This window comes from Daktulosphaira vitifoliae, unplaced genomic scaffold, assembly GCF_025091365.1.
Source record: "Daktulosphaira vitifoliae isolate Bord-2020 unplaced genomic scaffold, ASM2509136v1 Scaffold_2, whole genome shotgun sequence".
Taxonomy (NCBI): Eukaryota; Metazoa; Arthropoda; class Insecta; order Hemiptera; family Phylloxeridae; genus Daktulosphaira; species Daktulosphaira vitifoliae.
The window spans coordinates 43,030,053-43,093,709 of record NW_026099573.1 but is presented as its reverse complement, the minus strand read 5'-3'; the positions used below and the strand labels follow the sequence as shown (position 1 = coordinate 43,093,709).

At 25.5% G+C, this 63,657-nt stretch overlaps 2 protein-coding genes across 3 annotated transcripts in view; both read right to left on the bottom strand.

The window, feature by feature from the left end:
- The window catches only part of LOC126897316 (putative fatty acyl-CoA reductase CG5065), a 9,793-nt gene extending 464 nt beyond the window's left edge, over positions 1-9,329 (bottom strand). Inside the window, exons 1-8 of one of the 2 annotated variants that reach the window (XM_050670831.1) lie at positions 9,008-9,329; positions 7,642-7,893; positions 6,333-6,478; positions 6,160-6,272; positions 5,887-6,079; positions 5,228-5,470; positions 4,903-5,160; positions 4,807-4,821 (exon numbers count right to left, since the gene is read on the bottom strand). In XM_050670831.1, coding sequence (XP_050526788.1) covers positions 4,807-4,821; positions 4,903-5,160; positions 5,228-5,470; positions 5,887-6,079; positions 6,160-6,272; positions 6,333-6,478; positions 7,642-7,893; positions 9,008-9,265 — 1,478 coding nt within the window. In that variant the 5' untranslated portion in view covers positions 9,266-9,329. Of the gene's footprint in view, positions 1-4,806; positions 4,822-4,902; positions 5,161-5,227; positions 5,471-5,886; positions 6,080-6,159; positions 6,273-6,332; positions 6,479-7,124; positions 7,377-7,641; positions 7,894-9,007 lie in introns of both variants that reach the window. The other variant, XM_050670832.1, reaches the window with a different exon arrangement.
- Positions 9,330-30,018: 20,689 nt separating this feature from the next.
- LOC126898298 (uncharacterized) lies at positions 30,019-61,947 on the bottom strand. The gene is made up of 17 exons (XM_050672238.1): positions 61,830-61,947; positions 50,114-50,382; positions 46,172-46,423; positions 45,957-46,102; positions 45,771-45,883; positions 45,505-45,697; positions 41,769-42,008; positions 41,431-41,688; positions 41,187-41,376; positions 38,000-38,341; positions 35,156-35,407; positions 34,947-35,092; positions 34,775-34,887; positions 34,525-34,717; positions 34,217-34,459; positions 33,890-34,147; positions 30,019-30,211 (listed from the first exon to the last, which is right to left on the bottom strand). The coding sequence occupies exons 2-17, from the start codon at positions 50,369-50,371 to the stop codon at positions 30,034-30,036; spliced, it is 3,375 nt and encodes a 1,124-aa protein (XP_050528195.1). The 5' UTR covers positions 50,372-50,382; positions 61,830-61,947; the 3' UTR covers positions 30,019-30,033.
- Between the last annotated feature and the right edge of the window lie 1,710 nt (positions 61,948-63,657).

The window sequence follows — 63,657 nt, the reverse complement described above, 5'->3', positions numbered from 1 at the left end:
TTTTTTGTAAAAAAGTTACCATTTTGAAACCCCATCCTGTGGGCTGTTAAAGGATCAAATGTTCACAAAAATATATAAAATAATAGGTAAATACCTAAGGTATCTATACAAAAAAAAATATAATCATTTGGTTATTTTTAAAATAGGTTATGGCAATTTTAAGTAAAAAAAATTGAATAAATGTCGAAAATAAGCAATTTTTAAATTTGAAATTTTTTGGGTCATTTCTCCCGTTTACAGGGAACGAGGGAATTTTTTTCAAATTTTGAGGGTAATGTCTTTGATTAGATACGATTTATGATCTTTTGACGTATCATTGAAAGAANTAGATACGATTTATGATCTTTTGACGTATCATTGAAAGAAATCGGTTTGGTGATAGCTGAGAAAAAGTAGTAATAGACACACAAAAAAAAAAACACATCATAGTAAAATTAATACCTTCTCTGTTTCGCATCGAAGCTAAAATTATAAGCGATTTTGTCCGTATAATTTTTTTTCCCGATTAACCGTTCGTCCTTTACAGCTTGTCAAAGTTAAGTGATTTTAGGCCAAATTTCTATTGTTATGTTACTGTATTAAATACAGAAGTCATTATTTTTATTTGATATTGCATAAATCAAATTATATTGATCAAGTTATGACAGGTAAATTAGATATAAAAATTTACTATGCACTAAATTAGTGATAACAATAATAGATTCAAATCGGGATTCGGTGTATTATTAATAGCAAAGTCTATTGGTTTGTAAGACTAAAAGATCCAACAAAAATACCGGTTGCACTGCCACCGATATTATGAAACGCAATAAATGACAATATTTTCTCTCACAGTCAAAATCTTTAAACAATTATAATACGTAATCGGTTGTTTGGATATAAATAATTATAAGAACAAAATTGTTTGTAATTTTTTTTCTATCATATTATCCAATCAAAAATAGTGTTTCTCATTTAAAAAAATTATAAATAAACATTTTTATCCCCGAAGGCATAAAAAAAAAATTATTTAACTTCATATTATTGTACAGTTTCATAAATTTTATAATTTTTCTTTTTACAAAAATTTAAAATTCTCAATAATTTCTGAGAAAATGCGTGTCTTACTAGATTTCGATCATTCTGTATATCGAAATATATTATATTTCATTAATTATGTATAAAATATCGCCTAATCAACAAAAATATAAATAAGTTATATTACTAATAAATTTCATTTTTTCCCCAATTTTGGATCATTATGAATATAAAACATTTAAGTTCAAACTAGAAAAATTTTATTAGTCTAGGTATAATAGTTTTCGCAGGGAAGTCTATCCAATTTGTCATTAAATATCATTGTAAATAGATAGAATTAATAAATAGATTTGTCAATTATATTTTGGCTCTTGTAAAATTTGGTCTTATATTTTGCCGGTATCGCTTATCGGCAAAATGTGATAGAATTATGGGTATGAATTTTAACTCTAAATGTTGAGTTGCTAATTTAAAAAAAAACATTTATATTTTAATCTTGATTTTAGCTTCGATGTGAAGCTGAGAAGGTATTAATTTTACTATGATGTATTAGCTTCGATGCGAAGCTGAGAAGGTATTGGTTTTACTATGATATGTTTTTTTTTTTTTTTTTTTGTCTGTTACCACTTTCTCAGTTCTCACCGAACCGATTTCTTTCAATGATACGTCAAAAGNTCTGTTACCACTTTTTCTCAGCTCTCACCGAACCGATTTCTTTCAATGATACGTCAAAAGATCACAAATCGTATCTAATCGAAGACATTACCCTCAAAAATTGAAAAAAATTCCCTCGTTCCCCGTAATGGGGGAAACATCCGAAAAAATTACAAATTTAAAAATGGCTAATTTTCGAAATTTTTTCAATTTTTTTTACTAAAAACTGTCGTAACTTTTTTAAAAATAAACATATCAATATAATTCTTTTTTTTATAGATGCATGGTGTCATTAACTATCATTTGGTAATTTTTTTTTTTATATCTGACCCTTTACCTGCCCATAGGGGGGGATTTAAAATGACAACTTTTTAAAAAAAAATTAATTTTTTCAACTTAACTTTTGAAAGTGTTCCGGAAAGTCTGATACTTATATATATATATTAAATTAAAGCTAATGTAATCTTCTTTATTATGTAAAAAAAAAAATTTCGGACTTTATTTCGTCTTCACGGTGAAAACGGCTACCAAATGCTATTTTTGTGTGAACATTTTCGATTTTACATTTTTAACTTTATTATGCTATAACTTTTTGAAAAGTGTATGGATCAACATAATTTTTCTATGAGAAGTACTATTTTTAATAATCCCTTTTTCATTCGACATACTTTATCTTAATCGAGATATTCATAAGGAAACAGCAGATCAAGTAGCTTTTGGAATAATCCACCAATTTTTTAAAATTAAACACTATCTAAAGATTTGCATCGAAGCGTTTTTTTTTTGATAGTGATTTTAATCACTGTCAGATATCATTATACTTGATCCAACTATGCCACGTCACCACTGTGTCACGACCCCCCTGTGCTGGGTTTTTTTTTTTATAATTAACTTTATAATGCTATAACTTATTGAAAAGTTTATGGATNGCTGGGTTTTTTTTTTTTTATTGTGTCTGTATACGCTCAATCTCAGGTCTCCCTGGACCGATTTTGATGAAAACTTTGTCAAAAGATCACAAATCGTATCTAGTCGAAAATATTACCCTCAAAATTTGAAAATAATTCCCTCGTTCCCCGTAACGGGGGAAATCCCCCAAAAAATTTCAAATTTAAAAATCGCTAATTTTCGACATTTTTAAAATTTTTTTTTACTTTAAATTGCCATAACTTTTTTTTTATTAAATCAGAAAACTATAGAGTCTGAACTAGTTTTTAGAAAAATAACAAAAATACTAAGCATAATCTAAAATTAGATCCCTGAACCAATGCTTTTAAATTACGTTTATAATAAAATTTAAATTAGGTGCAAATATATTTGTGATTACAAAAAAGTTCTCTCAATTTTGATTATTTAAGAAAGGTTAATTCCTTTGATTACATGTTAGATACGCTTCTAAATTAAACATGTTGAGAAATAAACCAACTAGGGTTTAGTTACAATATATTTCTCAATGTGTGTATAACGATGATAAATACATATGAATTGTCATGTAAAATAAGTAATTATCCAAATCGACGTAACCATATGTAAGGATGGATAAGGAGGGAGGATGGGAGGCCAAAATTCTTGGGGGCGAATGTCATTTCATAGTGATAGGAAAAAAATTACTTAATTTTACTTATTTTAGTTATAATATTAAGAAGATTTTTAAATCTTACTAAACCCATCTCTATACTTCATTCAAAACTACACCACATATTAATTAAGGTATTCTTTTAATGTACAAAGGTAATGTGGTTAAATAACATCTACGAAGGAAAAGTGTTTTTAGCTTCAATGCGAAGCTGAGAAAGTATTAAATTTACAATGAAGATTTTTTTTTTTTTTTGGCGTCTGTTAACATATTTCTCGGTTTTTACAGTACCGATTTCTTTTAAAAATACGTCAAAAGATTAAGAATCGTAACTAGTAGAAAAAATGACCCTCAAAAATTGAAAAAATTACGATAACAATGCAAAAAAATTAATGTAATGTAATGAATCACAAAGTCTATTAAGATAAAAGAGAAAAACTATCCCAAAGCTTAATGCTTATTATAAGCAGTTAACTATTGCCAATTAATAAAAATATAATTTTTTTAAAAATTGTTTTGAAATACGTATTAAAGTGATTAAACAGTAGGTTTTAATATCTGTCAGATATAAATACTAATCTAAAAAATGTCTGAAATTCTATTTGACCGGTTTTTATTATTATTATTTTACCTCTATATAATATTATAAAAGCAAATCTTGAAATTTATAAAAATAATTGTTTAACGGAATTATTTTCTTATGTAATATTTTATAATTTATATGATTTATAATCTTTTAGTCTTAACAAATAAAAAACAGATAAAATTAAATTTTAGATCGTAATATTTATAATTGGATTTTCACATTAACAAACATATTGTAGTATAAATTCTGTTATATTTTAAAAATTGTCGAAAAATTAAAATAATTAATTTGGTTAGTGAAGTGATTATATATGATATCATTAAACTTGATTTTTACAATATGTTTTTTGATATTATTTTCAACATGTGTGAATATAAAAGCAACGGAATCTAGACCAAAGACAATAGAAAAATTACTGACATATCCTATCTGGGGACGTTTAAACATAAATAATCGTGTATTTGGCATTTTTGATCTCCTAGATTGTGATAAAAAATATATATCAAGTGGAAAAATAATCAATATGATACCGGAATCTGAAGACTTAGGTTTAGATAAAGAAGAAATTTACGATACTGATATGCGTCGATTTTATTTAATGACAACATGCTTGAATATTCATTTTTTAAAAAATCATATTGCTATAATAAAATTTCTGGTAGACCATTGTTTAATGCAAAAAGAGGAAACAATTCAATCCGAATGTTTAACATTTTTGTTAGAACAGAGTTCAATAATTAATGAGAATACAACAAAACTAAAGGATGCACAATTATTATGCTTAGAAAAACCAACATATAAAGAATCATTCCCACAACACTTATTTAAAATATTATCTATATTAAAAAAAATCCTACAGCAAGGATTGTATCTGACCAATCAAGCNAAAAATAATCCTACAGCAAGGATTGTATCTGACCAATCAAGCATTTTCCAGAAAAGTAAAAATACGAATAAAATTTTGACCACAATGTCAATGAATCTCATTCTACAATAAACCAAAAAATACAAATAATCAATTTCTTTTAATTACAAGTTTTAATTTATCATAATTTAATTATAATCTTACGTTTTAATGTGCCTCCGTGCATTAGCTAAAGTATCTGGCATTTCTTTCAATATGTATATACGGGCACCCATGATACAATTCTTAAAATATGCCCTTAAGTCTAACCCGGTGGAATCAACCTTATATTCAAATTTTTCTCTATCATTCATTTTATTTCTTACTTGATAAGATCTATCCATAATAAATTCCCACTGGTTATTCGTGTAGAATTCGAAAACATCAAATCCTTTGCAAATTCTTTCTTGGATGCGTACTAAACTGTAAGTTAAAATTGTATAATTAATCAAAGTACAGGTAAAACAGTTATTGGTGGTTTCTGCCTTACCAAGGTTTGTTTCCCGATAAAAATATGAACGCATCCAAAATATAGGCCGGTATAATTTGCAAAAAAAATATGCAAATATTATGAAGGATTCTACTACTTTTTAAACTTCCCCCGGGATACCATACACAACCGTTTAATGGTATTTCAGTAGTAACTATATCTTTACCAAGATCTATAATTTCTTTCCATGTTACTTTTACTTCTTGTGTAGACATTAAATGGCCAATTGTAAGACTTTTTTCGCTATAAATATTAAATGAAATAACAAAAAAGACAAATTAAAAAATAATATCAATATATATGTGCAATTAAGTTCAAATTATGAACTATTATATGTTTAAAATGATATATTAATTAAATATGTTTATAAATTGATTTATAAATTAACACATAGTCAGTGGCTAAACCAGGGGATGGTAAAGGCATTGTCACTAACTCACTGGAAATGATCAGCAATGTTTGAATATTATAATGAAAGTAACCTTTATTTTTTTGTATATTTAAGTTTTTTTAAATAACGAACGGTATAATGAATTTGGTGAGCAAAAAAAAAAAAAGGTAAAACCTCTTCCCCAGAAATAATATTTTTAGTTAAACCAATGCACATAGTTGTTAAAAAAAATTTTTGTTCATTGGGTATTAGTTTTTTCTTAGCTCACTTATTTTTTATATAATTCCAAGCAAATAAAAGTATTCCATTAACCGCTATATCAACGGGTAAGAAATCAGCAACGCCATTATTATTGCAATACATGGTTCGGATAACACCTTTTCCAGCTCCTATAAGCAAACCCACGGGTCCATTAATATTATCTGTCCAACCTGGCAAAGGTTCTTTCCAAATAGGAATGACTGAAAATAAAGACAGCACTATTATAATAGGTGATAAAATAATTGCGGCAATCTAAAAAAATAAAATTTACTATTCTTACCAATTGACGGACGAACAATTATACATGGTAAACCAGATTTTATTTGTTCAACAACCAAATGCTCGGCAAGACATTTTGTGTAAGCGTAGCCATTTGGGAAATTGCCCAACATGCTATAAAATTATAACAATTTCTTATTGTTACGTATAAGTATATACTTATAATTTACTTACTGTTTAGATAATTTATTCACAATTGTTTCATCTAATGTTTCAACGAGTTCAATAGCTTTATGAGGATCTATTGGAGGTACATATGCTTTTTCATGCAATACCTTTTCCTGTGGATGACTATAGGCCGTTGAAACATACATAAACATCTGAAATTTTAGAATAAGATGATATGTTGATATTTTATTAATTAAGATCTAATAATTTGTTATTTTTTTTATATTTCTTACCCATGTTTAAATTATTTATTGCGAAAATATCAATCAAATCAAATCTATCATTATTACTTATTAGAATTTTTTATTTTTTTAAATATTAAGTGAAATGATGATTAATATTTTTATATAAATGAGTGATAAATAACTAGTTCATAATAATGGTTAGAGTTTCAAAAAAAAAATTAATTTCCATAAAGAAACTAAATATTAATTAATAAGTGTATGATATTATAAATTTAATGTATTATGTTTATTAATTGGAAAAATGTAAATAAAACACGAAAGTAATACATTTTTTAATAAGTTATTGGTTTTTCATCTGGTTTATGAGTCGTTCATTGTAGTTATGTAAAGATATACGTACTTAAAGATAAGTAAGTTTTTACTATAAACAAAAGGTTACACTGTATTTATCATAAAACATTATGCACATTGTAAACAATTGCTCACATAGATAGTTCATTAAAAAATTATTAGAACACAGTTTAAATAGTTTTTTTTTTTTATTTGTGTAGTTAATCATAAAATATTATACAAATTATTTTTTACAAATTCAATTCAATATAAAATTAATTACCTCTAAATTTTTCATATCTTTAGCAAGTTCTAAAGTAAATTTGGTGCCCCTGGTGTTTAGAAGTAATGTTTTTTTGAGAGGTTCATCAAAACGTACAGTAGCGGCTACATGAAAGACAATATTCACTTCTTCAGTAAGTGTTATGCGATCTTTTTCACTGATGTCTAAATTTATTTCTCCAGCATCTCCGGCAATAGGAACAATTTTTTCCAAAAAGGTAGTGCCTTTTAAGGCTTTTAAATGATCGAATAACTAAAAATATGAATTTATGACTTANATTGTAGTTATGTAAAGATATACGTACTTAAAGATAAGTAAGTTTTTACTATAAACAAAAGGTTACACTGTATTTATCATAAAACATTATGCACATTGTAAACAATTGCTCACATAGATAGTTCATTAAAAAATTATTAGAACACAGTTTAAATAGTTTTTTTTTTTTATTTGTGTAGTTAATCATAAAATATTATACAAATTATTTTTTACAAATTCAATTCAATATAAAATTAATTACCTCTAAATTTTTCATATCTTTAGCAAGTTCTAAAGTAAATTTGGTGCCCCTGGTGTTTAGAAGTAATGTTTTTTTGAGAGGTTCATCAAAACGTACAGTAGCGGCTACATGAAAGACAATATTCACTTCTTCAGTAAGTGTTATGCGATCTTTTTCACTGATGTCTAAATTTATTTCTCCAGCATCTCCGGCAATAGGAACAATTTTTTCCAAAAAGGTAGTGCCTTTTAAGGCTTTTAAATGATCGAATAACTAAAAATATGAATTTATGACTTAATATTAAAAAAAAATTAAGTTAAACTGAAAAAAAAAATTTTAAAGGTTAGATTAGTTAAACTTGAAAACATTTTAATTTATCATAATGATATAATTAAAGACAGTGCGGGTAATAAGATCTAACTTACTTATGGTTCATACATTTTGTTTATAAAATTAGGTTTATTTAAGATTATAAACGTATAAACATAATTAAAAATATATATATATATGTTCTTTCTACATTGGAAACTATTATTTTTAAATAATTTAGAATATTTATAAGCTTAAGTAAATTATCTTGATTATAAAAAAATATTACAAGAGCAAAAATTACTCCTTTCTTTAAATATTTCCATGCATTAAAATAATAATAATAATAATTTTATTCAATTATCTTACAAATAATTTATATGTTCTGAATATTTGGGTGTAGTAAGCGCTTATTCTATTACATTATTCAATGTTTAACGTATTTTTTAACTATGTTTAAGTTCTCTAATTCATTTGAAATTAAAACAATTTAGTGTTACATAAAACTTGGTAATGAAATTCAAACTATTTAATGTAATTGAAATTAAATACAAGATATCTTATGAATAAACATTACCCTAGGAAAATCGGGCATAATTACGTTAGTAAACTTCTGTTAGTACTACTAGGCAATATTTAGCTGAGAAAACGCGGCATGACTTCAATATATGGAAATGTTTATGGTTATTTAGAAACTTACAAGAATATCAGAAAAGTATTTGGGATAAATAGATGCGAATTCTGGAATAGATATGTATGTTAAAGAAAATTTTACTGATAGTCATAATTATATAGAACACTTGTTGTTTTTCAAAGCTGCATAAGACATCATGTTAAAATATAAGCAAATAATTATTTTCTTAAGGTAAAGACAAATTAAGTGTGACAATCGCTATAATTTAATGTTAAAAGAAATCACTTTTCATTCCTAATCGCATAAGTATAAAATATGTATTTTTATATAATATTTAATACTTTAATTGTTATCAAAATTTAAAATAATTTGAACAAATTACTACGAAGAAAAAATGTCCACACAAATAAATAAAATTTTAATTCATTAACAAATGAATCTTACCGGTGAATTGAATAAAACTTCTACTCGTTCTTTAGGTTGTACTCCTTTTTTTGGGCGTAACAACAAGTAAATTTTCTTAATATCCGATGTCTTTCTTAGCAATTTTTCAAGTAAAACTTTTCCGAGAAAACCGGTTCCGCCAGTTATAAACAACGTTTTATCGGAAAACGTTTGGGAAATACGATCTGGTAGATGATTTAATTTATTCGGTAGTATCGGCAATTTGTAGTTTGAAAATTCTTCTACGAAAGAATCCATCTTTGATCACTAAAAAACTGTCTGCTTTGAAGTGCAAAATGAAAGTGACGCAGAACTATTTTAACTCGTTACGAACTTATTTATGCAATTATTAAGGTTACAGATGAAATGTTTATTTTATAAATAGAAAGAGGGGAATTTCTTTACGAGTACTGTCACAGTTAACAGTGAAAAAAAAACTGAATGAAACTAAAAAAAAATATATATCAAAAAGTTATTGGAAAATTTAATTAAATATTAAAATTTGCTTAATAAAAAATAACTAAAATTTAAAATAAACTATGAAACCATCCAAATAAAAACAAAATAAAAATTATTTCAGAAATAGTGCTGAATTTAGAATTTTTTTAAAGTGCCATAAGTAATGGTGCAACTAAACAAAATTCTTTTTGTCATATTTTTATAAAATTAATACATTAGAACAAAGAAAAAAATTTGATGAGAAAAAAAAATAATTGTTTTTAACTCAATGTTAAACGAAATATAACGACAATTTTCAAAAATAGCTACAATATCATTATGGCCATAAGACATTCCCTAAAGTATACTTAGATTCAACAATGTTCTGATATATATTTTTTATATTTAATAATTGAGAAATATACTTGCTTAAATTAACCCCAAGAAAAATCCACAATGTTATTTTAGTTTAGTAAGTTTCAGAATCCACAAAAAATAGGTTTTTGGTTAATCGGTGGTTTACTTTTAAATATTGTATTATTCTCTTATGGTGAAGCTAAAGATGAAATATTATGTACAATATAATGTAAATATATGAAATGTATGAATAATGAATTATACTGTTCATTAATTCATCTTAAATTTTATCATTTAGATTTTATATAATTTTGTGAATCTTTTAAAAAACTACAACTTAAATTAAATGAATTTGGTAAATAAATAATTAATCTCCTAAATACTTTTTTATATTAATCTATCCATCAGAAAAATATCTATAGGATCATTACTATGATTAATAACTTATACACCAATGGCAAGCAGTTAGTGTGCAAGTTATTGGATACTTACCAAAAGACACAAAACTATGCTATAATAAAATCCTATTAATGTTTGTAGAACTAATTAAAAAATTTTTTAAAATCCTATAAAATAATAAAATTAGTTTTTGAATTAGTAAACTTTGAATGAAGTTTACACACTTTGACAAGTAAAGGTGAACTTATTAACGTTTGTATATTAGTTTTTGAAAATTTTTAATAAACTAACAAATACTTCTAATAGGAAAACAAAGTCATAAATGTATCTTATACACATTTGTAATTAAATATTATTTTTTGTTTCAATTAAAAACCGTATATGATGTTAAAACATAAATTTGCTGTAAAAAATTTTTTTATTTTTTTATTTAAATATTATTAATGAAATTAAAAAAATTATATAACTTTACATTTAAAACAAAGAACTAATAATACTTATTTTTTTATTATAACTAAAGGCTTCAGTGACTTTAATATGTGGTTTTAAAATAGAATGATAGTTGAAACACTGTTTCAAAAATAATTTTATAAATCATAGCTGCGTGTCTAGTTTCATAACATATCTTACACAATAAGTACAGAATTTTGACTATACTTATTCTCTGTCTAAGGTAACGTACAAATAGTTAATATAAATGTTAGGCTTAAATTCGGAAACAATCTAAACAAAAATTATATTATATTTACATTATTATTATTTTTTATTTAAGACTAAATATCAGAAATAAATCAAAATACTAGAAATTCGTTAATTTTAATATTAATATATTGCTGACCCCCAGTGTTATTATCAAATAATTTATGCTTCTTGTATTCTAAGCGCGACAGTTTATTAGTATCATCTTGAAGACATCAATTTGTAATCAAAATTTTGATTAATACAAAGTTACGTAAATTTCACTAAAAAATTAGCTACAAAAATTAAATTATTTAGAAAATATGAATTTTAGTTTTACTAGATTTATAAACGTAAACAAAACGTTTTTAAACATTTTTACTGCGCAAAGAATAATGTGTTTGATTGGGCCATTTATAATTTTATTGTCATATAAAACGATAAACATAAAATTGCTTGTTATTTATGAATTTGAAGTTGATTACTTTACGTTATCATGACCAAATTACTTAACAATGGTAAGTAACCCAGAACTGATAATTTTTGCAACATTCTCACAGCAAGGGCATTTGCTTTTCTCCTCAGATCTAACGCTACTGATTGAAAATTATATATAAATTCAAATATACTAAATGAATATGAACGAACAAGTTGAGGCAAAACTTATATTAAATTTGTTTGCTTGTGATAAATACAAACAACTTTTTAATTAATATTTTTATTTATATAATGGATTATTATTAAACAGTAAAAATATTGCTACAAATTTTTTACAAAATATATGCTATCTTTAAATGATTTGATCTAGCGGATCGTTATTGCCTCCATCGAATAACAACAAGCATATATATGTATAATTCACCGTTTTTATTTGAAAAAGAAAAAGCGCATATAGTTATTACATATAATGTATAATCAAGGCTAAACAAGATGAACGGTGAGTGCAATCGTTTCAAACAATTTCATCACAATATTTAATAACATCGAAATACTTTTAATTTGTTAAATCTATGAAAATATTACAAGTTAACAACAAAAATAAAACTCAATGAGAATTATCAAAATTAAAATCAGAAAAACATTCTTATAAAATATAGTAAAAAGTTATAACTAAAAACTACACAATTTGAATTTTTAAATTGATACTGCTTTGACTTCAACCGATTACATATGTACTATTTATTATTAAATATTAAGTCTAGTATAGTTTTGTTGGAATTATGTTTTAGGTAAAGAAGTTAGGTTTATATGAATGGTTAGATTCAACTTAGTTTTTATTTGATACAATCTAGCTGAGTAAATAAATGTATAAAAGTTCCATAAAAATTAATAGTTAAGTAAATTAATCAAAATTTAATAAAAGTTTTTTTTGTTACCTACAAGTAATAATTTTTAATGATATTTTTATAAACTATTTATAGAAATAAAATATCACTTAATCATTTTTTATACATACATATACAATGTTTATTTATGGATAAAATAGTAATACAAAGTGATTAATATAAATACATCTAATCAGTTTTTTATTAAATAAAAATTTTTTGATAAAAATATACACATTAAAATTTAAATTATTCTTATTAACCATAATAATATCAAGTTTATTGCGAGAAAAGATTATTTCTAAATATAGACTCTTGGGTAACTTTCGAATGTTGAATAAGATTCTATTATTATTTTTTTTACTATTAAATGATATAGGTCGATAATCAAATAATACAATATACTCGATATTTACTAAAACTCATAAAAATAGAACTAATTTTAATCTGTTCATTTTTATGAAAAAAGGGAAGCTGGTTTGCTTAATAAATCACATTGCAGATTATGACTGTTAAATAAAATATAAGTAATTTTTTTTGAAGTACTATTCAGCACGTGTTATAATTACTAGACTTTTTTTCATAAACGAAGATTATTAATCAAGTAGCATCTAGTAGAATTAACTATATTAATTAAAAATTAATAAATCTCAGCCTTTGTGTTCATTTTAGTTATTTTGAAACTAAAAAAAGTTTTTTTACACAATCATTGAGCGTATAGAAGGATAAATATAATTATAGCATTTTACCAATTAATCCAAAATTAGTTTGATAATTTCCTTAGTCATAGAAATCTAATTGTTGATTAAATCTTAAAAAAATTTTTTTGTTAATAGATTTCTATTAAAAGCTAAACAATAAAATTATTTTTTGTAAGGATTACATAGAGAATCGTTCATAAATATATTTATAATTTTGCCAAATTTCAAAATTACCCATTATTCAATTATACCTTATGATTTGACTGGAATTTAATTGTTTTGAAGTTAGATAACATTCTACTATGCGTACAAAATATTATATTCATGTGCTATCTTCTTTTATAAAATAATATACTTTTACTGTACAGTCAAGGTTGAGAAAGTGTTTGCACCAGTAATGTAAGTAGTACATCTAATTACATTGAGTTATCTTCACATCTCTGTTTCATACGGTGCTAAATATTGAATAAGTTATTTTAATATAATACAGTTATATAGGCTCTGTTCGCATTATAGTATTACACTGTGATATAGCAGAAAAGAATGAGGGACTGCGAAGATGAAAGTCGTCCATATGATCTATATCACCTTTTAGAAAAATAGTTGGGTTTCATCATCATACGTATAAGTATGACCTTAACATAATAAGATTATTTGCTATAGTTTATACACGATTATTTAAACATTAACCACTTGATATTTCTTAAAATAATAATTATATTAAGAAAATTATTTTTGAAATTTAGTTTCATAGTTTTTTTGATTTATTAACTATTAATGATTTTCTAATTTATTAACTTTATAAGGGCATTATTTTTATAACGGCTACATAAATATTTAACTAGCTTCTAAAATAAAAAAAAAAATAACGGGTCAATAACAACATTTAAACTAGTACTTCGGAAGTTATTATCATTTTTAAATATACAGTGAAGGATTGATAAAAATAACGTAACAAATTTAATATTGGTTTTGAACTAGTCCATTAAATGTTTTAAAATCGGCAAAGATTTAATTTTTGTTAAAGTTTTATATTAAAAACAGTATATTTTAATATACTTATATTCTATACTTTTTGTTACTCTTCACAGCGTTCTAAAATAGTAAGGCATTTAAAGTTTACCTTAAACTTTAAGTTGGATTGTGAAAAGTGGAATTTTTCTCTAAGATACATTTATTTTTTAATTTATGAAAATTGGAGAATGTAAAAGAAACAGTATACAAACTCTAATTTATAGGTAAAGTTTAGGTACCAGTATAATGAAATATATATGTTTATAATTATATTTAAGTTATAGTTAAATTATACATAATTCTACTTTATTGTAAATTCTCTACTAACCACAACCTTATAATTACCAATATAACTTTTACATACATCATGTATCTTATTTCAAAGCTAGTTTTTGATATCTTTTAAGTAATGATAGTAAATGATTTTTTATAATAATATAATTTTTTTTTAAATAAATTTATTATTTATAAAACAAAGTATTTGTAAATATTTGAAATAATTTAATATTATAATATAATAATATTTAAATAATTTGTAAGTATTGAGTAGTTAACTATTGACGGTATTACAATATTCTATTGCTTACATATTCAACATATTTATACATGTTTTTATCAAGATCAGTAATAGTAAGAAATTAACTATTGCTTTAAAAATAATATTCAATGTTATGCTTAATGGAATAAATTAATTATCGTTAATTGGAATAAAGGATTAATAACAGTCATGATCAGTTATTATTTTAAATTTATATTATAATATAAATTTTAATAAATTAGTAATAATGGCATTTGTAATATTAATCAATATATCAATGCTTTCTTTCCAAGGACTAAAGGTCAGGAGTAGATACTGCTTTCTTATAACCCGACTTGGGTATAAAAATGTTAATAACTTTTGAAGTACAGATAGATCGAATTAAATGATAGAACAAAATTAATTTTATTCTTTAGATTTCTAAAAGAAAAAACTGTTTCTATTTTCTTTTGTTTTTGCATTGAACGTGTACCTTGAATTGATAACACGTAATTTTAACAAAAACATAAATTTAGTTTTATAGTTTTCTTGAAAAAAAGTCAATTTAAAAACCAAGTAATGCGAAGCTTATACTTTCCTATTTATGATTTTGTAAATGATGACCAGAAACGTCGTTAAAAAATGATTTCTTAAATTTTTAGTACAACAAACCAACGATGATAAATGGATATCTTTTGATATGATCATTATGAACTTATGATTTTTTTTTTATTTTAATAAATATATTGGCCGAATAACCTATAATAAAGTTTAAAGAAAAGAATTATTGATTTTTTTAATCTAACAATAAGTACTGAAATATAAAAATTGTAGATACATGTTACACTATAGTATACGATAATTTTTACAATTATTACATAATTTGGTAGATCGATTGAAGAAAGTATAATTTTATAACAAAAAGTATTTTTTAGTTTATTTTCTGACTACAATCGAATTTTGAAAAATCTAAGACATTAACAGAAGATAAAAATTAAAACTATATTATCAAAAAAAAAAGACTGTACCAAAAATATGTATTCATTATGCTAAGCTATAGTTTTATTCAGGTAATACAACGAATTTAAATCTGTGGTGTAAGTAATAATTGAAGAGTTCAGTACAATTTATAACTAGCTATACTAGTTTTTTTAAATCGTTTAGTAGAGACATATAATCTAAATAATTAGTATTAAGCCTTATATATTAGGCATTTTTATTTTTATGATATGTTTTCTAAAAAAAGAATATATCCAGTGACCACACCAAACGTTTAAAAAATTGTTGACTATCAGGAAAGATAAAATGTGAATTTCGAAAATGAAATGAATATAACCGGTTATTGCTGCACTAGACCTTTTAATTATTACTTACATAATAAATTAAAATCTTTTTTCAAATTCTTTTAAGAAACAGGTTTCAATGTAGGATCTTATAGCAAGGTCATACTTGAGTTCTACTTTACTAGAAATTAACAAAAGTAACAACTGTGCAATCTAAGTTACAAAATATTGCTATTTTGTTAGATTTTTATTAACAACAAATATTACTAGTTAATGTGACATGAAATTTAACCTGTGTTTAAAAATAATAATTTTGGAACTTATGAAGAAATTATGAAAAAATATAGAATATATGAAAATATAGTCAATAATTTATAAGATATAAAGATATAAGATATTAACAATAGTATAATATACTTTTCATATAGTGTGTGATTAAAAATTTTACCTGAATTATACAATATTTGTTTTAAATTTGTGGTCATTACAGAATAGTGATTTTTGAAAATCGAAAATTTTTATGTGACATCTTTTTTTTTCAAATTTAAATGGTATAAGCTATTTTTAAAAAGAGTACACTTAAAAAAAATTTGTTTATGAGAGTTTATGACAGTGGACTTAACATTCGTAAGTTTCTTTATTATATACGGAAAAATAATTTTAGTTTAATTTCTAATTTATTTAAGTAATTTATGACATACATATTTGTTGATAGATAATATATTGTGTAATATATTTTATTTTCATAGTATTTTTATAATTATTAAGCTAGTTAGTTAAAATAAACACTTTTTTTTAACTTTTTATTTTATAAGGTGTTTAATGCAATATGACATGAAAATATTGTAGTTTACCATACAAATTAATTCTAATTTGATAATGTTATTAACTAGAATGATCAGTTCTCATAAGTGTTTTGAAATTATTATATTCTTCTTAAATACATTTAATGTTAATTATTTTAATTTTTCTTTTAATTATAAATGAATATGTTGTACATTTAATGAATACCTGATTATTTTTATAAATACCCAGCTTCACGGGTTAATATTTCTAAAATTTCTTTGAATTGTTAATATTATATTCTAAAATTTATACATTTTCTACTTAATTATCCAGCTTACATTTTCATACTTCCTATTATTTTAGTTTCATATTATCTATCTATATATGCTTTCTAATTTTATCAATGAGTGATAGATGTAGGATATTTAATAGAGAGAACTAACTTAAATTGTTTATTTTGAATTATACTTAATAGTACATACAATATTTAAAAAAAATATAGTTAGTATTTTTAATATTAATTTATTGATAAAGCATTTGAATTATGAAAAATTTATGGACGCTCTAAGTTTATAGGCAAAAATACGTTTTTATTGATGTATGTAGTACTAATATTCTATTTAATGTATTTTTTGTTTATGACACTCGTAATTGCGTAGAGATAAATCATTTTTTTATCATCTAACATATTTTTAACAAATTTATTTTTATAAGAACTTATTACAATAATGTATATCTATAAGCATATTATATTAAAACATTGAATGCAATATTACTGTGATTATACTATCCCTGATTTTAAAAATTATTGTAGTTTCTCTAGTTTTAAATAAAATTTAATTTTTAGTTTTATGTACCTTATATAGATATCAGAACTCAGAATCTAAATAACTATATAAAAACAAATAACTTTTGCATTGAAAATATATAAATGATATTCTTTGTTTTTTATTTCCTGTAGTATTACAACTAAATGAACAATATTGACCTCTTTATTATTTTACACCTTGTTTTAGTTCAACATCTAATGACCTATACAATTTATGATTTCCGGTGTTCATACATATTTCTATTTCTTAAGCTAACTTTATAGAGTATATATTAATTTTTAAGTGGAAATGTTTACTTTTAAGTAACACAAAAATTTATTATGTAATGTATCCAATTAAATGATTATTCATTTATGTTGATCATAGTCAAACATGTATCTAGAGTGGTTCATTGGGTCAACATCAACGCTCCGAATATTTTTAAAATAACATCCTAGTGGGTAATAGGCTGATCGCTACTCCTTAATTTGTTTTATTATTAAACACTATGGTAACAGAATATTTAGCAAGCTATAAATAACTTTATTAGCATAAAAATTCGCAAAATATTTAAAAATATATATTTCAAATGTGTACATAATTTTAAAATATTGAGTAAATCTATATGTTCGCTTTCAGTTTAAGTCTTAAGGCTACTACAATTATTGTTTATGATCATAATAAGATTTTTGGTTTTAAAAAAAATAAAAAAATAATTTTTTTACGATTGTTGCAATATTTTATTTTTCGGTGTATCAGGAAAATTATAATTGTGTTTAATTATGACTTAAGGGTATTTAAAACATCCTAATTTCCCATTTAATGTTCTTATGGATTGGTAATGGACTCTCCAACTCTATTACTTTATGATTTTTCATTTATCATTTTGGCACTTCTTTCAAAGTCTTTTATGCCACTGCATAAGTCAATTATTCTTTATGAAAGCCTTAATCGATGATGATTTCTAAATTCGATAATAAAAAAACTTATCAATAAGAGCAATTATAATTAAACTAATTTCATTTACGCAATAAACGTTATCAATTGTAAAATTAAATAAAATCCTAATATTTTGTATAGTAAATAATTATATTAATATTTGTATAAAACTTTGTTTAAGATAATATAAATTAATGTTATAGTGATAATAAGTAGGTTTTTTTTTTAATATTTTACAATCACATTTAAAAAGAAAAAACATAACTTTTTTAACTAGTTTTAGCGAAGATTTTCTAAAATGTGCGTTAATTATTAAGAGAGTAAAATTATATAATGAAGTTTTATAATCAAAATTATAAACCATGAAATATCACACTTGACTTGCTAAGAAGTATGAGTTTCAACTATCAGTCTGACAATACAAGGGACTGCTGCACTTGAATAATATGTGACGATTTAAAACAAACATTTCCTTGACAAATTCATGTCCTATTAAATAAAATTGATTCTCTAGGTTAATGAAACCTAACTTGTTCTTTTACATTAAATTTATAACTATATACAAAAATAGAAAACGCTAGTAGAATTTAATCTGATATTATATGATATTTGTGCTTAGAAAAAAATTGATTAATTTTTGCTTATCATCGACATTTACTATATAAAATAATATAACATTACCACGTTTACTATTGTTACTTTAATGAAGATCGATGATGTTCTAATTTTCTCATAAAATACTTATCAGACGTTACTTTCATCTGAAAAATCATAATTCTAATTCCAATGAAAATATAAAATAAACAAATTATTTAAAAATTCCCTCTTTTATTCACACTTTTATACTAGATTGATTAATTAAAATGAATTTATTAAAAAATAAAAATATACATAACATTATTCGAAATTTGAATTACAAATCATTATGATTTACAGCACAAGTCTAAGTAAACTATTCTTAGTCTAGCTTGAAAAAGGAAGAACAAAAGATATTAATATATAATATCGATTTATTTTAGATTTTAGTCACTTATTAGTAGTATTTTACTTGTGAAAAATAAAAAAATATGAAATATTTACAAATGTTTAACAAACCTGATTGCTTACTACTAATGAGAAATAAAGCGACCGAAACGTCATTTTGAGCAGGACAAATGAGTTGAAATTTTATTATTGATAATGGAGAATTTAATCACAGAACTGTAATTTTATCATTTATATAAGAAACATATTAAAGATATCAAATTATTATTTTTCATATTTTATTATTATATATGACATATAAAGTGTAGAGTTTACACCATTTTATATTATCTTTTTCATAATAATATTTTGAACAATTTCAAATTAATAAAATGTATTTTAGACATTTTTTCTTGTATTAAGATTTAATTTAATACGATTTTAAGTCATTACAATACAATTGATAATAGTTATTACCTATTTCACCATCTAATATTATATGAGTCAAACCAAAAATTTAATTATAAATTAAATTATTAATGGTAATTAAAGCTAACAACATTTCATGAAGTATTGCTGAAAAACAAAAAAATAATTACTATAAATTTATCACTTTTACGGGAAATTTCTAAGTTTTCAAGGTAAATTTAAAAAAAAAATGCTCTAATCTACATCTTTAATGAAAATTTAATATACTTATTATAAAACTGAATCATTTTTTTATAAATAAAATTTAAAAGAATTAAGAGAAAAGCTAAAAAAACTATCAATATTCAAATTTAAAAAAAAAAAAAAAAAATTCTTAATTGAAAATAGTGGATCCAAGTGCATTAATTACACATTAAAGACCTAATATTTTTATAATAGTTAAGAAATATTATTATACTACATTGTAAACAATTTTTACCTATTAATTAGAAACTACTTTCACGTTTATTGTACGGCTTAATTCTAATGTTACAATACCATTATACTTGTAATCGTATTTATATAAATGACGCTATAAAATCTTTGAAATATGTAGATTTAATTTTAATACCTTTAAATGTGACTATTACTCAAAAATATTCCGCAATATAAATTTAAAACTAATTTTAAAAAAAATGTTTTTGTATAAAATAAAAATATTTAACTTACGAATATTTAATTTTCAAAATAATTTACTAGTTTTTCACAAAGGTTTTATACTGTTATAACTGAAAACTTTTTTTTGCGCTGCCATTCCATTATTACTTTTAATCGCATAATTAATGTATTTTGATAGTAACAAAAAAAAACATGTAATGGGGATGTCCTTTAATTCAAATCACAACGATTCATCCCATAATAATACCCATCTAACATTAAAGAAACTATCAATATAACCAATTTTTATTCAAACAAATTAAACATATATTATAATATAAAAAAATTGTAAATTTTCAATTTAATAGTCTTGTAGCTGTATTTAACACACAAAAAAACACATGAATTTTGCGTGAAGTTTACTTTATTTAACAAATTATTATGTTTACGGAGTATTGATAAAATAATTATTCTAATTGAGGTTAAAATGTAAGCTCTAATTTTTTAGACTAAGAGAAAAAAGTAGAAACATAACTCAAAACTGCACTATAGAAATGGATCAGAGGTATACAAAGACAAAGGTGATTTTTAGAGGTAAATAATTTTTTTCTTTGTTTTTAGTTCATCGCACCAGTTTTGAAAATTGATGAATGAAAAGGAATGTATAAATAAACTAAAATTGGATTACTAAAAAAAAGAAACATTCATAGGTAGACAATTTTTAAATATGTTTCTGAATACAATAAATTTGTTTTTGGAATAATGACGATCCTATAATGTATAAACCCAACCTATAGACAAGCTAAATAACATTTAAAGAAACCATTATTATATTGAATAAAAATTTAATAGTTTTATTGGTTAGGATTGCGCTTAATAAATTTTAATAAAATATAATGGATTGGATATAATTAATTTAATTATTTTAATTAATTATTTTACCACGCAGGCAAATAATAAAAAATTGTTAAAATAATTTTCTAAAATTCTAACTAACGTAAAGTCATATTATAGCTCCTACTTTATTTTTAATTTTAAGTGACTTTTTCAGACATCATAAGTATTGAATTTAACCAATTATGGATACAGCTAAAAAAAAATACACAAATCACAATAATAAAATCAGACTATTGATCAAGTACCACATAAAGCAACCAAAAAATGCTATTTTTATTACTATAACCAGACTGTTCGTACTGAAAACAAAAATGCACAAAGCGAATACAGTATAATGTTGTCTATTTATTTTAGTTACATTGGTCTTGATTTTCATTATATCTAAACTCATTTCAATTAAAAGATTGAATACATAGGGCAACAAGGGGCATCTTTGTCTAACCCTTCTCTTTATTCTTGTTTCTTTTACTGATCTATTTACATTAATTTCTGTTGTTTGGTCTTTATATAAGTTGAAGATGAACCGTCTATCTTTCCAATTAATTCCTTTTTCTATTCAAATCTTAAATGAGATTCTCCAATCAACTTTATCGAAAACCGTCTTTAGATATATGTATGTTACTATAGTAGCTAATATTACTTTACAGTTATTACAAGCATTAATTTTTTATTTAGCTCTATAAAATAAATTTATTTTAACATATTATCTACAATTTTCTATTGTTAAACCATTAATCACATTTAAAATTAACCGTATGCCAAATTATATCCCTTGGAGTTGTTATGGTTATGTCTAAAACGAATATGCATAAAAAAGTTTTTAGCATCTCCTCTAAATTATATCTTCACTATACATTTATTTTCATCGTTGATGTTATTTCCCCACAATCCCATCGTGAGACGCCATGTTTTGTCCATAGCGAATAAAATTAAATTACAAATAAACAATATTTTACCTATTTAAAACAACATTATCGAATTTTATACCAATATAACTATAACCTTACACCAACACAGAAGACTTGAATAACCCAATGTTAAATAGATCGGTGTCTAAAAATTCGATTACACTAACAAATTATCTGAAATTCGTCGATTATATATTATATAAATATTATATTTGTCGATTTGAAGCCTTCTTTAATATTTAAAAATTGATCTTTAGTATTCAAAAGATCTTCTTTCATATTCATAAAGTGATCTTTAACAATAAAACGTTGTCTTTAATATTTAAAAAATTGTTTTGAATATTTTAAAAGTAATTTTTAAAATTTTAAAAGTCTTTTTTCATAATCAAAAAATGATTTTTAATATTTGAAGTCTACTTTGATATTTTAAAAGCACTCTTTTAAATTTAAAAAGTGATTTTAAGTGAATTTATAGAACAGTTACCTCATAATTCTTTCAAATAGTTAAATAACTAATAAAACGATATTAAGCTATAATAATTTGTAATTTATAAAATTAAATAAATTATTAAGTTTAGGAATATACATTTAAAATTGTTGAATATTAGTCAACTTGAGCTAACTAGTTAAATGTTTAATCACCTCAAGAAATTAGTTTTAATTAATATATGAAAACTAAATAAGTACTTAAATACTAAATCTTCTATACTTTCTTTTATATTTTTTTTTGGTGGACGTAATAAAAATATTTTTTTATATCAGGATATTTTTGTAATAATTTTTAATCGACGTTTTCCTTAAAAATCCAGATACTCCATTTATACATTGTGTCAGAAAAGTCTTAGAAGTATTGATTGGTAAATGAATAAGTTATTCTGATAGAGACCTGTAGAATTTTTTTTCGTATATCATCAGTATTCAAGTTGGAAATTATAAGTTTAAAATATTTATAATGATTGATTACAAACGTACATTGGAATAGCGTCACACAATTGTTAAATACTATAAATAATAGTACTGGGGAATTAATAATAATGATGACTGAACAACTTTTAATTTTTGTAATTTTTTTAAGTAATGATTAAATTATTCAGTATTTTTAATTAATAAACTAAGAGAGGGAAAGAACGTGATCAATGACAACATACGAGGTGCTTGTCCGGTTAATAACATAATAATAACTGATGTGTGTAATATGCACAACACTACGACATAAAGTCTTAGTTCATACATATATATATATATTACGCACATAAAAATAAAATATATTTATATACACATTAATATCTTTAACCATTTCAAATAAAATTTTAATAGGCCAATTTTATTTTATTTTCGTTAATGTGTTTACCAACACATTATACAATGCATTAATTTATAATTGTTCCAGTAATATTAAACATACATTTCAAAAATAAATAATATTTTAAGATCATCTGAAGGAAAACGAATTATTAAATTCTCATTTTGGCTTTCTTTTCCAACTTATTAACTTTCATAACTTATTATCAACTACCGGTACCAATACATTAGATGAGTTCTTGAAATTTCCACTTGACAAATTTGTTTAGTGTAAAATTTAAATACATTTTTTAAATCTGAATTGGACAAGAAATTTCCGTTTAAGATTTGATAAATGTAAGTCTAATATTCTACAAAATGAAATAAAAACTAATTTCCGATTTAAATTTCTAGAATAATCGCTTATTATCGAGCATTCTAATTTGTGATTCCGTTAGTAGCAAATTTTAATCATTAAATTAGGGCAGAGTTTCATGTATTTTTAGCTTCGATGCATAGCTGATAAACTATTGCTTTTACCCTGCCATGTTTTTTGTATCCATATACAGGATTATTCCTGCTCCTATTAGACCGATTTCACTAAATAATCACAAAACGTATCTAGTTAAAACTATCAGCACCATAATTTAAAAATTCTGCCTCAGTTCCCTTAAAAAAATATCCTAAAAAGTTACTATAGTCATAAAATAGTTTTTAATCATTTTATTTTGAGATACCTTTTTGAAAACTAGACAAATATTTTTATTGAAAATACTTCAATCATTTGCCTTGTACACAACGACATGTATTTTTTTTTCTTGAAAATTAAATTTTTAACTAATATACTGTGAGGAATTGCAAATCATATCAAAATACTGTTAAACCTACATTAATTTAATATAATTTTTAAATATAAAAAAAGAAAAACTATCCAAAAATACGATTTCTAGGAATTATTAAAAAATCATATAATTTTTGATAAGACAGGATGATTTTTAAGGATTTTTTATAGTAACAAAACTTCAACATCATTCGAAGCTAAATAAAATTTAAGGTTTTTTTATGCATTATACGATTAAGAAAAAATAGATGTTCTGACGACTTGTCTTCTATAAGTAATCGGTCTTTCGAAGTTGAAAATCATAATTTTTAAATGGTTTTTAATTCAGTAATGATTCTAAAACTGTTTTTTTAATTTGTTACACGCATCGAATCGTTTCACGGATATGACTTTAAACACTATCAGATATTAATCTATATTTCTTCTTTCTCGCCTTAATCCCAATTACTTGGGGTCGGTCACCCAAGAAGTCGGCCTTAGATATCAATCTATACTAATCTAACAAAATGCTTCATATCAATTATATTGAGAGACATCTGAGAGACGGGTCCTTTGACTCGTCCTTGACGCCAACCGGCCATTCCCAGTGGGGAGATACACTGGAGGTTGCGTATACCATAATGCCAAGTGGCTTGGATAGTGGCCCTACCAGGGTGCCCGAGGTTGATGCAAACCAGAAGCGAACGGTACGGTTAACCTAGTTGTCCGCTTGAAGACACGGTGACCGTGGACCGACTTGTCGCTCCTCGCTCACTAATACTCCGTGCCTGGCAAATAGCACCTAATGCTAACACTGATCACGGTTGTAGGTGAATCTCTTCGGAGTGAAATCCACATAGACAATCGACATTGTCCCATTATTCTAGATAAATATTAATATTTAGTAATAGTGTTTAAAATTTTAAATTAATTATAATATAACATGTGTCATATATTATGTGAACATGTTATATTAATAAATATACAATTTCGGGATTTTCAATGCTCCCAAATGAACGTATACAACTATCCCAGTATGATATTTATAATTGTAACCTAGGTAAAAAACCTAATAAAAACAATTTATCTATTATTTATCCATAAATCGTGTTTCTGTAGTACTTATATTTAACTTTATAAAAAAATAATTTCATAAATTTTTCATTTTGAAAAAAATGAAATCAAAACTATCCATGTTTACATGTAAACATGAATACACCCTTAAGCACTTCAAGCAACAGGACAATCCAATAAAACTGTAACACATTCGAAAACTATCCCAGTCAACAAAGTTATCAGACCATTTTTTAATATCTGATTTTTCATTTCATAAATTTTTTGTATTCATCTTAAAACTAATGTATATTGGTAATATAGATGAATTAATTTATATAATATTATAAATCTTAAACTACTATATGTTTATTTGGTAAACAAAGAACAAATTTCTATACCTCACGTTTCTTTAGAAAATTTCTTTAACTTTAGTTTGTTTTACATTGACAGTGGATTCAATTTAAAAATTGTTAAGTTTACAAGCAAATTGTCAGTATAATTGATAGTATCACAAATACGCCGACATCGAAATAAAGTGAATTATTATAACATAATATTATAAAATCTTCTAACATTATAACGCAATAAAATTTACTTAATATGAAGTTTCTAACTTAAATAATTGGTATTTTATTTCTCTTCTTTGTTAAAATTGATTATTCATTTAAATGTGGATCAATAATTATTTCACATTTAAAATCTGTCGTAAACCAAAATGTAGTGCGGGGAAGGTGTAGTAATGAGATACTGTATAATGAAAGGAGTATTGAATATAAAAAAGTATCCTTGGTGTATTACTCAGGGTGTGTTGTTCGAGGGTCTACATTTGTTAATATTAATTTGCAGGCTAAGTCTGAATGTTCTTACCAGAGCTTTTGATTATTCTTTACGCGTGTAGATAAGGTTTGTAGAATAATGATAAAAACGCAAATCCAGACAATTATAGATAATAAAACAATATAATTAATGTCACTTCACATATGATTATATAAAATAATTGTAATATTTAGAGAGTAATTACAGCACGTGACAATCATGCACAGATATTGCTCTTAATTAATAAACACAAGCTCAAATGCTGATAAATATATTTATAATTATTTTACAGTGTTTATTTGAAATAGCTCGGGAGAACCAGACGATGATAACGACGTGTCCGTTTTAGGGTCCAATCGAAACAGGTCGAGCGCGTCAATTCCTCGATCTCTCCTGGTGTCCTTCTTGTAACCCCTTCCAGAGATGTACATATTCATCGTCCGGCTTTCATTTTGCATCACATTTTTTTAGGCATTTCAGATTTTGTTTATACAGTGAAACGGTTCTTTAACTGAGAATAATAATTAGTAACATTTGATTGTTGAAGGGTACACGTGTGGCNTTTTAGGGTCCAATCGAAACAGGTCGAGCGCGTCAATTCCTCGATCTCTCCTGGTGTCCTTCTTGTAACCCCTTCCAGAGATGCACATATTCATCGTCCGGCTTTCATTTTGCATCACATTTTTTTAGGCATTTCAGATTTTGTTTATACAGTAAAGAGCGGATGCGTATGGCGTGATCGTGTCAACTATGCGCTTGGCTGTGATTAAGAACAGAAAATATTGATTGTGTATTGTATTTGTTGTGAGAAATATTGTGTAATAAGATAGAATATTCGTATGTGTTGAGAGATAAAAGGGAAGTGAAAAAAATAGTGTTTTTATGTATAGGGCCTATTGCAACAAATCTTATATGTATAATATTAGCCACATATGATCAATTCTTATTATATTATTACATAGCAGCTATTTTAAATTCGAGTAAATTGCATCAGTAGATTAAATTTTTTAATTAAAAAAATCTATTAACTTCTATTTAAACAACAGTAGAATTTGTTATTCATAAATTTTATATTTATTTTAATTATAATTAAATATAATTAATTATTATTAAATATAAACATTTTTTTTAAATGTTGCAAGTTTTCTCCTTGTTTTTTTGTTTGAAAGAAAATGTAATAACTATTGTTTTAAATAACTAACAAAATTGATGAACCTATAATAGTTCAATTAAACCCTTTCATAAGAATGACGTGAATTGTCATGTCGTAAAAATTCTGTAACAGAGTAAAGACAACGCACTAACATGAAATGAATTAGTCGCGATGCTTTATCAGATCTCATCCTGTTTTATTATAATTTATTATAGAAGGAACAATTTAAAAGTAACGTCGCCATCTATTATACATGTAGTTTTCCAACTCAATTTTTGTAATTTTGTATTCTTAAAATATTTCGTCGCTAGAGCTCACTGCTTGTCGAATATCCAAACCCAACCCAACCGTATCGTGTCCAGTCTATTTTATCTTAATTCGTGGTAAAGAAACAAATTGACTATTTCCTAATTGTTATCAACTAATAGTGCATAGACAATAAGAATAATCATAGAGAAACTTAATATTCCCGCGTTTAGATACATCTTATCACAGATATAAATGATAAACTAAATTTGTATCTGTTCTATACTGTTGCTTTTAATAAGCGAAACATCATAGCAGCAATTTTTTAAGGCTAAACATCAGTACTTATATTCAGGCCTCGGACACTTCTTAATGTAAACAATATTTGGTTTAAATTTTTCCATGTGTAATGTCATCATTTTTACTGTAGGAATAACAAAAAAAAAATTATTTATTTTATAAAAATGTGAAATTATTCAAAAAATATATTATTTTAATATGCTTAGTACTTCGATGTACCTGTTAAATATTAATTAAGTTTTTAAAATAGTGAAAAAATAATTTGTTTTAATTATTATTAAATTTTCGAAAAGGTTAACATGGTTAACATTTAACGATTTGTATACACTAACCAAAATGGCAAACTGGTTTATTCATCCTCCTACATTGACTATGTAAATTTTTATCAGTATCTATTTTGTATATTTTGTGCTATACTTCGCATAAATTTTTTTATTCAGATCAAAAAAGTTATATAATTATTGCCTCCAAGTCACTTGTTGGTGAGTTATGTGTTGGCATCTAGTTGATTATCTATATTTGTGCATATATCTCAATATTGTTTGATATTGAAATTTTGGACAAAAATAATATAAATTTCTACTATCTAAATATTGAATTTGCCATGGAAAAAATAACGCACTTCTTAAAATCCAATCACCAAAAAAACATTCTGTCAAAAGGTTAAAAATGTTTAAACTTTGGTGACTACTTTAAAATTGAAAAAAAATTTACCAAAATATTAAGCAGTTAATGTCTCCTAATGAGGAAATAAGAAAGTTTGTTTGATTTTTTGAAAAAAACTTTTTGGCTTTAAACATAGCTCCGACATTTTTAAAAATATTATAGTCACATTTATAAATTTAGTTATACGATAGGTATAAAACGTAAATTATATATTTTTTAGTAGAATAAATACTTTTATTGTAAAGCAAAAATGCTAGAAATTTAAAAGATGACGCATATAATAAAACAAATTTTACCAGATTTAAAATAATTTTTCATACTAGTTATAAATTTTACCGCAAAAATATATAATTTTACCAAAGCTAGGAATCGAAATAAATTCGGGTTTTCGACATTTTTTTTATCATATCTAGTAAGTTAGTTGACCAAAAATTATATATTTTTTTAAGAATTTGTTGGCTATGAATTGTAGAAACCCAAAGTATTATGAAATCGCTTTTAAAACCTTAATCTAACTTAAAATTAGACCTTATACTTATATATTATAATACCAAAAATTAAAAAAGAAAAATGAGTTAATTTATTTTTAAATTTTAAGTTCAATAAAGGTTACAAAAGTTGTCTCATAATATTTTTGGTTTCTATAATAATTTTTTCAAAGTGTACTAAAAAAAACTCTATATTAATAAACTAATTTACTAAATACAAGAATAATTGTCAAAAACCGAAATTATTTTGGTTCTTAACCCTGAATTGTACTAAAATTATTATTTAAAAAACCCAGCATAGGGGGGTCAAAGTGTACTAAAAAAAACTCTATATTAATAAACTAATTTACTAAATACAAGAATAATTGTCAAAAACCGAAATTATTTTGGTTCTTAACCCTGAATTGTACTAAAATTATTATTTAAAAAACCCAGCATAGGGGGGTCGCGGCACAGTGGTGACGTGGCATAGATGGATCAAGTATAATGATATCTAACAGTGATTAAAATCATTATCAAAAAAAAAAACGCTTCAATGCAAATCTTTAGATAGTGTTTAATTTTCAAAAATTGGTGGATTATTCTAAAAGCTACATGATCTGCTAGTTCATTATTAATATCCTAATTAAGATAAAGTATGTCGAATGAAAAAGGGATTAAAAAAAAATATTATTTCTCATAAAAAAATAATGTTGATCCATACATTTTTCAATAAGTTATAGCATAATAAAGTTAAAAATGTAAAATACAAAATCGAAAATTTTCACACAAAAATAGCATTCGGTAGCCATTTTCACCGTGAAGACAAAATAAAGTCCGAAATTTTTTTTTTGCATAATAAAGAACATTACATTAGCTTTAATTTAAGATATATATAAAAGTGTCAGACTTTCCGGAACACTTTCAAAATTTAAGTTGAAAAAGTCAATTTTTTCGTAAAAAAGTTGTCATTTTAAATCCTTTCCTGTAGGCAGGTAAAAAGTCAGATTTATAAAAAAAATATACCAAATGATAGAAACTGACATCATGCATCTATNTTAATTAATTAATATCACACGTATTTGAATGTTTATACTTATTAATATTATTAATTATTCACTATTTTATTCATAATTAATTATTTATCGATGATTTACTAAATAATTTGACTTGAATACTGATCGACCTAAGTCAAAAATCATTTTAATCACATCTAAAATGAATGAACTAATTTCAATGATAATATCAGACCATTTGAATACTGTCCAAAATAAAAGAGCAAGCAATAACAATTTGCTAATTATGTCAACATAATACATTCTGAAACATAAGTAAAGTATGTCAATTTAATCTATTACTTAATAAAAATATTTAGTCCCTATCATTACTATTCATAATACATAACATTATCATTATAGATCTTAGGAATTAGTAGCGTTATTGGTAAGAGGGGCAAACATTACTTTTAAACAGCAAAGAAAAATTCCCTTTCATTTAAATTTATTCTCAAGGATACGGTAATAGCAATATTCAAGATATATAAAGTTAAAAATCACTCTATTAAAATGCTTGTAACTCAATAAGCACCTGTCTTAAAATTATTATTTACTAATTAAATGTTTTTTTGTAATAATGGCTTTTTTTAAATTTTAATCTATGTTTGAGAATAAAAATATTTATTTTTATTTGTTTTATTGTTAAGAACAATTATTATAACGATAATATTTTAGTTATACTCTAGTTAATGTTTATGATATCTCATTATACAGATTAAACATCACTAGTATTTCAAAAGTTATTTACATTTTTATATCTAGGCGGGAAAAGACGTGAAGTCGAGAAATATTTAATGATACAAATAACAGCACTTACGACACACCTCTAATTATAGGCNTATACTTATTAATATTATTAATTATTCACTATTTTATTCATAATTAATTATTTATCGATGATTTACTAAATAATTTGACTTGAATACTGATCGACCTAAGTCAAAAATCATTTTAATCACATCTAAAATGAATGAACTAATTTCAATGATAATATCAGACCATTTGAATACTGTCCAAAATAAAAGAGCAAGCAATAACAATTTGCTAATTATGTCAACATAATACATTCTGAAACATAAGTAAAGTATGTCAATTTAATCTATTACTTAATAAAAATATTTAGTCCCTATCATTACTATTCATAATACATAACATTATCATTATAGATCTTAGGAATTAGTAGCGTTATTGGTAAGAGGGGCAAACATTACTTTTAAACAGCAAAGAAAAATTCCCTTTCATTTAAATTTATTCTCAAGGATACGGTAATAGCAATATTCAAGATATATAAAGTTAAAAATCACTCTATTAAAATGCTTGTAACTCAATAAGCACCTGTCTTAAAATTATTATTTACTAATTAAATGTTTTTTTGTAATAATGGCTTTTTTTAAATTTTAATCTATGTTTGAGAATACAATTATNTAAACCCAACTAAACGCTAAATTGTACATTCCCAAATAACAATTATATAATGTCAATTGCTACCGGAATTTCTGCTAATCTTTTTCTTTTTCTTTGTATTAATCCCAACTACTTCGGGTCGGCCACCCTCATCCTAAACTACCACTTGACACGATCTCCCACATCTTCTACGCTCACATCAGCTGTCTTCATATCGCATTCAATAACATCCCTTCATCTCTTTTTTGGTCTTCCTCTACCTCTTATTCCTTCAACATTCATTTTTATAACTGTTCTTACAGATTCCGATTCTTCTCTCCTCATAACATGACCAAACCATCTAAGTTTATTTTCTCTTATCTTATCCACCATTGATGCTACACCTATACTCACTCTTATATGCTCGTTCCTTATTCTATCTTTTCTAGTCACACCACTCATCCAACTAAGCATTTTCATCTCTGCTACACTCATTCTCTGCTCTACTTTCTTATCAACCGCCAAACACTCTGAACCATACATAATTGTTAGTCTCACTACATTGTTGTAGAATTTACCTTTTAGTCTCATTGGAAATCTTTTATCAAATAAGACACCAGACGTTTCTCTCTACTTCAACCACCCGCAATTAATCCTGTGCCTTACATTCTCGTCAATACCATCGCTCTTTTGCACTATTGATCCTAAATACTTAAAACTTTCCACCTCTCCAATCACGTCCTTGCCTATTGTCACTGATCTCCTCATTTCACCTACCTCATGTTCTCTTTTGTCAACCCAGCCAGAATTTCTGGTAATGATAAAATTAATTGTCATAAAGTGTCTAAAATTGGTATTGTTCTAGTAAACTCAATGGTGGATAATAACTTTCATGATATAAAAGGTCAAATAAAGTTATAACTGTATCTTCAATAACTTCTATTGTTAAAATTAATAATGAAATAATTAAAGTAAACCCACTGCTACTATTTCAACTAATCGCTATTTAAAAAAAAAAACCAGCAGTGTCCCGGCACAGTGTGTATAATTGGATGCAATATAGATTATTAAAATCATTATCAAAAAACAACTCCTTGATGCAAATCTGTAGATAGTGTTTAATTTTAAAATTTTAATGGATTATTACAAAAGCTACATGATCTTCTATTTCCTTATTTATATCCTAAATACAAGTTATATGCATTACTAATGCAAAGTATATAATCGATGGAGGATTTCGCCACTATAAAGTTATTTGACAAATGTATCAAACAAAATTTTTTTCCATTTTCTTATTCATTTTCCCATTCTAAATTTTGATAGAATATATCTTCAACAAAAGTACAATTTTCTTAATCTTCAATCTTTATTTCTATTGAATTTGTACACCATTGACCTTTGCAATGTTCACATATAATAGAACATTTAAGCCCTGTTTTTCGGCAGCCACAATTTTTATCACCTCCAGCACCAGACTAAAGGACGTTTTATGACAATTATCTTTATTATTAGCAGAAATTCCGGTAGCAATTGACATTATATAATTGTTATTTGGGAATGTACAATTTAGCGTTTAGTTGGGTTTAAACAATATAGCGTCAAATAAATTACTTACTCTATCGGTTGTATCTTAATATACACTACACTTTAATGATACTATAAATAAATAAACTCGCACATACACACATATGCATTTATAACATTGTGTCTAATGTAAGTATAACATGATAAAAAGTAACCGTAAAATGAAAAAAAATGGAAAATACATTTTAGTACTCATATTAAATGTAATGTAATTCGAAAAATATTTGTTTAAATGAAAAAATATAAGTTATCTTTTTTGTTTAAAATTATTTTTTAAACAACTTTTGTACGAAATTTTTTTTGTAAGTTAAATATTTTTTGAGAAAATTAAAAAAAGCTCATATTTTTGAACTTTTGCGAGGCTGTAAAAAAAAAAGCTCAAGTCCAATCGATGAGGACTTTTAGTATGTCATTATACATATTTTAATTCAACTTTAAAAAAAAAAAAAATGTGGTTGGGAATTTTTTCCGCCATTCGTCAAAGTTACTCCTTCGTTGACTGACCTATTAAAACTTTAAATTGGTGTACTGGTCCAACAGTTGTTATTGACCAGTAATTTTCTCTGTTACGTTATTTTTTTATTTTACAAGCTATTTGAAAACGTATGGCGTCAATTAAAAAAATAAAGTTTACGCTTTTATAACGTATCAGGATTGAATTAAAAAAATACTTATTGATTAATGAATTGAGAAATATGTGAAACTAAAAAATACCAAACAGAATTTTCATAATATAATTATTATTTATAGAGAAATTATAATATATTCATCGTAAACAAAAAAATTGAAAACTTTTCAACCTCAAGCATAAATTAAATTATAATTAAAATCATAATAATTAATTATTATAATTAAAAAAACACTGAGTAATTGATATATTTCCTATTTCGGACTATATATGAATATAATGATTTCAGTTATAAGTTCGTGCCGTCAGATATTCTTTAAGCTAGAAGGATAGTAACTTAAAACTTACAATTTTATATGTCTTCTTGCACTAGGTAATGTGTCTGGCATTTCTTTCAATATATAAACTCGAGCACCCATGACGCAGTTCTTAATGTAGTCTCGAATAACTAGATTATCATATCTAACATTGTATTCAAAATTTTCTCGGTCGTTTAAGATTTTTCTAATGTGAGTAACGTGATCGTTTCTAAAATCCCATTGATTGTTAGCGTAGTACTCAAAAACTTCAAATCCCTTATTAATTTTATCTTGAATGCGGCGCATACTAAAATTAAAATAAAAAATTATTATCATATACATTTTGGTTATTATTCAATTATTTATGAAAATTTACCAAGGTTTATTTCCTGATAAAAATATTAGAGCATCTAAAAGATAAGCCGGAATAGTATGGAAAAAAAAGGCGCTAATATTATGAACAAATCTACTTTTTTTTAAGCTTCCACCCGGATACCAGACACAGCCATTTAGCGGTATCTCAGTTACAGCTATTTCTTTGGTAATGTCAATCAAATCTTGATATGATACCTTGATTTCATTACCGGATGTTAGATGGTAAATACTTTTGGCTGTGTCCCTATAAGAAAAATTTTATTTGTTACGTTTTATTGATTTGAACTACCTGTCAAATTATTCACTCACTTATTAGCGATGTAGTTCCATGCATAGACAAGTAGGGCATTTACTGTTATGTCTACTGGATAAAAATCTTCGTAACCATTGTTGTCACAGTACATGCTACGGATCACTCCTTTCCCAGCTCCGATAAGCAAACCAATGGGGCCATTCATATTATCTGTCCAGCCAGGGAGAGGCTCATTCCAAATAGGAATAACTGTAAAATATATGACAATTTAAACTCAATTTAAACCAAATGCATTCATTCACTAACCAACTGATGGGCGAGTTATTATGCATGGCAATCCAGCTTGCATCTGTTCGACCACTAAATGCTCCGAGAGGGATTTTGTGAACGCATAAGTATTAGGAAATATGCCAATGATTCTAAAAGTACATAAAAATATTTAAAAATGCTCATTTATAGAAAGTAAAATTTCACTGACTGTTTGGTGATCGAATCAATATAATGATCTTCCAAAATTTCCATAGTTTTAATAATTTTATGTGGATCAGCTGGAGGAGGATATACTTTTTCGTACAACACCTTTTCATTCAAATGACAATAGGCCGTTGAAACATGTACAAATAACTATAAAAGTAAAAAATATATAAAAATCTATCTTAATAAGATATGGAATTTATATTTTATTACCTCCAGATTTTTCATTTCATTTGCCAATTCTAGTGTATATTTAGTACCCCGGGTATTTATTAACACAGCTTTTTTCAATGGCTCATCGAACCGTATAGTTGCTGCCATATTGAATACAATATTAACCTCTTCAGAAAGTTTAACATAGTCTTCTGGAGTTAAGCCTAAATTTATTTTACTAACATCACCAGAAATAGGGATTACTTTATTCATACATTTTTCTCCTTGTAATTCTTTTATATAATTAAATAACTGTAATAGAAGATAAATATTAGTTATGATAATTAGTAATGTTATGAAATTATTTATGTATAATTAGGCAGTAAAAATCCGAGGCGAGCGAATGCGTGTTCCATGCCCTACACAAAGCAAGGGCGTAATTAAGGTTTTGTTTTAGAGGCAAGTACAAAAGAAAAATTTTTATTACTCTTTCAAAACAAAAAAAAAATATATATTTAGACCAAATAATTTTTACTGAAGGAATCTATTCCACTTCAACTCCCTCTATCTTGATACAGGAAACCTGTAAAACCTTGCACCGTAGCTGTAACTATGGCTAGGGATTAAATACTAAATTATTCTTGACACATCATCAGCCAGTACAAATTTTTGTTAATTGACTATAAAACTTACAACGGGAGGTCACGGTGATGGGGTCACCGATTTTCATAAAATTTATATAGATCTAATCTATATTGAATACAGAATCAGACGTATTTGGGATTTTTTGACAATGCCCCCCATAAGTCAAGAAAATTGACTTTGAAAATTTTTAATTAGCTTAAATAGGGTCATTTTTCTTCTGGATAACAATTCATGTTATGGTCCAGTCGACAGTACGTGATCATCTAATACGTACAGGCCAGGGATCGAGTCACACTACCTTATGAAATTTTTTGCTTTTTTTTTCACTGTTTTCTCTTTGAATTATTAATTTTATGTAATACTTGAAAATTTTTTTATAATAATAAATAAAATATATTTTTTATATTAACCTGGTAAGAGTATATAAATTATAAAGAAGAGAGATTTTTGAAAGGTTTAACGTTCAGTGCAAGGTTTTGCGTGGAGTTCATATTTTATGAATTTTTTTGAAAATTACAATAGATTAAATTAAAATATATAATGATTTTATATATATTTAATTCCTCATTATTATCTCTTTATAAATATACTCTTACCTGGTTAATAGTAAAAATATATTTTATTTTAATTATTAAAAAAATGTATGTTTGTTATATGACAAAAAGTCATAGTCAATTGAATAAATAATAATTTATAATTTTTTTTTTATTATTATTAATTTTGATTATTAAATAGATTATTTAAAATAATAATTTAAGAGTTTTAAATACACGTAAATATTAATCAATAAATATAATTCAATTCAAATGAATAAATTTTATTCAATGAAAAAAAAAAAATGATTAACTTTACTCCTTCATAAAATATGAACTCCACGCAAAACCCTGCACTGAACGTTAAACCTTTCAAAAATCTCTCTCCTTTATAATTTATATACTCTTACCAGGTTAATATAAAAAATATATTTTATTTATTATTTTAAAAAAATTTTCAAATATTACATAAAATTAATGATTCAAAGAGAAAACAGTGAAAAAAAAAGCAAAAAATTTCATAAGGTGGTGTGACTCGATTCCGGGCCTGTACGTATTAGAGGATCATGTACTGTCGACTGGACCATAACATGAATTGTTATCCAAAAGAAAAATGACCCTATTTAAGCTAATTAAAAATTTTCAAAGTCAATTTTCTTGACTTAGGGGGGGCATTGGCAAAAAATTCCAAATACGTCTGATTCTGTATTCAATATAGATTAGATCTATATAAATTTTATGAAAATCGGTGACCCCATCACCGTGACCTCCCCTTGTTAGTAATTTTTGTTATCAAGCTTGTAATTTTGGAGAGTATTTAGAAACCCTTCAAAATAGCTTAAACAAAATTTATAAATGCATATAATTCTTAATCTTATATATAACAGAACAGCTTTAGAATAAAAATATTTTAAAGCTAAAACTAGTCGGTGACCATATTAAAAATTGTATTAATTCAAGAATTTATTGAGAAGACATGAAAAAAATTTAATCTTTCAACCTGTGATATATTATAAAACATATATATTAATTTTTTAATTTGTTTCTCTCGTAAAAACTAAAAAATTTCTAATTAAAAAAAAAAATTATCTATTGAAATACTTTGTACAATTTCTAATTATCAAAATTTCGATTAAATTTGTAAACTCTTAAATCGTAATTATCTATACTAATTAATAATCAATAATATAAGCTATTAAAGAATATTAAGCATGTCAAATAGCTTAAACACTTTTTTACTCCATCCTCATACCCCCCATAATCAAATCACATATAATCCACCACATTAATATATATAACTGTATAATTAAAATAACAATTATAATCGGTGCTATAATATTATAATATCCGAGTATGCTCCAAAAAAAAAAACGATTTTATATACTACAGTTGTAGTATAACGTAAACGCAATACTAGAAAAAACTGATAGTACATTTTTATAAATAAATACTTAATACTGTAATTAGTACTTCGGTAAAACTATAGATATTAAAATGCAGAAAATGTACTAGAGCCTAGCAGTAGTTATGTAGTAGTTGTGCCACTGAAAAATATAAATTAGATCATGTTTAAACATAGTTTAATTTCTTTTCAACTGAAAAATAATGTGAAAAAATTAGTTAATATTTATACCTTTTTGATGTTTATATAAATAAGATATATATATTTTTTTCTTAAAATTAATACTAAGTTGGAAAATTATTAAAAATTAATTTACATACTGACCTCAATTGAAAATAAAGCTTCTATACGCTGTTTTGGATCTTTTCCCTTTTTTGGTCGGAGCAGTAAATATATTCTTTTTATGTCACGTGATTTTCTTAATAGCTTTTCCAGTAAAACTTTTCCGAGAAATCCTGAGCCACCAGTAATGAAAATAGTTTTGTTAGCAAAAGTTTTGGATACTCGGTCTGGTAGGTGAGAAAGATTTTCCGGTAGGGTTGGTGGCCTGTAATTCATGAAGCTTTCCTCGTAAGTTGACATAACTGTAGTTTTTGTAAGAAAATCAAAATGAATTTGAAAGCGTATCGCTGATGACCACAACACAACAGAAATATGACAGTGATTCTTCAGGAGACAAATGGTTAATGATGTTATCAGTTATAACTGTAACTCTTTGGTATTTCAAAAAGAAAGGGAAACAATGGATAAGTGCCCCACTAGTTGCCTGTTAATTGCAATAGAGGTTTCATTTTTTGAGGAAAACTACAATAGTTAATAATGAAAAGGAAAGGATGTGTCATTATAATTCCATGTCTGGAAATTAATCGTCCAACTACTTAATTAAAAATTACAAGTGTGATATGAAATTATTAAAGCACATAACTGTTTATTTTCTAAAATAATAGATTATTCGACTTTACTGAATTTTTTATTTTTGTAAATTAAATTATAGAAGTTGATTAAAAATGTAACCATTGACTACTTTTACTAAAAACTTAGTGAAGATTTCATCATAGAATTAATTTATAATTTATAGTATTTTGTTATCGACTACAATTTTTTTTTTTTTGTAAAATTAATAAGTTCAGTATTTATGTTAGTACAATGAATTTAAGTACAATTAGAAACAATATATAAACATATTAAAAATGTATCGTATATGTATTAAAAATAATTTACACGGTCCATGACATTATATCATGAAATGACAAGAAAATGTTACGAGAAAAAATTATAATTATTCATATCAGGAGACATTTAATATGATTAATGTAATGGTATTTATTTCTAATAAATGCTATATTTTTATTTTGAAATTTAAATTATTTAAAGGTGCAATTAAAATATCATAAATTATAAAATTTGATTAGTTTATCGAGTTATATAAATGTGCACAAAAAATAATTGAAATATTTATTAAATTTTTTGAAGTAGCTAATATTTAAGTAAGGTTATATAGTATTTAAATAAAATACATCGTTCTGTACCAAACAAATATAATAAAGATCAATTTAAGTTTTAATTGTATATATCAATTAGTTAAAATTATACATTAAACTATTTTTTTATTTAGGTAAATAAAATAGATGATTACTATATTTATCATATACCGTAACAGTTACTTAATTTTTATAAGCATTAAATAGCCTACAGCTCATAAGGTAATTAGTAATAATTCCCTGAATATTATAATAGACTTAATCGACTTAAATTCCATAACAACCTAAAATGACATAAGCCATTTTATGGAAATTTACTAGGAAATTTTAACATTTCAAACAATATTTATAAATTTAAAAATAAAGGTTATTTTAAACATAATTTAAACGTAATTATAATTATTTGTGGTACTATTTTAAAAACAAATTCCTGTAAATTCAATAAAAAACGTAATGTGTTTTATCTTAAAGTTTAAAAATTTCGGATATATAATGAATTTTTACCAACTCGTGTGACTTTGAAGTGACTTAATCAACATTTATTTTAATACATACATATATATATCATAAATAACATATTACCAATTAAAATAGTAAACACTTCGTAAAAAATACTTAAAATAATTTTGGAATTAAAACGCATAAAATCTATTGCATAGTCCTGATTTTATTAATTTACCATTAAATAATCATTTTAACATATAATTTGTAGTCAAACAAAAAATAATTTTTTGTTTAAAATTTATGCTTGTTAAAAACATGAACAAATTATCTAATTTTATTAGCATGAATAAGAAAAATAAATTACATTAAAGATTGAAATTTCTCCGATTAACATTATACCATAAAATTAGGAGTTGATTTGTATACAGTATAATTTTTTTGTGCTAGTGATTATTAACAATATTTTTAAAACTCAATAGTTTTATATAAAATAAATATATTTTTACAAAATGGTTTTTTTTACATTTTTAATGATAAAATAAAAAATTAATTTTTGAATTTCTTTAAATGTTTAAAAGATTTTTCAACTGTTTGGAAAAAAGTCTCAAACATTCTGTTATTTTAATTTTTATTGAGAAAAAAAAGATTTTTATTGTGTGGTAAAACTTTATTATGATCATATCAACAAAAAATGTAATGAATTAGAGAATCGGCAAATAATTTAATTAATTGAGCAGGGAACCTAAAAAAAGGGACCAAATTAAGAAAGGGGAATGGTGATTTGAACATGGTCGTTTCAGTCGCTGCTAAATGGAAGGTATTATTTTATTNATTATGATTTTTATGTTATAAATTTAATATAAATAGATCACTTTTCAATAGTTATTAAATAAAAAATACGGTCCAAGGGGGGTATCCAGACACCCAAAACACCCCCCCTGGTTGCGCCACTGGAAGGTATTATTTTATGTTCGTAAGGGCATAATTGAAACTGTTTATATTTTATTATTTTTCGTGTGTATTTTACCATTGTATATTCAAAATACAATTATTTATAACCGTTCTAAAGATTTTAATTATTATTGTAGTTATTTTGTTTGCTACTTTCGTGCTAAACTGACGGGTCTACAGGCTACCCCTTCAATGGCTTACTTACTTGAGAAAATTGGGCTGATTGGTGTATTCCGACAAGGATACCCGGGAAGAGCCAAAGATACGCAGTTAATATTAAAGAGAATTATTTATTTGATTTGTGTATATTTTAGTGTCTACACCAGACAAAGTCAACGTACGGTAATTGTTAACAATTTGTTTGTAATAAATAATTAAAATTTTAACAATAATATAAAATAAACTTGATCACCATTTAGATTTAACTAAACACACAATATATTTTGAACAATGATAAATATTTAGGATATTTATACTGGTATAATCTAACTTAAAAATAAAATCATAAATTCAAAATTATACTAATTTAATTTGTTGAGAGTTTCAAAATATTTATAACATCACATTATTTACTTCTTACAAAATAATAAGTAACAATAAAAGTAATAACAAGGAATCAATTGAATTCTAGGTTATAACTCGTTATTTGTTCCTTGTCCGAATGAAGGATCCCTTTTGATTATTGTTGTCAAGTAATTGAATAAGAGTTGCAATAAATACAACACCATTAAAATTGCTGCTATTATAGTTTCGGACCACGAGTAAAAAAATGCAAAAACAAGACCAAATAAAATTATTTTGGTTACAAGATCAACATAATACATCCTGCAATAAATAAAACATTATAGTAAATCATTTTCAGTCAATAATTTTTTTTACCTTTTCAAATGTCGACGAGCGGCAGGCAGAGTGTCATGAGGTTCTTTCATGAGATACACTCGACATCCTAATATGTTATTTTTCATATAACTTATTACGTCCAACTCAGAGACATTTACATTGTAATCAAAATTTTCTCGCTCGTTCATAATTGTTCTTGTATAACGCAGATTATCATTTCTAAAGTCCCATACGTTATTGGTATAGTATTCAAATACTTCAAATCCTTTATTGATTCGATCGTTTATATTGACTAAACTAAAAAATTAAAAAAATTACAAATGTTATCTTCGAAGCGTAGCTATTTAGTATTACATAAATATTTTTCAATATATTACCATGGCTTGTGACCGGACAGATATATTAGAGCGTCCAAAAAGTAAGCAGGCATGGTATGTAAAAAAAATGCACAAAGATTTTGAAGAAATTTACTACTTTTAAATGAGCCTCCTGGATACCACACACAGCCATTAAGTGGTATCTCTTTAAGAATTTCTCTACCTTTTTCAATAATTTCTTGCCACGTGACACGCAATTCTTTGCATGACGTCAAATTAAAAACGTTTTTGGATGTATCTCTGGAAAACAAAATAATAATTCGTTAATGTCACGACTATTGTTAAAGTTATTAATTCTAAGTGATACGTTAACACAAGTGTATAAAAATTGAATTATTAAAGTTAATGAAATAATAGAACTAATATTTAAAGTAAAACTTCTCAACGTCTANTAATATTTGAAGTAAAACTTCTCAACGTCTGAGAAATGGCTACCACATCCAAGTAAAGCAGCAGGCGAGTAAATTACCCACTCCCGGAACATGGAGGTAGTGACGAAAAATGACGATACTGGATTATATATACATGTAAAACGACGTAAACGTATCATGCATTAGGTACAGTCGTGTTTTGTGGGCGGGCGGGTCGGACTAACGTTATACCTGAGGTATAAACGGCAGTAGGAATATACAGGGTGTTCAGTAAGTTAGGAAACAGTTAAATTGTTACAAACAATGAGTACAATAGAAATTCGTTTCCTTATTTATTGAACACTCTGTATACGTAAGCCGTATGCACGCGGATGATAATGGTCAGTCAAAATAAAAATTTGTTTATATATATATAATATTGATGACACGCACGTGTGTACGGGTACGATAACCAAAAATAAATTTATACAGGAATAGTATTGCCGGCGTGTAATGAGCGAGTCGTGGGGTGGAGTGAATGCGTTATGACATACATACATACAGGTGAAACTAATATAAGCGTGTTAAAAAAATAGAAGCGGTACAAAACTTCGCTATATAAACAATCACAAGACAGCCTTGCAAAGAAAAAATATGGATTTAAATACTTATACATTTTGGAGATAAAACTCGACAATAAATCAACCGAGTATACTTTATTTATGGCAAAATCAATTATACTACCTGAACGATAAGCGTTTTGTAACTCAACACAACAAGCAAGAAATAAAACCCGGTAGTTTCAAAGTAAAAATTATTGAGAAGGCTTTAAAATTGTCGAAGAAGAGATAATAAATCCAAAAAAAATAATATAAATATTTTTACAACTGTTATTGCTGAATATAGCTGGAAAACTCTATTATACTCTTCATATTCTTTTGTTTTAAGTCGTTCTAACTTCGACGCTTTTCAAAAATAAGAAGAACCTATCTAACTGACTACTAAAACTTGAAAACGTTAAATGCAGCTATAAATAGACATTTTTGGGACCATAACTCCAAATATAAGTTTTGTATTTTAAATGGCATACAACGTCTCTGCCATTGCGTACAACATAAAATAGATAGTTAGAGAAACTATATAGAAATATTTATAATTCTTGTGAGAAAATATGACTATTTTTCTTGTAAATAAAGTTTTTAAAAAAATGTTAATACCTTGCAATTGTTCGATATTTGATAATTATGCCATAAAGCTACTTTGTCCAAAAAAACTATAATATCAATAAAAAAAATATATAAAGAAGAAATTTGGGTCATATCTTTTAAGCACACCACTGGTGAACTACGACATACACATTGATAAGTTGTATTTCCACAAAATATTTTATGTAAATTAATGAAGGTATGGGTTGAAGATAGTGTTCCTGTCGCTATCTAGCATATTAACAATAATAAATGTACTACTAAAAAACAAATAAAATTTGAAATTTAAAATATTAATTTGAATCTAAAATATATTTAACTCAAATTTTTGCTTGGAAAAAGTTTTTTAGTTAATGAATCATTGCCGTATTAGAAGTAAATTAGTAATGGGGGCTTATCAATCACATTTAGAACTTTTCAATTTTCTGAGTCAATCACAGTGGGAATATTTCGAACATAAGATATACCATGTAATTGAAGATAAATTCGAATCAAAAAAAGAAAAGTTTATCATTATCAGCAGTCGCCCTACTATGGATATTTGATAGGTTGACAGATCAACACCGTGTGCTATACGCCACGGTCCAGTAAGTGCCGCAAATTATACGTTAAGTCTTCTTTCCGCCGTCAAAGTGACAACGTCAAGCTTATACCCCACCGGCTCCGGACGTGTCGCACGACCGGACTTGACGAACCGATCCGAATCCGCCACCATAACCATCAACACTACTAACTTTTGACGTCCGAGGACCATGTCGGTCACTGCCTCGCCAAAGCCAGCGAAGGTGCCGCGATATTATGCGAAGATAATTATTAATTGTGTTAGTCTTCTCGGGTTTTTTTTTTAAATAATCTATTGTTTTTCATGAATTATAAACGACTCGCGGGTCTCTACCATCAAAATAGTGACAACTATAATATTGCGACGCAAGTCGTGTCAAGTTAAAGAAAAAATTTCAAAATTTATTTTCCGACATACAAATATAAAAGTCAAATAAATAGTTTTAATAAAAGTTCAAGTTTCATGTTTTTTTTTTTTTAATTGGGAATAATTTAGTTAAAAATTACACGAACGCTTAAGTTTGGTCATAAAACAAGTTTTTTATTGAAAAAAATTCCGATGGATCCGATGTTCTAACAGATATTGAAATGGGTTTAAAAGCGTGGATTATAATAATCAAGACTTAGCAAGAAGGGAATGTTTTAATTTTCTAGAAAAAATTCTGTTGTAAGTCAATGAACTTTAGGAAAAAATGAAAAATATTTAAGTCTAGTACAGGATCTAAAAAATAATAAGTTAATTTCTTTTGACGTAGAAGCCTTATTTTCAAGTAATTCGATAAGTATAACAATGAATTTTCTTAAATATTTGCTAAAGGAACAAGACATAGATTAGGATAACATAAATGAGCTTATTCATTTAACAAAGTTATGTATGGCTTCAAAATAAATTTGATAAAGAAATTGATGGCATAGCACTGAGAAATCCGCAATCATCATCTTTAGCAAATGAGTAGATTCGAAAAAACACCTCTAGTGATTTTCCAAAAATTTGAGTTTGGTATCTAGATGATATTTTTGCAGTAATTAATACAAATTTTAATACGGAGGTCATTATACAAGATTTAAATTGTTTCTATCCATCAATGAAATTCATGCGCAAACAAAAAATTGAGGGGAAAATTACCTTTTTCGAATTATTAAATTAAAAAGAGTAGAAAGGGAACTATATTTTGAAATTTATCGGATAAAATACATACGTTTTGGTACATTCCAAACAATTCGAACCACAGCTAGCAACAAAACGGCATCTTTTAATAGTAAGGTTTACGGATTACTTAATATTCCATTGAATCAAATAGGTTTTGAAAAAGAACTGAGAGTTATAAATAAAATAAGCTAGATTTGATAAGTATGATGAAAATAATTTCAAAATTATTCCGAACATATAAGTAGAATAAAGGAAGGGAAACGGCTTGTACACTGACTAGCGTGTGAGAATAAAAAGCAATTAGATCATCCATTTTATATTATCCGAGCATTTAGAATGGATTAAAAAACAATAAAGTATAGATTTCCGACGATTCAATATCAGAAATAAGATTTATAATACTATAATTACTACAGTAACTATCCATCAAAACCACCATAAATCATTTTTGCATCCCTTGTGTAACGTACTTATTTTCCAAATAGTTCCAAACGGATAAGACAAGTCCATTAGTAACTGTATCAACGGGAATGAAATCTGCATATCCTTTATTGTTACAATACATGGTTCTAACAATTCCTTTTCCAGCAGCAATAAATAATCCTACAGGGCCATTTTTGTTCAAAGCCCAACCTGGCAAAGGCTCTTTCCAAATAGAAATTACTACAAAAATAAATGTTTTTTGCATTAATACTTTGTAACTAATGCTTACTAAAATTTTAAAATCAATTCTAACCTACAGAGGGACGAGTAATCATACATGGCATGCCAGATTGTATTTGTTCAGCCACCAATTGTTCTGCAAGACATTTTGTAAATGCATACGAATTAGGAAAATCACCCACGATTCTGTAATTATAATACATTAGCTAAAATTCAATTTAATTAACAAAGTTAGATTTACAATAAGTAGTGCGCTTACTGTTTGGAAATATTTTCTATGTATTTATTTTCCATTATCTCCATACTTAGGATTATTTTGTGAGGATCAACTGGAGAATTGTAAATTTTTTCCTGTAATTCTGTTTCTGATGGATGACAGTAAGCTGTAGAAACATAGACAAAGACCTGTATAAATTAATAATGATTAATTATTCAAGATTATTTATAATTAAAGCAAAAACACTTGAACAATACCTCGAGTTTTTTCATTTTTTTGGACAGTTCTAATGCAAACTTTGTACCTCTAGTGTTTAAAAATACTGCTTTTTTTAAAGGTTCATCAAAACGTACTGTAGCCGCCGCATGATAAACAATATTTACTTCGTCAATAAGAATTTTACGATCATCTTCTTGTATACCTAAATTTATCTCGGCAATATCTCCAGCAACAACTGATATTTTTTTTATAAAATCTGTACCTTGCAATTCTTTAAGGTAATTGAATAACTGAAAAAAACAAGTCAATCAAAATATAATAATTACTTCAAAATTGACGTTTTATCAATAAATTTTCATTAACTATTATTCCAGTAATGTGCAAATAATTTTATTGGTATTGTTTAAAATTATTTGTAAGTGATTCTATTACATTTTGATAAAATTAAAAAAACATTTTATTGATGTCTATATTGATATATTTATATTAATTTAATTATGTTAAAAGTGATTACTTTTAGCTTTATTTTATACATTGATTATCTTCTTATAAAATTAATTATTTTGAGTATTTATTACATTAATTATGTTTTTATTTATATTATTTATAAAATATGCACGTTTATCATATAATAATATTCAAGATATTGTTTTTTCAAATTGTCTACATTTTAAAAATGTCAAAAATAGTAAAGTAGTTGCGGCGTATATTTCTAGTATTTTACTGACCGAAGAGAAGGAAAGACTATTATGGCAGCAGTTGATAAACATTAACCCGAATTTGATCCAAGACGATTGTCATGTAATAGTTTTGTAGTTTTTTTTTACTTTTGAGATTGTTTACTTAATGTTTTTCTAATAAATGGTGGCGGTCAAAAAGAAATTAAATTCAAGGCAAACATCGATCGTCCAGATAGATGATTTAAATATACGTTAAAAAAAATAATATCAAATATATATAATGACCTAATTATTATTATTTGTTGAGTAATTTAAGTAAAATCGATAAACATGATATTATTGCATTTGTGGATGAAATATTGTACTTTTTATTGATTAAATTTTAATAATTAAATCTCAATATAAATATGAATACTTAAATAAAATATAATATTATAAATGCACGGACAACTCAGTTTTTGGAGCTTGAACTATGATGTATATTCATCAAAATAACATTAATATTATCATAGAAAAGTGTAATTTAAAATGATTAGTTTTTTTTAGTTATCGACGTAATATTATAATTATTACATAATTCTTTTTGATTTAATTTAAATTAGACATTTTCCGAATGTAAAATTATTTTTTTATATTACACTAATTTACAGGATTACTAATCCCGCCGTGGAGCTGCAATTCGACAACGGCTTTGTGACGGCCTTACTTGACCCGCAAGCGCAAAAGTCATATACCGGTCGGGCAATAGCCCACAAATTTGGAATTGTGCACAACGGACAAACACCTCCGGTAAGGTTTGCTGACACAACCGACACGGCCGGCACCTTTACCACGAACATAGCGGATCTGACGATTAATTCTACGGCTTGGAGAATCTGTATTGTGACGTACTCCTGGGACACGACATTCCAACAAAACAGGAAGTCACCTGGGACTACGCTGCATGTACAATTCACCTAGGCGCGACGCGACGCACTACAGCTCGTTGGAAGGCGAGTACTCGGCACACGCTACCTGACGTAGATCTCTCAACACTAGATATAGCAGGCGACCCACATACGCGCGTATTATTATCACAAATAGTGAAAAACTGCGCAACAGCTTTAATGACACGGTGGGACGCACACCGCTCATCGAATACACATTGTATTACCACTCGACCACAAAGCGCGGACCGACAGCACACTCACTTTACTAGTGCCAGCCCGAGAACAGAGGCTGACTCCACCACCCTTCCCATCCAACATGGAGGAGACATCATTTTAAACAACAATAACAGCAGCAACAGCACAGTAGCGGTGACAACTATAATAAGAGCAGCAACAGTACAGTAGCTGCAACGACAACAAAAACGGCAGCAACAGCACAGTAGCGGCAACAACATCCGCGAATCAGCAGCGTCCAGCGGAGAAACCCATGCAATAGGAATATACGCACTCACTCCTTAGAAACAACTTGAGTTTTGAGGCCTTCACCGCGATACGCGATTACCTTGCCGGACGTCATTAAGTAGATCGGCGGCTTGGCGGGGGGTATTTGACAAGGTCCCGCGTCGTTTCGTGAAACACGATGTCCCGCGACTCGTGCCACCTTTATCAGCTGTCGCCCTACTATGAATATTTGACTGATCAACACCGCGTGCCATACGCCACGGTGCAAAGTCCAACAAGTGCCGCACGGGCCTCGATGACCCGTCGCAAATGATAGATTGAGTCTTCTTCCCGTTGTCAAAATTACGTCGTGGATGTACGCCACCGTCTCCGGTCGTGCGGCACGACCGGACTCGACGAACCGAACCACACCAGCGCACTGTCGCCATTAACGCTGCTAACTTTTCGACGCCGGAGGATCTTGCCGGGCACCGCGTCGCCGACGCCAGCGAAAGTGCCGCGATATTATGTGAAGATTATTATTAACTGTGTTCGCTTTGAGGTTTGTTTGTTTTTAAATAACCTGTTGTTGTTGATAATTAACGGCTCATAGGTCTTTACCCTCAAAACCAGTGTCGACTACATTATTGCGACGTAAATCGTTCAAGGCAAACCTAAGTGTTCCTTAAGATACTACTAATTATTGACATTCTATTTTAAATCTACATTATATTCTCCCAGGTAAATTTGGATATGTCTTAAAGATGAATTTGGAAGGGTAAATTTAATCCAAATAGAAAAGAATGATTTTTGGCATTTATAAAACTTTTATTTTTTTACTGTAGTTTAAAGTTTTGTATATTTATTGAGAGTTTCAGATTAAATTTCAAGATGAACTTGAAATTTAGTAGTTAAGCTATCTATAATTAATGTTTTCGTATAACCTTAAAAGTTTATTACAAATTTCCATGCTTTTTTTAATTTAATGATAAAAATAATGACAATATAATGATAAAATCAATTAATTTCAAAAATTAACTGTTAAAAATAATTAAATTTCATTATTCATAATATTATAAAAAAATTTAAGAATATAAAATTACTTGGTCAATTATTTCAACTTATAAATAATATATACATTTCAGCAAGGATACAATCTAGAGATAGAATTTTTTTGTTTAATAATATGTTTTGTATAACATTGTTTTTTATACTGCTATCTGACTAACGATTTTTGGTTGGAATGATGTGCTTAAACCCATTAATGGGTTCTAGATGCAAAAAAATATATATAATGCTCTAAAAAAATTGTATATTATTGAAAACGTTAAAATTTATTATAACTATGAAAATTATGCTTAGATAACATGTATATAAACATAAGTAATTAAAGATATGATATAACTCCTAATCAGAAAATTCCATTTATAATAAAACTGATAAAGTTGACTCACCATCTCTTTTAGCGTTAATTAATTTTAAAGTTCCCCAGAGAAAATCCAAAAATCACGCTCCCTTCTTCATACCTATATGTTCTTCTAATTATATTTATAATGAACCAATTAAATGTTTAATGAAAAATTCCAATGAAGACCCCTCTTTCAATTTCAATTAAACACATATTTTATATACTATTGTTGAAATATTTGTTTTTTCTTAATGTTTATTATTTTTATATTACTATTTTTCTTTTTTTGTTACATTTTTGTAATTATATTTTTGTATAATAAGGGTCAATCCCGTTTAATAAATAATATTCCAAATTTGTAAAATTAAATTTATAGGAAAATTTTTTTTTGGTTCTTATTAATAGACTTATACAATGACAGCTTTAAATTATAGTTTTACATTAGTTTACAGTAGCTAAAATTAATTAAAAATATGTTACACACTAAAAATAATGTAACATATAAGGAAAATTAAAACTTACCTCTGATGAAAACAAATCTTCAAGTCGCTGCATTGGATCTTTCCCTTTCTTTGGCCGAAGTAGTAAATAGATTTTCTTTATATCGGTACATTTCCTTAATAATTTTTCGATCAAAACCATTCCCAAAAATCCTGATCCTCCTGTTATAAAAATAGTTTTTCCGGCAAAACTATTTGCAACTCGGTCAGGCAAATGTGCTAAATTTTCTGGTAATAATGGTGGTTTGTAGTTCATGAACTTTTCTTCGACTGACATCATATTTAGAATATCTACGATTATAAAAAATATATTGATATAACTTTTTTTAATTTTTACTTCTATATTCTTTTTAATGATATAGAAAATAACATTTAATTTACGAGCCGTTAATAACTTATATGTCTCAATCACTGTTAGTATAGTGTCGAACTCAACAAATAAATGAAGAGTATACTGTTATGTATTTACATTTTGTGCGCACAATCAAGGTTAGATTATCCCAAGGAAGAGAACAATATTATGATTATATCTGGACTACCTTATAAAACAAGTTCTAAGTATATTATACAACATTAGTAAAGGTTTTTTTATCATTTATTTAATTAAATATAATTTTGAATAGTTTTTATTGTTACATAACATTTCAAAACTGGATGACTAAAACTATTTATAGCATTATAGATTGTTTTTATATTATTAATGTTTGAAAATCAATTAAAATTTAAATATCTGTACGTAAATATATTATCTGTGTTATAGATAATTTTATTACAAATATAATTACTGAAAATCTACAATTTTGTAACTTAAATCCAAAAATTTACTCTTATTTAGGAGCAAATATGAGACAATTGACTAAGACAGCAATTTTTAAAAATCATAATCTAGGTTTAAGTTACTTTTTTATTCCAAATTTTTTAAATTAAGATGTAATAAGCAAAAAAAAAACTTTTTTCAATCAATTAAAATCTTCAAAAAATTATAACTTTTAGGGGTATAAAAATTATATTGGTCCCACGCAATATAATCTAAATTACACTTTAAAAAGGTTACATTGAGATCCCCTACTCTTGAATGTAATTCGAATATATGTAATACTATTTAAAAATAGGTCTCCGAAAAAAGTATTGTAAATATTTGGCTAAAACGTAAAAAAAAAAAATGGTTCAGCTAATAAAAAATATACTATCTTTGGTGTCTCGCGTATTGATTAAACAATAAATAAATACACCGATTTACGTAAAAAAGAGAAAAATTATAGACGGTTTATTATTTAAACACTTTTAGACACATTTACTATATATACACGCACTACGTGTACTATCTGTCTACTTGTAACGAACTAACTAATTTATGACTTATTGGTTGATTGACTGATGTGGTGATGAGTGTGTGTAGCATCCTACAATATTCTTTTATAATCGATGGGCGATCGAGAACATTCGCGCTATATGCATTTTGTGTTGCCTATCTGTCACGAAGATACTCGATCGTTCCATGGTCGCTATACAGGGTGGCCCACCACTCACTGACAACTTAAATAACTTTTGATCCAGTTAATATTTTTAGTTGATTTTTTTTTTAAATAATAGTTATACGTTAGGTCTATAGCTATATCTCAATAATTAATTTTTTTACATTTTATTAAAAATATTAATTATTTTTAAATTTTAAATAAAATGTAAAAAAAAAATCTAAGATAGCTATTTTGTAGAGTAGAATTTAAGAAAAATTTTAGTAAAAAAATATCTTATTAATATTCAGTAGTAAATATTCTGTAGCGTTTTGAAGTTTGTGAAAATTTGAATTTTCATGTACTATTTTACGGTATTAAACATTGAAATACGTATTGAGAAAAGGACAGAAGAAAACGCTATCTTTTCATGATTACTGTGTATACATATGATGATAGTGTGTATACATTACAAACTTGGCATTAATACCATGATAAGAAATTAGATAAGGCAATTATTACTTATCACTCTCATTCAAAAGTATATTGAAAAGATAGCGTTTTCTTCTGTCCTTTTCTCAATACGTATTTCAATGTTTAATACCGTAAAATAGTACATGAAAATTCAAATTTTCACAAACTTCAAAACGCTACAGAATATTTACTACTGAATATTAATAAGATATTTTTTTACTAAAATTTTTCTTAAATTCTACTCTACAAAATAGCTATCTTAGATTTTTTTTTTACATTTTATTTAAAATTTAAAAATAATTAATATTTTTAATAAAATGTAAAAAAATTAATTATTGAGATATAGCTATATACCTAACGTCTAACTAATGTTTAAAAAAAAAATCAGCTAAAAATATTAGCTGGATCAAAAGTTATTTAAATTGTCAGTGAGTGGTGGGCCACCCTGTATATCTATTTAATAAAAATATTATTTGTCGTGTATTGATAAAAATTTTGTTGATTTTACTAAAAAGTTTATTCGGATCAGTGATTCTTTTTGCAAAAAAAATTTTGAAACCGTTTCTTAATACTAATCATCATAGTTATTATCATCGTATTTGTAACACACTCATACAATATAAAATATTTTGTGGCATTAGATTAGTATAGATATATGACAGTGATTAAAATTACTATCATAAGAAACTCTGTGATGCAAATCTGTAGATAGTGTTTAATTCAAAGAAATTGGCTCATAATTACAAAAACAACATACTCTTATTTTCTTAATAATATCCTGATTAGTGGTTTTTGATTTAAAAGTATAATATATGAATAAATATTTATTTAACATATATTTAATATACATGTATTTTTTATTTTGTTTTGAATATATTTCTTTACTTTTAACACGTATAAACATTTAAAGAGCTTGATGCAATACTTTCAATAACAAAAAAGGATACAACATTTCATAAATATTAATGTTTAAACTTCATAATATTAGCCATAACTTTTATGCGACTATACTCAGAAAAAATGTTTAAATTTCCCTAATACATATTTTGAATTTGGATAAAATCTACGGTAATAATTAGGCTAAATCTTAACATTAACCTATCATAGGGAAATCAAATTACAAAATTAGTATTAATTATAATTAATTTCACTAATTTCTAGACCATTAAGAATAGCATTAGAATAATTAATTAAAAGACACTAGTGTCAATTAGATTTATATAATATTTATGAAAATCAGTGTACTCTCCTTATAAAGTATATTATAATACCAAGAATTTCAACACAAAAATGGCATTTTTTTGAATATCATAGCCATTTTTACCATGAAGACGATCATATCTCAACAATTTTTTTCATAGTAAAGTATATTATATAAACTTTAATTTAAGATTAAATAAAAGTGTCAATATTTCCGGAACATTTTCAAAAATTAAGTAAAAAAAGTTAAATTTTTGTGTAGAAGGTGGTATTTTGAATGCACCCTATGAGCAGGTTAAGGGTCAGATTTAAAAAAATATTTAGATCAAATGAAAGGGAAACATCTAAGGTTTTAATATAAAAATTAATTATTTTAATTTTTTAATTTTTCAAAAGTTATGGCAGTTTTAAGTATTAAAATATTTTATGTTAAACAGTGATTTTTACATGAAAATTACATTTTTTGTTAAATTCAAAATTCAATTTTCCATTAGAAGAAAAGGTGTCCAGATAATTTTTTTTTTTTTAACTTATAGTATTTATTGTAAGCTTTAATTTTACATATATTTAAAGCTCGGAGTGTTTCTGGAATATTTTTAAAAGTTAAATTGAAAAAGCTCTACTCATATTTTTAGAAATTTAAACTTCCCTATATATAGGGTAATAATCCGATTAAAAAAAAAGTATGTCAAATAAAAGATGGTAAACATAAAGTACTTATAAAAGAAATTAGATTGATCCATAAATATTTCTAAAAGTTATGGCAGTTTTAAGTAAAAGAAATTTTAAAAAATGTCGAAAATTAGCGATTTTTAAATTTGTAATTTTTTGGGGGGGTTTTCGCCATTTACAGGGAACATGGAGAAAATTTTCAATTTTTGAGGGTAATGTCTTTAACTAGATACGATTTGTGATATTTTGACATATTGTTGAGAAAAATCGGTCCAGTGAGAGCTAAGAAAAAGTAGTGACAGACACAAAAAAAAAAATAATAGACACATCATGATGAAGTTAATACCTTCTCGGCTTCGTATCAAACCTAAAAACTATTAATAAAATTAAATCCAAAAAATTTATAATTGATTACATGTTGCGAGTTAATTAAAAAAATTGTTTTTAAGTAAAATGTAAATTAATAAATTTTTAATCATTGTCCAGGATTATCAATTTCAAGGTTCATTTTATGTCAACAAGTAACTAAATACTTGTTTTATTGAATAAACCAATATAATTGAAAAGAAATCCTTCTGTGTTAATATTGAGATTGCCTAACACTATAATTATTATAAAACCTAATTGTATCATCATTTTAAATGAGATGTACTATTTGTTTATACAGATTTTTATACTTCTATTTGTGTGTGAGTTAAAATATTTCTCAAGCTTATATACACTAGTAGTCATTAGTCACTCTGTAGTTATTGTTTATTTTATAACGCGTTTGTATTATAACTCAATTTAGCATGGAAAATACTTTTTAATAAATCACATCCAACCAGAAACCAGAAAAAGTTTTTAGTTGTTAAAATTTTTTATAATTGCTAAAATATTATACGAAATGTAACAATGAAGTAGGCTTTTTTAATAAAAATTAAATTATCTACATTGCTATTGTTGAAATATGATTAAGAGTCATTTATCTAATAGTACTGTAAATATTGAAGAATTTGTTTTATTTTTATTATATTTACTTGTTTTATAACTAATATGTTATGGAAAAATATTGGATTCAAAAAGAAATTAAATTTCTTGTTAAATTGAAAATTGCGCATATTAAGTGAAATTTATAGTAAATGTTGATAAACAAAAGCTCGTGTTTTTGAGTGGCACAAATGGTTTGGTTTTGGAAAGGAAAACTTTGCAGACGATGATCATTCTAGTTATCCTAAACACGTTTGCTACAGACAATGATATTAAAAAATAGATAAAATTATTCGACAAGATCATTGATTGAGTGTTAGAGCTATAACAGAGATGAAATGTTAATTAAATTGAGACAACGTGTTAAAAAGAAACGGCTATAACTGTGAAAAAACGGCTGATTTCTTCACCTAGACAATGTTCTGGCTCACATAATATTAATCTGCATCAATATACTGTTTCATTTGCTGCTACCACTCTTGAAAGCAGTTTTGACAATCGCTTTCAGACAGCTTTGTTAATAGTTCACTAACTTAAGTAAATTACAAACTTTATAGGTGACAAATCCATTTTTTCAAATTCCCCAGTAAAGATAAAAAACTGTCTAAAATATATAGTAATTGTAATTTTTAAAAACTATATTAGATTTTTAAGTGGTCAGATTTGACTCCATTTTGTAGTAAATTATGCATTAATGACTTTCTAATACAAAATAATAAAAATACGTTTATTGGAATGCAGACCGATTACTGAATATGTCTACAAAAAATTTGACACATTCAAGACGCCCAATCCCCGTTTATGACGTTTGTGGCACATTCTATGAGGCGCATAGAACCAAAACAGCTTAACCCACAAAAGTGAAATTATTCAGGGCGAACAATTAAAGTTTTGACTATTTTTAATTTTTTTTATTATTATTATTCAATTCACTATAAGAATAATAATAAAACTTCTTTAGTATATATAAAACCTTACCTTTTAAACCATCTATAAAGCATTATCATATTTAAAGGTGATTAGGGTTTAATGTGGGTTAGGCCACACTACATTTTAAAAAATTTTCATCAAATTAAATTTTGGGTGGGTTAGTCCAACACTCGAAAATTTATAATTTACTTTAATCTAAATCTTATGAACTATACATTTGGTTATACTGTATTGAATTTGTTATATAAATATTAAACAACTGACTTAACAAATATACATTTTTTATAGTATAAGATCACTTCATAAAATTAGTATTCTGATCTTAATGTAAAATAATAATAATAATTTTATCATTATTATTATAATAGACCACATACCAAAATTATAATTTACTTCAATAAATATTTTAAAATGACACATGATAAAAATAACTTAGTTTTAATAATCATTTGTTTTCCTACAACATTCTATCATAATAAAAAAATATTATAATAATTATTACACTTAATTCATCATAAAATTAATCAAAACAATTTGTATAAAATTAACATTTTATAATTAATGTAGAGATCATTAATATTAATAATAGTTATCACATTATGTCTTCTGTGCTTAGTGCAAAAAACAAAACAAAAAAATAAATAATTTTATTATTATAACAGTAATATTGTAATACTTAACTAAATCTTAGTGTACTCCTCTAAACATTTCAAAATTAAACATAATAAAAATCTGTATTACTCCTTTTAACATTATATAATATTTTAAAGAAACATAATTATAACAGTTACCCATCATACAATTTAATAAAATAAAAAAAAACTTATCAGTATTCTCTGCTTAAATATATTAAAAAAAAAAAAATCTCATAAGAATGTGTACCTACAACTTAAAATGTTTATGTACTTCTAATATTGAAAAAATAATTTGAATGTTTCCAAGTTTCTTATTCATTATTTTCACATTCATTTAAATAAGGATAATCTTCATTAATGGTTGGAGTTTTATTGGTGGTATGAATGTAAGTAAATCTAATAAATCTTTTTTTTTTTTTTGCTTCTTTCATTGTATGGCCATTAGGATACAATAGATCTAACTTTCTTGTATAGTCTTCAATTTTCAAGTTTCTTTTACCAATATTAACACAGTTAAATGGGAAATCAGGATTATTAGAATACTTATAACTAAAGTTAAAATGCTGGTCACTTATGTAATGTAACCACTGCATTTTGAGCTTAATAATGGCTTAACCCTTTATCAGTAGGTTAGGCCACTTTAGCATTGAAAATAGGAATTAAAGTATTAATGCCAAAACAAATTAAGTGCTGCCATCTACAAAATAATTTTTTGTTAGGATTGGGCCACATCGGTTTTGAAATATCATTCTAAAACGTTTGATCTCATAAAACGGAAAATATTTTTTGTGGGTTAAGCTTTTTGGCTCTATGCGACTCATATAAGGACTGAAGACCTTGTTTTTCCTCTCACTCAACAATCTCTTTTATCAAGTAACTATTTAAGACTATTCCATACATACTATAGGGTAATCTTTATACTGTGTCTCTATAGTCTTAACTTTTCTTATTTAGTTTAAAACGTACATTTGTTAAAATAATTAACACTTTACATTATAATAAATACGCTTTTAATAATCACTTACAATTATCTTTCATTAACATACCTACTATAATTTTAAACAACACTATTACAGGCACGTAGCCAGAAAATGTTTATTGGAGGGGCCAACAATTTTGGGCCCTTGTATCATTTTCCATAATTTGTTTCCCATGAAAAGTTTGGGGGGGCTCCCTCCACTCCTCCTTAGACAGTATCCCATTCTATGAATCTTACAAGTTCAAAATTTGTGTTTATTTTTAAAATATTGGTGGATTATTCCAAAAGTTACATGATCTGCTATTTCCTTATTAATATCCTGATTAAGATAAAGTATTTCGAATGAAAAAGGGATTATTAAAAAATATTATTTCTCATAAAAAAATTGTGTTGATCCATACATTTTTCAAAAAGTTATAGCATTATAAAGTTAAAAATGTAAAATACAAAATCGGCAAATTTGTTATCATTTGTTGGACCAGAGTTAAAAAAAATTTAACTACAACCACGTTTGGAGTAACTGCTATTCCATTTATTATTACGTCTAGAACGTTATCTTTTTCAAATAACGTTTTCTATGAATATAAAAATGAAAATACAGCCATAATAATAACTGTATTACTCAATAGTAATCACAAATTAATAATAATTTCAATGTATATAAGGCCTAGCATGTTTTTGATAATTCGTAAAAATAATTGAATTTTAAATCTACACATTTAATCTAAGGAGGGCCAGGCCCACCCATGTCTACGTGCCTGCACTATTAACAACTACAAGTCCTCAATCGAGATTTTATCATCATCAGTGAATATCAGGTAAGAGTAGTTTTAATACACTAATCAAGTAATAACTAGAAATAAAAGTACTTGTATTTATTATGTCTTTAAGGATGATGCTATTATCATTCTTCTTTATTAGTACCATCCCCAATAACTTTATTTTTAGTTATTTTAGCATACTGCTAAAAATTGTATTATAAGTTGTTTTTCTTAGTTTTCCTATACTAAATGAATTAGTTGTACGAAATAACGGTAACTCGTTCATTTGAGTTACAACCATAGACTTATATATAGTATATATATAGTTATATAGTAAGTATAACCTGTGAAATATACAAATAATACGATAACATATTCTATTAAGTTGTATAATGACAAAAACAAATAAACCACTATTCTATATTTAGCATAATACAGATTGGGAAAATGGATATTAAGTAATTAAACAGAATTAATAGTTAAATAATTAAATTCGATATTGTTGAGTAAAATGAGCTTCGAAAAGTAAATAGATTTTTTTCTTTTTATAGGTGATTTTTTATCTGATAAAATTTGTTAGAAATTATACACTTATGATACGTATTTAGCCTAAAATACATTTTATTTACACTCTAAAAAAAATGTCCAAATTTTTAAATACATGTATTGAAAGATTTTAACACAAACAATGTAAGTGAAAATTTAGATAAGTAATGGTAATAATGTTATATTTGTTCACGAATTTTCAATATTTTATGTCTAAAAAACACTATTTGTATTATTTTTTACAGTGAAACTATTTCATAATTCGCTTTTTATGCTTGTGATAAGACGCTATTTGGGTATGAGTCACAAATACCTGTTAACAGTATCTCTACATTGAGTATTGAGGGTTTCTGACTAGTTTATGTCCCCTAAGATAAACAACTAAAGGTCGTACTAATTAAAGTGTAACGCCATGAATAACATACATAACTAGTGAAAAAATTAGGGTTTCAAAATTATACCCCTCGAAAGTTATGGTGCACTATAATATAATATCGTATTTTAAAATTCTATATTCTGAGTTAACACAAAAATTGTCTTGTCTTGGGTCAATCCCTATATATTCATGTAGAGTGGTCGCATAAATTTAATATTTGTTTTTTAATAATTCATACATGAGTTTTCTAGTATATAAATAAAATAAAATTTCCATAACACACAATTTTGAAATTGCTAAATACAGGAATTTTGTAATAATACGACTGAAATTATGTATTTATACATAAGACTTGAAGTGATAATAAGTGATTTCATCACTTTTACATAATGGGTTTTTTAACATTTTCAAGAATTAGCAATAGGATTTTTTAATTTTTAATTTTTTTTTATAAAAAAAAACGACTTTTTCAAAATAAATTATTTGATCAAACACAATTGTCTTAGATAAAAATTTCTTATATCATATTAACATTGTTCAGTATTATAATAAAATTTGGTTTTTTAATTTTTTATTTAGTCTTTTTTTATAAATACAAACTTAAAAAAAGTTCAAATTTCTAAATAACGATTCTTCTTTGGCTAACAACTATATAAGTTTCCTCTTTATAACACACATCTCAATCATCAAAATGATAAAACATTTACAACATAATAAATTTTAAAATATTTTTCAATAAGTTATAGCATTTTAAAGTAAAAAATTAAAAATATAAAATCAAGAAATTTAAGACAAAAATATCATACGGTAGCCCTTTTCACTGTGAAGACTAAATAAAGTCCGAAATATTTTTTTTTCCATAATAAAGTATAATGCATAAGCTTTAATTTAAGATATATATATAATAGTGTCAGTATTTCTGGAACACTTAAAAAAGTTAAGTTGTAAAAGTTAATTTTTTGTGAAAAAGTTGTCATTTTGAATTCCCCCTGTGGGCAGATAAAGAGTAAAATTTATAAAAACAATAAACCAAATGATAGGTAAAGACATCAAGCATCTGTGAAAAAAAAGTTATATTGATTTGTTTATTTTTGAAAAAGTTATGGCAGTTTTAAGAAAAAAAATTGAAAAAATTTCGAAAAATAGCGATTTTTTAATTTGTAATTTTTTGGAGATTTTCCCCATTTACGGGGAACGAGGGAAGTTTTTCAATTTTTGAGGGTAATGTATTCAACTAGATATGATTTGTGATCTTTTGACGTATCGTTGAAAGAAATCGGTTCAGTGAGAACTGAGAAAAACTGGTAACAGACACAAAAAAATAAATAAAATTCCCAAAAAAAAAAAAAAAACACATTAAAATTAATACCTTCTCAGCATCGCATCGAAGCTAATAAGAACTATTAGAGTTAATTTTGAATTGGTTTCGATAAAATATCAAACATGGGTTTTTTACCAAAGAATGTCACCATATGTGACAATATTGTTTGATATTTGTATGATTTAATTTTTTGACTCACTGGATAAAAAATGAGATAATGTTGTCTAAAAATCTTTATTTTAGAAATTTAAACTTTTTAAATTTGTGTTAATAAAAATAGGCCACAAAATTGAAAAAATTTCCCAAACAAAATTATATTTAATATTACTGAATAATGTTATTATGATGTAAGAAAAATTTTATTTAAAACAATTGTATTTAATCAAATATTTAATTTTAAAAAAGGTGCTTTTTTATAAAAAATATTACTTAAAATTAAAAAATCCTAGTGTTAATTTTTGAAAATGTTAGAAGACCCATAATAAAAAAGTAATAAAATTTTCAAGTCTTGTATATGAATATATAGATTTTAGGAGTATTTCTACGAAATGCTGGTATTTTGTGAATTCAAACTTTTGGCGGGTAATAAATCTATTTTCAACCAAACATTTTTGCTTGGAAATTTTATTTTATTTATATGATAGAAAACTAATGTGTGAAATTTCAAAATATTTAAATTAGTCTCATAATCACTCTAAATTAATTAATATAGATTCACCCCATGATTTTTTGTATACCTTTCATATATATTGTTATTTTTCAGTATTAATAACACTATTATTTTCTATTAATCTGCTACTTATATACGGTTAAAAACTGGAGGGACTGCCAAGTTATCAGTAAATAATGATGTATCATAAGCTGCTATTTTTCAATGCTATATTTAATATCACTTGCTATTAAAAAATGTAACAAATTATAATCATTAATAATGATTTAATAATAGCCTAAATATAGCTTTAAAAAAGGTCAAATTTTACTGAGATAATATTCATTATAATCATTGTTTATCGCAAAAGTAGAGTCTAGCTTACATAATAATAAGTTTTGGAATTTCATTCTTTTTAGATATTTGTTGTCTAATATGATTATTATTGAAAATATGTTTATGATTTTAAATAACATATAAGTTTAAAATGAATTCATTGAAATATTCAAAAAAGAAAGAAATCTATTTTGTACTTATTTCATTGATTTATATTATGATTTAGTATACTATATTGATAATGATAACGTTATAGTAGTAGATAGAAGAATCATATTCTTGTGTTGACTTCACAATATTATTAGTAACTAAATATTAACCGAAAATATAGAGTCAAGATGATAAATTATATTATACAAAATATATTATTAGTCAAAACTTAAATATATATTTAAAAAAAATTTTACTTGTAAATAATTATTAATAAATAACATACCTCGGTATTTTTATTGTTTCGTTTAAAAAGTTGAAATAAACACAGTTTAGTTATTGAAAGTTGTGCACTCGTCGGCTGCGACCACTGGAATGGTGATTAAGTACGCAAATATATAATTATATAGGCTTTGATATGACTAATCAATTATATTATTGTATTTAAATTTTGTGGTACGAATTATCATAATCTTATTACTGAATTGTTTATTTTTATTTGATTGTGTTAATACTTATATGTACCTAAGTTCAGTATCTAATTTAAATATAAATTACTTTTCCTTTAATATTTAAAATTAGATGTTCTACACTAACTATTCTTCCCAGTTTACTGATATATTATTATTGGAATTACTCAGAGACAAATTCGGGGGAATCGGTATGCAAGGGCTGAGGTGCACTTAAGAAGAAATAATCATTTTACTGAGTTAATGACCTTTATTATTAAATACTTATCAAGAAAAGATCTTCAAATAAATGTTTAGGACATGTAATGACTACATTTAATAATCCTTCAAATTCTGTATGAAATTTTACAGTTTGTATATATCAATATTAGATATATGTCCCACAAGGTTTTGACAAATTTATATACTTTTATTAGGACAATTAAAACTTAGTTTACACAAATACTGTTCTATAAATTAAAAACAAAAATTTGTGGTAATTTGAGAACCAATAAAATAAAGGAAACGTGTTCATACATGAGATGCAATTTAATGCTAAATCACTTAACGGGTGTAACATGCAATCATAAAAATTATCATTATATTTATATCACGTTTTGTCAAGTCATCGAGTACAAGAATTACTCGGAATATGTGTGTTTTTTATTTTTAGTTGATTTAAGCTATAAGGTCATTAACAGGGACAATAATCGTATTTAATGTTTCTATCATGTTCAACTTTGAATGTGTATAAAACGAGGACGAGCCGAGTCCTTGAAAGTCCGGATGGAAAAGTTTTTGGTATACTCATCTTTTGCTTATTATTTATTTTAACAAAATACGCAAAAAGACGTTCATTTACATTTTCTTCAATTAAAAAATAAAATGTATTAAAACTCTAATCCATAATAAAAAGAGGTTGTACTTTTCTCTACTCAAAAATTATAGAAATCATCATGGGCAAGTTAGAAACTTCTGAAACGATAATTTCTATCATTACCATAAATTGTTCTGTAAAAAATGAAAATTTCGTAAAATATGTTTTATGATAATTTAATAATAGTTTACCAATAACAATACTTTGTCAATTGTAGTTTGAGTCAGAAATTATGTACACTTAAAATATGAAATATGCATAAAAAATAGGATTAAAGTTAATAAAATTTACAAAAATTTACTTTGAATAGATTTCATTGGAAAAAATATGAACCCACATTACAATGTAGTCATTATTTTTAGAAAGAATTTTTAACCTACCAATATTTTATTCAAGTTTCACCATAATAAAGTTACACGAGATGATCCACTTAAACCATTAAATAAACCACTCGATTAATGGAAAAAAACTATAATACTAAAAATAAAAACCCAGCACAGGGGGGTCGCGGCACAGTGGTGACGTGGCATAGTTGGATCAAGTATAATGATATCTGACAGTGATTAAAATCACTATCAAAAATAAACGCTTCGATGCAAATCATTAGATAGTGTTTAATTTTAAAAAAAATGGTGTTTTATTCCAAAAGCTACTTGATCTGCTGGTTCCTTATTAATATCTCGATTAAGATAAAGTATGTCAAATGAAAAAGGGTTTATTAAAAAATATTATTTCTCATAAAAAAATTGTGTGGATCCATAAACTTTTCAATAAGTTATAGCATTATA

Coding starts and splice junctions, on each gene's coding strand:
- LOC126898298 (XM_050672238.1), bottom strand. CDS start 50,371: ATGATGTCAGTCGAAGAAAAGTTCATGAACTACAAACCACCATTATTA. Junction 46,424..50,113: donor AAGATTTGTTTTCATCAGAG/GTAAGTTTTAAT, acceptor TGTTTTTTTCAG/TTATTCAATTACCTTAAAGA. Junction 41,689..41,768: donor CTGTCCGGTCACAAGCCATG/GTAATATATTGA, acceptor TTAATTTTTTAG/TTTAGTCAATATAAACGATC.